Source organism: Oncorhynchus tshawytscha, linkage group LG14 (assembly GCF_018296145.1).
Source record: "Oncorhynchus tshawytscha isolate Ot180627B linkage group LG14, Otsh_v2.0, whole genome shotgun sequence".
In the NCBI taxonomy this organism is placed as follows: Eukaryota; Metazoa; Chordata; class Actinopteri; order Salmoniformes; family Salmonidae; genus Oncorhynchus; species Oncorhynchus tshawytscha.
This window is the reverse complement of record NC_056442.1, coordinates 445,118-500,532: the sequence shown is the minus strand read 5'-3', so window position 1 is coordinate 500,532 and position 55,415 is coordinate 445,118. Positions and strand designations below refer to the sequence as shown.

Below are 55,415 nucleotides of genomic sequence, written 5' to 3'. Positions count from 1 at the left end.
CCTCACTAGCTTTAAGAACCATCTGTCAGAGCAGCTCACAGAACACTGCACCTGTTCGTATCTATCTACCTCATTCCCATACTGTATTTATTTATTTAGCTCCTTTTGCACCACAGTATCTCTACTTGCACATCCATCTTCTGCACATCTACCATTCCAGTGTTTAATTGCCATATTGTAATTACTTCGCCACCATGACCTATTTATTGCCTTAACTCCCTTATTTGACCTTATTTGCACTCACTGTATATAGACTTTGTTTTCTTTTTTTTCTACTGTATTATTGACTGTATGTTTGTTCATTCCATGTGTAACTCTGTGTTGTTGTATGTGTTGAACTGCTATGCTTTATCTTGGCCAGGTCGCAGTTACAAAGCTTACCTGGTTAAATAAAGGTGAAATAAAAATACAATTATAATTTCAACACAGTTTCGATGTGGTTTAGGTCATTGTAGTTTGATTCAAATAATCAAATCTTGAGTTGGTTATTTGAATGAACTGTGTAGTGCTAGGGCAAACAAACTAAACATGCACTGTACTGTAACTTCCCTGCTGCAACCAATAAGGTTTTGCATAGAGAAGGTTAATGCTATTGGTTGAGTGGTGCATTTTATTCATCCTGTCACATAGCTGACTTATTTGTGTGTGTCTTTACTGATCCTGTTGACAATGTGAGTTGTGTTCGAGCCAATGTACAGTACTTCCCCCTTAATATCAAAAGTAAATAATTAACTGGTATCTGCGCGTTACTGCAGTCTCTGTGACAGGAGGAGAGCAGCATAAGACCCACAGACGGTCTAATAATGTGCAGTCTGCTGACACTGGATGACTGGAAACAGCAGAGATGAAGGAGCTATGGATTATGGTTGTCTTTGCTACAGGTAAGACTTGCTATATATTTGATTCATTCAGGGTGGTTTAAGATGTTCAGACATACACTGAGTGAACAAAACATTAAGAACACCTGCTCTTTCCATGACATAAACTGGCCAGGTGATTCCAGGTGAAAGCTATGATGCTTTATTAATGTCACTTGTTAAATTTACTTCAATCAATGTAGATGAAGGGGGGGGGGGACAGTTTAAAGAATGATTTTTAAGCCTTGAGACAATTGAGACATGGATTGTGTATGTGTTCCATTCAGTGGGTGAATGGGCAAGACAAAGATTTAAGTGCCTTTGAACAGGTATGGGAATAGGTGCCTGGCCCACTGATTTTGTTCAAGAACTGCAATGCTGCTGGGTTTTTCATGCTCAACAGTTTCCTGTGTGTATCAAGAATGATTCACCACCCAAAGGGCATCCAGCCAACTTGACATAGCTGTGGGAAGCATTGGAGTCAAAATGGGACACCATCCCTTTCGACACCTTGTAGAGTCCATGCCCTGACGAGTTGAGGCTGTTCTGAGGGCGAAAGTGTGTGGAGGTGCAACGCAATATCAGGAAGGTGTTCCTAATGTTTGGTATACTCAGTGTTTGATGCTGTTGTTAAGAGTCTTCTGTGATTGAGAATTGTGTTGGAAAATTGCTTTCAATTCAGATGTGCAAAAATATATGATGCATTTAACTTATCAATTGATTATTATCAATATATGACCTTACCGTGTGTTTTTATACATTTTAACGTTTGGTTTATAGTCAATGATTGATTGATATTTTGTCTGTTTGCTGCAAGGGATACAATAGCATCAATGAAGACATTGTTTCAGACTTTATTTTTATACAAACACTATTTAGATGTATTGTTAAGTTGTTGTTTACAGACTGTGAATAGACTACTGTCAGGTCTCAGATACAGTTGATAACAGAGTAGCCTTTGCTATCAAATGTCAACCGTGTTAAAGATTTCTTTCTCTCATAAACTATAGTAGAAAACATTTCTACACTGATGCAGACACAATGAAACTGGAACAGCATGGATCATCTCCTATGATTATAGGAACTGACACTATGTATCCTTGTTTATGTGGTTTACTGAATTATGTGGTTTACTAATTATCTTTTTTAAAGTCTCTTTTCCACAGGGGGATCTCACCACATCCTCTGCCATTCCAACCACCATTGCATTAACTATCCCAACTACTGATGACCCTTTAACACCTGACTTTCCAGCTAGTGCCCCTCCAACTAATGACATTCCAACTCCTGATAATCTAACTTCTGACAGTCCAACTACCGACATGCCAACTACTGATGATCTAACTACCGACACTCCAACTACTGACACTCCAACTACCGACACTCCAACTACTGAATACCCTGCAGCTACTACTGGTCATCCAACTACTAGTTACCTAACTACTACTGATCCTCCAGCTATTGGTTACATAAACACTACTGGTCTTCCAACTACTGGTTACCCTACCTCTATTCCTATCACCAGTATCAGTCTCCCCACCACCTCTACCAACACCACCACCACGTCTACCAACACCTCTACCAACACCTCTCCTACCATCTCTAACACCACCACCTCTCCTACCATCTCTAAAACCACCACCACCTCTCCTACCATCTCTAACACCACGTCTAACACCAACACCACCACCTCTCCTACCATCTCTAACACCACGTCTAACACCAACACCACCACCTCTCCTACCCACTCTAACACCACGTCTAACACCAACACCACCACCACCTCTCCTACCATCTCTAACACCACGTCCAACACCAACACCACCACCACCTCTACCAACACTACCACCACCTCTACCACCACCTCTAGCACCATCTCTAACACCACCACCACCTCTACCAACACTACCACCACCTCTACCAACATCTCTCCTACCATTTCAAACACCACCACCACTTCTCCTATCGTCTCTAACACCATGTCTAACACCAACACCACCTCTCCTACCATCTCTAACACCACATCTAACACCACCTCCACCTCTACCACCACCTCTCCTACCACCACCACCACCACCACCACCACCATCTCCACCTCTTCCACCACCACCACCACCTCTACCACCATCTCCACCTCTACCACCACCACCTCCACCTCTACCACCACCACCACCTCTCCTACCAACTCTACCACCACCTCTCCTATCATCTCTAACACCACGTCTAACACCAACACCACCACCACCTATCCTATCATCTCTAACACCACGTCTAACACCAACTCCAACACCACCTCTCCCACCATGTCTAACAACACCACCACCACCACCTCTAGCACCACGTCTAACACCACCACCTCCACCCCTACCACCACCACCACCACCACCTCTCCTACCACCTCTACCACCACCACCATCTCCACCTCTACCACCTCAAGCCTTCCTCTGGTCTGTATCAACGGTGGTGAGCTGCAGAGTGGAGTCTGTATCTGTCCTGATGAGTGGACCGGAGAGACCTGTTCAGAGGGTACATCCACACACTTACACTATACCTAACCCTGGATCTACCATTCAGACTCCTCCACAATACTACACTACTATACCTAACCCTGGATCTACCATTCAGACTCCTCCACAATACTACACTACTATACCTAACCCTGGATCTACCATTCAGACTCCTCCACAATACTACACTACTATACCTAACCCTGGATCAACCATTCAGACTCCTCCACAATACTACACTACTATACCTAACCCTGGATCTACCATTCAGACTCTTCCACAATACTACACTACTATATCTAACCCTGGATCTACCATTCAGACTCCTCCACAATACTACACTACTATACCTAACCCTGGATCTACCATTCAGACTCCTCCACAATACTACACTACTATACCTAACCCTGGATCTACCATTCAGACTCCTCCACAATACTACACTACTATACCTAAACCGGGAACTCACATTCAGAGTAAACAGAACTACACTACTATACCTAACCCTGGATCTACCATTCAGATTCCTCCACAATACTACACTACTATACCTAACCCTGGATCTACCATTCAGACTCCACTCCACAATACCACACTACTATACCTAACCCTGGATCTCACATACACAGTACACACCACTACAATACTATACCTAACCCTGGATCTACCATTCAGACTCTTCCACAATACTACACATTTATACCTAACCCTGGATCTCACATTCAGACTCCTCCACAATACTACACTACTATACCTAACCCTGGATCTACCATTCAGACTCCTCCACAATACTACACTACTATACCTAACCCTGGATCTCCATTCAGACTCCACACAATACCTACAATACTATACCTAAACCCTGCATCTCACATTCAGAGTAAACAGAACTACACTACTATACCTAACCCTGGATCTACCATTCAGACCTCCACAATACTACACATATACCTAACCCTGATCTACCATTCAGACTCCTCCACAATACTACACTACTATACCTAACCCTGGATCTACCATTCAGACTACCACAATACTACACTACTATACCTAACCCTGGATCTACCATTCAGACTCCTCCACAATACTACACTACTATACCTAACCCTGGATCTACCATTCAGATTCCTCCACAATACTACACTACTATACCTAACCCTGGATCTACCATTCAGACTCCACTCCACAATACCACACTACTATACCTAACCCTGGATCTCACATACACAGTACACACCACTACAATACTACTCCTAACCCTGGATCTCACATTCACAGTACACACCACTACACATTTATACCTAACCCTGGATCTCACATTCACAGTACACACCACTACAATACTACACCTAACCCTGGATCTCATATTCACAGTACACACCACTACAATACTACACATAACCCTGCATCTCACATTCAGAGTACACACCACTACAATACTACACATAACCCTGCATCTCACATTCAGAGTACACACCACTACAATACTACACCTAACCCTGCATCTCACATTCAGAGTACACACCACTACACTACTACACCTAACCCTGCATCTCACATTCAGAGTACACACCACTACACTACTATACCTAACCCTGCATCTCACATTCAGAGTACACACCACTCCGCTACTATACCTAACCCTGGATCTCACATTCACAGTACACACCACTACACTACTATACCTAACCCTGGATTTCACATTCACAGTACACACCACTCCGCTACTATACCTAACCCTGGATCTCACATTCACAGTCCACAACACTTTTCCTTGGATCTCACATTCAGAATGTATATTTCATGTTCAGTCATACATTTGCTCCATGTTGAAATGCATTTTCCTTCTATAGGGAATTTCTGCAATTCCACCATCATTGGTGATTTTTCCTTCCCAAGAACAACGGTTGGCTGGTCTGCTTATTCAGAAGAGTTGTGTGATGAGAAGACAACCAGTGGTATGTTATTCACCACTTTTATTCACCTGAAATTACAAAAATGTATTTGTCTGTTACAGTCCTAATTAATGTTGTATTAGGTAACACAAAACCTTGAGTATCTGTTCATCTTGGTTCCTCCAGCCGGTTTACCAAAAGCCTCAGCAAGATGTTTGAATGACACTGGCTCTCCAATGTTTGGTTCTCCTCATGAACTGCAGTGTGAATTAACCCTCAGTGACATTCTAGGAAATGTAAGTCATTATGCATATTTTTTATTATCCTGATTTATGACCAGTCTTGATTCAGCGTTCTTCAGGTCAGTTACAGTCATCATTATGAGGAGTGGATCTTACAGTTTGAAGATCAGCAAAAACTGGCTTTTACCTTTAGATCATGTATTCTGTTCCTTTATTCTGCTTAACAGGTGATGAGAAACATTATTTTATATTTTTTGTGTTTTACGTAAAATTTTATTTTTACATTTAGTAGACGCTCTTATCCAGAGTGACCTATAGTAGTGAGTGCATACATTTTCATACTTTGAACCCACAACCCTGGCATTGCAAGTGCCATGCTCTACCAACTGAGCCACATGAACTCAGCAAAAAAAGAAATGTCCCTTTTTCAGGATCCTGTCTTCCAAAGATAATTTGTGAAAATCCAAATAATTCACAGATCTTCAATGTAAAGGGTTTTAACACTGTTTCCCTGCTTGTTCAATGAACCATAAGCAATTCATGCACCTGTGGAACAAGACACTAACAACTTACAGACAGTAGGCAATTAAGGTCACAGTTATGAAAACTTAGGACACTAAAGAGGCCTTTCTACTGACTGAAAAACACCAAAAGAAAGATGCCCAGGGTCCCTGCTCATCTGCGTGAACGTGCCTTAGGCATGCTGCAAGGAAGCATGAGGACTGCAGATGTGGCCAGGGCAATAAATTGCAATGTCCGTACTGTGAGACACCTAAGACAGCGCTACAGGAGACAGGACGGACAGCTGGTCGTCCTCGCAATGGCAGACCACGTGTAACAACACCTGCACAGGATCGGTATATCCGAACATCACACCTGCGGGACAGATACAGGATGGCAACAGCAACTGCCCGAGTTACACCAGGAACGCACAATCCCTCCAACAGTGCTCAGACTGTCCACAATAGGCTGAGAGAGGCTGGACTGAGGAATTGTAGGCCTGATGTAAGGCATCACCGGCAACAACGTCGCCTAGGGGCACAAACCCACCATCGCTGGACCAGACAGGACTGGCAAAAAGTGCTTTTCACTGACGAGTCGCGGTTTGGTCGGATTCGTGTTTATCGTCGAAGGAATGAGCGTTACTGCGATGCCTGTACTCTGGAGTGGGATCGATTTGGAGGTGGAGGGTCCGTCATGGTCTGGGGCGGTGTGTCACAGCATCATCGGACTGTGCTTGTTGTCATTGCAGGCAATCTCAATGCTGTGCATTACAGGGAAGACATCCTCCTCCCTCATGTGGTACCCTTCCTACAGGCTCATTCTGACATGACCCTCCAGCATGACAATGCCACCAGCCATACTGCTCATTCTGTGCGTGATTTCCTGCAAGACAGGAATTTCAGTGTTCTGCCATGGCCAGCAAAAAGCCCGGATCTCAATCCCATTGAGCACGTCTGGGACCTGTTAGATTGGAGGGTGAGGGCTAGGGCCATTCCCCCCAGAAATGTCCGGGAACTTGCAGGTGCCTTGGTGGAAGATTGGGGTAACATCTCACAGCAAGAACTGGCAAATCTCGTGCAGTCCATGAGGAGGAGATGCACTGCAGTACTTAATGCAGCTGGTTCAGGATGTTGCTGCAACTTATACAATGTTCTGTTGAAAATCAATACTAAAATATAATAAATAAAAATCCTTGTCTCTCCCTATTCAGATCTCCAGCAGTTCAGGTGATTTACGACAGTTAGCCTTCAGTACTCAGATCCTGACCTCCCAACCAGAGCGGCTGTCAGCTGACAACATCACCACAGCAGCTCAGATAGCTAACACACTGCTTCAGTCTGCAAATATCACAGAGGTATAACATGTTTTGAAATCAAGTCGTGACTATGACATGTTCTGGAGAGAAACGTGAGGTTGTTACTGAAGTTGAAATTTGATTTGAACCCCTGAGGTTCATCCCCTGGTTTTGATCATGTTGCAGGACATCGCAGTGGCAGCTGTAACCACCATCAGTCAGCTGCTCAATGCCAGTGAGGAGAGTACACAGGAGAGAGACGCTGTCCAAAAGTACAGGAGAGTGTGTGTGTGTGTGTGTGTGTGTGTGTGTGTGTGTGTGTGTGTGTGTGTGTGTGTGTGTGTGTGTGTGTGTGTGTGTGTGTGTGTGTGTGTGTGTGTGTGTGTGTGTGTGTGTGTGTGTGTGTGTGTGTGTGTGTGTGTTTCTGCATATATTTGAGTTTATGTGTGTACATGTGCCTCAGTGCGCGTCTGTATGGGTGCAATGTAAACTAATGTTTTTCTGTGTTTCCCTCCCAGCCTCACAGAGACCCTGGAGAAGTTTTCCCTGGACCAGCACAATAATGTGTCCTTGGTGGTTCAGCCCAACCTGGCAGTCCAGTCTGTCCAAGTACCAAGTGACACAGTAGGGATCCAGTTTACTGCTCTGACTGGTGGGTGAGACTGCTAGTGAACCTACACACTGGCATTTAAAGTGATAGTTTATATCTGAGTTGACAGATTGTGTAAAACTTCTCAATTTTCAAATGTTTCTCCTCTGATGGTCAATAAGGTTTGGTATGGATTTGATTTGTTGTACTGCAGAACTGTGGTGGCTGCTGAAGATGGCTCATATTAATGGCTGTAATGGAGCGAATGGAATAGCATAAAACACATTGATGTATTTGATACAATTCAACTTATTCTGCTTCAGCCGTTATAATGAGCCCGTACTCCCATGAATGTGCCACCCACCTCCTGTGGTACTGAAGTAACACTATATTGTTCTGATTTAAATTGCTAAATCAAAATAATCTCCTTCTCCAGGAAGATCTGGTAATTTTGTGGCCAACAGAATTCATCTCAACACAAATACTTCTGAACTGATAGCTGACAAAGGAGGTTCTACCGATGTCCAGATTGTCATGAAATTCACACCAGGTGAGCCAATGTTGGTATGCAAACATAGAGTATAAACTCAAGCTTCAATTTCCTTGTTCCGCATTCACCAAGAGAGTTTAACTGCTCTTTGTGTTCTCCAAACATTTACATTTAGAGTCACTATTGAGATAAGCCCTCAAGGCAAGGTCAAACTACTCATGTATATGAAGTTCTGATATGAACAACAATCACTCTTTTTCCCTCTCTCTCTCTCCCCTCTTTCTCACCCCACTCAGTTTTACGTAGTAAAAACACAAACTACTCCATTGGTTTTGTGCTCTACCAAAACGACCGGTTCTTCAGGTCCAAGGCTTTCAGAGCTTCTCCAGGAACCAGCAGAAGGGTCATCTCTGCTAACCTGGGACAAGTGTCTGGGTTACATGTTGAGATGCTCTTCAAGCCCACAGTAAGATTTATCTTGGAATCAATAAACACATAGTGGTCCAAATTCTCTGGGAAATGCATTGGGAAGTTATTCATTATCTTAGTCACATGTTTGACACCCCTGATCGAAGTTCTCCATTGATGCTATAGGGAACATATGTTGTCTTGTACATAATACAATCTATCATAATTGGTATTTATTCTTTCCCACATTTACTTAAACCTGTTAGACTTCACAATTGACTGAGAATTTTAAAAAGATGAGTACTGTGAGTACACATCTTTTGCTGAAGGATTTACAGTGAGTTTGTGTCTGTTCTCACTTCTCAGGCTGTTCCCAACACCTCCCTCTATGACTTTGCCTGCGTGTCATGGAACTACACGTTGAAAGACTGGAGCACCTTTGGCTGCTACAAAGTCAACCACTCAGCAGACGGCCTGCAATGTTTCTGTAATCACACCACTAACTTCGCTGTGCTGATGGTGAATAGCTAGCTGCCTTCATCTCCCTTTTACTGACCACACGCTGACCTATCTGGGGTTCCTAGACTTTTTTGAAACATGACCCCATTTTGGTATCTGAAGATTCTCGTGAATCTTTTTGTAGTGTCTTAGCTCTTATTACTAATGGATATAATAAGAAAGTCTCCAATACAAGGAAGTGAACTGGAGCTTCACATTTGCTAAAGCTAGTTAGTGCAAGTACAGTGCTCTGTTCTTAAAGGAGACATCAGTAATTAACAGAACATGACATTCCTTCTCTTATACAATCAGAGTTACTTCTACCAAACCACAACTGAAACATTTCCCAGAACTTGTTGTAGTTATTTTGCATCTTTTGATTTGAACTTGAACAGTTAATTTTTGTTTGTGTTTGTTTGTTTATAAGTCCAGTCTGTCTGGTGTCTTCGTTCTGGGTAGCGCCTTGGATTGTCTGGTGTCTTCGTTCTGGGTAGCGCCTTGGATTGTCTGGTGTCTTCGTTCTGGGTAGCGCCTTGGATTGTCTGGTGTCTTCGTTCTGGGTAGCGCCTTGGATTGTCTGGTGTCTTCGTTCTGGGTAGCGCCTTGGATTGTCTGGTGTCTTCGTTCTGGGTAGCGCCTTGGATTGTCTGGTGTCTTCGTTCTGGGTAGCGCCTTGGATTGTCTGGTGTCTTCGTTCTGGGTAGCGCCTTGGATTGTCTGGTGTCTTCGTTCTGGGTAGCGCCTTGGATTGTCTGGTGTCTTCGTTCTGGGTAGCGCCTTGGATTGTCTGGTGTCTTCGTTCTGGGTAGCGCCTTGGATTGTCTGGTGTCTTCGTTCTGGGTAGCGCCTTGGATTGTCTGGTGTCTTCGTTCTGGGTAGCGCCTTGGATTGTCAGGTGTCTTCGTTCTGGGTAGCGCCTTGGATTGTCTGGTGTCTTCGTTCTGGGTAGCGCCTTGGATTGTCTGGTGTCTTCGTTCTGGGTAGCGCCTTGGATTGTCTGGTGTCTTCGTTCTGGGTAGTGCCTTGGATTGTCTGGTGTCTTCGTTCTGGGTAGCGCCTTGGATTGTCTGGTGTCTTCGTTCTGGGTAGCGCCTTGGATTGTCTGGAGGCTCCTGCACATCCGCAGTGTGTGCTTGGTCCATAATAGTTTCTGCTATAGCAGCACCTTCATCCACACGTTCCCTTCTTTCAGCCTGGGGTCTCTGTACCGTCCCACCGTCCTCTACAGTTCCCTGTGTGTCTCTCCCAGGATCTCTCTGTGCCTGTTCTCTCTACTGCCCCACCGTTCTCTACAGTTCCCTGTGTGTCACTCCCAGGATCTCTCTGTGCCTGTTCTCTCTACTGTCCCACCGTCCTCTACAGTTCCCTGTGTGTCTCTCCCAGGATCTCTCTGTGCCTGTTCTCTCTACTGCCCCACCGTTCTCTACAGTTCCCTGTGTGTCACTCCCAGGATCTCTCTGTGCCTGTTCTCTCTACTGCCCCACCGTTCTCTACAGTTCCCTGTGTGTCACTCCCAGGATCTCTCTGTGCCTGTTCTCTCTACTGCCCCACCGTCCTCTACAGTTCCCTGTGTGTCTCTCCCAGGATCTCTCTGTGCCTGTTCTCTCTACTGCCCCACCGTCCTCTACAGTTCCCTGTGTGTCTCTCCCAGGAGCTCTCTGTGCCTGTTCTCTCTACTGCCCCACCGTCCTCTACAGTTCCCTGTGTGTCTCTCCCAGGATCTCTCTGTGCCTGTTCTCTCTACTGCCCCACCGTCCTCTACAGTTCCCTGTGTGTCTCTCCCAGGATCTCTCTGTGCCTGTTCTCTCTACTGCCCCACCGTCCTCTACAGTTCCCTGTGTGTCTCTCCCAGGATCTCTCTGTGCCTGTTCTCTCTACTGCCCCACCGTCCTCTACAGTTCCCTGTGTGTCTCTCCCAGGATCTCTCTGTGCCTGTTCTCTCTACTGCCCCACCGTCCTCTACAGTTCCCTGTGTGTCTCTCCCAGGATCTCTCTGTGCCTGTTCTCTCTACTGCCCCACCGTCCTCTACAGTTCCCTGTGTGTCTCTCCCAGGATCTCTGTGCCTGTTCTCTCTACTGCCCCACCGTCCTCTACAGTTCCCTGTGTGTCACTCTCAGGATCTCTCTGTGCCTGTTCTCTCTACTGCCCCACCGTCCTCTACAGTTCCCTGTGTGTCTCTCCCAGGATCTCTGTGCCTGTTCTCTCTACTGCCCCACCGTCCTCTACAGTTCCCTGTGTGTCTCTCCCAGGATCTCTCTGTGCCTGTTCTCTCTACTGCCCCACCGTCCTCTACAGTTCCCTGTGTGACTCTCAGGATCTCTCTGTGCCTGTTCTCTCTACTGCCCCACCGTCCTCTACAGTTCCCTGTGTGACTCTCAGGATCTCTCTGTGCCTGTTCTCTCTACTGCCCCACCGTCCTCTACAGTTCCATGTGTGACTCTCAGGATCTCTCTGTGCCTGTTCTCTCTACTGCCCCACCGTCCTCTACAGTTCCCTGTGTGACTCTCAGGATCTCTGTGCCTGTTCTCTCTACTGCCCCACCGTCCTCTACAGTTCCCTGTGTGACTCTCAGGATCTCTGTGCCTGTTCTCTCTACTGCCCCACCGTCCTCTACAGTTCCCTGTGTGACTCTCAGGATCTCTCTGTGCCTGTTCTCTCTACTGCCCCACCGTCCTCTACAGTTCCCTGTGTGTCACACTCAGGATCTCTCTGTGCCTGTTCTCTCTACTGCCCCACCGTCCTCTACAGTTCCCTGTGTGACTCTCAGGATCTCTCTGTGCCTGTTCTCTCTACTGCCCCACCGTCCTCTACAGTTCCCTGTGTGTCACTCTCAGGATCTCTGTGCCTGTTCTCTCTACTGCCCCACCGTCCTCTACAGTTCCCTGTGTGTCTCTCCCAGGATCTCTCTGTGCCTGTTCTCTCTACTGCCCCACCGTCCTCTACAGTTCCCTGTGTGTCACTCTCAGGATCTCTCTGTGCCTGTTCTCTCTACTGCCCCACCGTCCTCTACAGTTCCCTGTGTGTCTCTCCCAGGATCTCTCTGTGCCTGTTCTCTCTACTGCCCCACCGTCCTCTACAGTTCCCTGTGTGTCACTCTCAGGATCTCTGTGTGTGTTCTCTCTACTGCCCCACTGTCCTCTACAGTTCCCTGTGTGTCTCTCCCAGGATCTCTCTGTGCCTGTTCTCTCTACTGCCCCACCGTCCTCTACAGTTCCCTGTGTGTCACTCCCAGGATCTCTCTGTGCCTGTTCTCTCTACTGCCCCACCGTCCTCTACAGTTCCCTGTGTGTCACTCCCAGGATCTCTCTGTGCCTGTTCTCTCTACTGCCCCACCGTCCTCTACAGTTCCCTGTGTGTCTCTCCAGGATCTCTCTGTGCCTGTTCTCTCTACTGCCCCACCGTCCTCTACAGTTCCCTGTGTGTCTCTCCCAGGATCTCTCTGTGCCTGTTCTCTCTACTGCCCCACCGTCCTCTACAGTTCCCTGTGTGTCACTCTCAGGATCTCTCTGTGCCTGTTCTCTCTACTGCCCCACCGTCCTCTACAGTTCCCTGTGTGTCACACTCAGGATCTCTGTGCCTGTTCTCTCTACTGCCCCACCATCCTCTACAGTTCCCTGTGTGACTCTCAGGATCTCTCTGTGCCTGTTCTCTCTACTGCCCCACCGTCCTCTACAGTTCCCTGTGTGTCTCTCCCAGGATCTCTGTGCCTGTTCTCTCTACTGCCCCACCGTCCTCTACAGTTCCCTGTGTGTCACTCTCAGGATCTCTCTGTGCCTGTTCTCTCTACTGCCCCACCGTCCTCTACAGTTCCCTGTGTGTCTCTCCCAGGATCTCTCTGTGCCTGTTCTCTCTACTGCCCCACCGTCCTCTACAGTTCCCTGTGTGTCACTCTCAGGATCTCTCTGTGCCTGTTCTCTCTACTGCCCCACCGTCCTCTACAGTTCCCTGTGTGTCTCTCTCAGGATCTCTGTGCCTGTTCTCTCTACTGCCCCACCGTCCTCTACAGTTCCCTGTGTGTCACTCTCAGGATCTCTCTGTGCCTGTTCTCTCTACTGCCCCACCGTCCTCTACAGTTCCCTGTGTGTCACTCTCAGGATCTCTCTGTGCCTGTTCTCTCTACTGCCCCACCGTTCTCTACAGTTCCCTGTGTGTCACTCTCAGGATCTCTCTGTGCCTGTTCTCTCTACTGCCCCACCGTCCTCTACAGTTCCCTGTGTGTCTCTCCCAGGATCTCTCTGTACCTGTTCTCTCTACTGCCCCACCGTCCTCTACAGTTCCCTGTGTGTCACTCTCAGGATCTCTCTGTGCCTGTTCTCTCTACTGCCCCACCGTCCTCTACAGTTCCCTGTGTGTCACTCTCAGGATCTCTCTGTGCCTGTTCTCTCTACTGCCCCACCGTCCTCTACAGTTCCCTGTGTGTCACTCTCAGGATCTCTCTGTGCCTGTTCTCTCTACTGCCCCACCGTTCTACAGTTCCCTGTGTGTCACTCTCAGGATCTCTCTGTGCCTGTTCTCTCTACTGCCCCACCGTCCTCTACAGTTCCCTGTGTGTCACTCTCAGGATCTCTCTGTGCCTGTTCTCTCTACTGCCCCACCGTCCTCTACAGTTCCCTGTGTGTCACTCCTCAGGATCTCTCTGTGCCTGTTCTCTCTACTGCCCCACCGTCCTCTACAGTTCCCTGTGTGTCACTCTCAGGATCTCTCTGTGCCTGTTCTCTCTACTGCCCCACCGTCCTCTACAGTTCCCTGTGTGTCACTCTCAGGATCTCTCTGTGCCTGTTCTCTCTACTGCCCCACCGTCCTCTACAGTTCCCTGTGTGTCACTCTCCAGGATCTCTCTGTGCCTGTTCTCTCTACTGCCCCACCGTCCTCTACAGTTCCCTGTGTGTCACTCTCAGGATCTCTCTGTGCCTGTTCTCTCTACTGCCCCACCGTCCTCTACAGTTCCCTGTGTGTCACTCCCAGGATCTCTGTGCCTGTTCTCTCTACTGCCCCACCGTCCTCTACAGTTCCCTGTGTGTCTCTCCCAGGATCTCTGTGCCTGTTCTCTCCACTGCCCCACCCGTCCTCTACAGTTCCCTGTGTGTCTCTCTCAGGATCTCTGTGCCTGTTCTCTCTACTGCCCCACCGTCCTCTACAGTTCCCTGTGTGTCTCTCCCAGGATCTCTGTGCCTGTTCTCTCCACTGCCCCACTCCTCTACAGTTCCCTGTGTGTCTCTCTCAGGATCTCTGTGCCTGTTCTCTCTACTGCCCCACCGTCCTCTACAGTTCCCTGTGTGTCTCTCTCAGGATCTCTGTGCCTGTTCTCTCTACTGCCCCACCGTCCTCTACAGTTCCCTGTGTGTCACTCTCAGGATCTCTGTGCCTGTTCTCTCTACTGCCCCACCGTCCTCTACAGTTCCCTGTGTGTCTCTCTCAGGATCTCTGTGCCTGTTCTCTCTACTGCCCCACCGTCCTCTACAGTTCCCTGTGTGTCTCTCTCAGGATCTCTGTGCCTGTTCTCTCTACTGCCCCACCGTCCTCTACAGTTCCCTGTGTGTCACTCTCAGGATCTCTGTGCCTGTTCTCTCTACTGCCCCACCGTCCTCTACAGTTCCCTGTGTGACTCTCAGGATCTCTGTGCCTGTTCTCTCTACTGCCCCACCGTCCTCTACAGTTCCCTGTGTGTCTCTCTCAGGATCTCTGTGCCTGTTCTCTCTACTGCCCCACCGTCCTCTACAGTTCCCTGTGTGTCTCTCTCAGGATCTCTCTGTGCCTGTTCTCTCTACTGCCCCACCGTCCTCTACAGTTCCCTGTGTGTCACTCTCAGGATCTCTGTGCCTGTTCTCTCTACTGCCCCACCGTCTCTACAGTTCCCTGTGTGTCACTCTCAGGATCTCTGTGCCTGTTCTCTCTACTGCCCCACCGTCCTCTACAGTTCCCTGTGTGTCACTCTCAGGATCTCTGTGCCTGTTCTCTCTACTGCCCCACCGTCCTCTACAGTTCCCTGTGTGTCACTCTCAGGATCTCTCTGTGCCTGTTCTCTCTACTGCCCCACCGTCCTCTACAGTTCCCTGTGTGTCACTCTCAGGATCTCTCTGTGCCTGTTCTCTCTACTGCCCCACCGTCCTCTACAGTTCCCTGTGTGTCACTCTCAGGATCTCTCTGTGCCTGTTCTCTCTATTGCCCCACCGTCCTCTACAGTTCCCTGTGTGTCACTCTCAGGATCTCTCTGTGCCTGTTCTCTCTACTGCCCCACCGTCCTCTACAGTTCCCTGTGTGTCACTCTCAGGATCTCTGTGCCTGTTCTCTCTACTGCCCCACCGTCCTCTACAGTTCCCTGTGTGTCACTCTCAGGATCTCTCTGTGCCTGTTCTCTCTACTGCCCCACCGTCCTCTACAGTTCCCTGTGTGTCACTCTCAGGATCTCTCTGTGCCTGTTCTCTCTACTGCCCCACCGTCCTCTACAGTTCCCTGTGTGTCACTCTCAGGATCTCTCTGTGCCTGTTCTCTCTACTGCCCCACCGTCCTCTACAGTTCCCTGTGTGTCACTCTCAGGATCTCTCTGTGCCTGTTCTCTCTACTGCCCACCGTCCTCTACAGTTCCCTGTGTGTCACTCCCAGGATCTCTGTGCCTGTTCTCTCTACTGCCCCACCGTCCTCTACAGTTCCCTGTGTGTCTCTCCCAGGATCTCTGTGCCTGTTCTCTCCACTGCCCCACCGTCCTCTACAGTTCCCTGTGTGTCTCTCTCAGGATCTCTGTGCCTGTTCTCTCTACTGCCCCACCGTCCTCTACAGTTCCCTGTGTGTCTCTCCCAGGATCTCTGTGCCTGTTCTCTCCACTGCCCCACCGTCCTCTACAGTTCCCTGTGTGTCTCTCTCAGGATCTCTGTGCCTGTTCTCTCTACTGCCCCACCGTCCTCTACAGTTCCCTGTGTGTCTCTCTCAGGATCTCTGTGCCTGTTCTCTCTACTGCCCCACCGTCCTCTACAGTTCCCTGTGTGTCACTCTCAGGATCTCTCTGTGCCTGTTCTCTCTACTGCCCCACCGTCCTCTACAGTTCCCTGTGTGTCTCTCTCAGGATCTCTGTGCCTGTTCTCTCTACTGCCCCACCGTCCTCTACAGTTCCCTGTGTGTCTCTCTCAGGATCTCTGTGCCTGTTCTCTCTACTGCCCCACCGTCCTCTACAGTTCCCTGTGTGACTCTCAGGATCTCTGTGCCTGTTCTCTCTAGGTCCTCTACAGTTCCCTGTGTGACTCTCTCAGGATCTCTGTGCCTGTTCTCTCTACTGCCCCACCGTCCTCTACAGTTCCCTGTGTGTCTCTCTCAGGATCTCTGTGCCTGTTCTCTCTACTGCCCCACCGTCCTCTACAGTTCCCTGTGTGACTCTCAGGATCTCTCTGTGCCTGTTCTCTCTACTGCCCCACCGTCCTCTACAGTTCCCTGTGTGTCACTCTCAGGATCTCTGTGCCTGTTCTCTCTACTGCCCCACCGTCCTCTACAGTTCCCTGTGTGTCACTCTCAGGATCTCTGTGCCTGTTCTCTCTACTGCCCCACCGTCCTCTACAGTTCCCTGTGTGTCACTCTCAGGATCTCTGTGCCTGTTCTCTCTACTGCCCCACCGTCCTCTACAGTTCCCTGTGTGTCACTCTCAGGATCTCTGTGCCTGTTCTCTCTACTGCCCCACCGTCCTCTACAGTTCCCTGTGTGTCACTCTCAGGATCTCTCTGTGCCTGTTCTCTCTACTGCCCCACCGTCCTCTACAGTTCCCTGTGTGTCACTCTCAGGATCTCTCTGTGCCTGTTCTCTCTACTGCCCCACCGTCCTCTACAGTTCCCTGTGTGTCACTCTCCAGGATCTCTCTGTGCCTGTTCTCTCTACTGCCCCACCGTCCTCTACAGTTCCCTGTGTGTCACTCTCAGGATCTCTCTGTGCCTGTTCTCTCTACTGCCCCACCGTCCTCTACAGTTCCCTGTGTGTCTCTCCCAGGATCTCTGTGCCTGTTCTCTCTACTGCCCCACCGTCCTCTACAGTTCCCTGTGTGTCTCTCCCAGGATCTCTGTGCCTGTTCTCTCCACTGCCCCACCGTCCTCTACAGTTCCCTGTGTGTCTCTCTCAGGATCTCTGTGCCTGTTCTCTCTACTGCCCCATCGTCCTCTACAGTTCCCTGTGTGTCTCTCCCAGGATCTCTGTGCCTGTTCTCTCCACTGCCCCACCGTCCTCTACAGTTCCCTGTGTGTCTCTCTCAGGATCTCTGTGCCTGTTCTCTCTACTGCCCCACCGTTCTCTACAGTTCCCTGTGTGTCTCTCCCAGGATTTCTGTGCCTGTTCTCTCCACTGCCCCACCGTCCTCTACAGTTCCCTGTGTGTCTCTCTCAGGATCTCTGTGCCTGTTCTCTCCACTGCCCCACCGTCCTCTACAGTTCCCTGTGTGTCTCTCTCAGGATCTCTGTGCCTGTTCTCTCCACTGCCCCACCGTCCTCTACAGTTCCCTGTGTGTCACTCTCAGGATCTCTCTGTGCCTGTTCTCTCTACTGCCCCACCGTCCTCTACAGTTCCCTGTGTGTCACTCTCAGGATCTCTCTGTGCCTGTTCTCTCTACTGCCCCACCGTTCTCTACAGTTCCCTGTGTGTCACTCTCAGGATCTCTCTGTACCTGTTCTCTCTACTGCCCCACCGTCCTCTACAGTTCCCTGTGTGTCACACTCAGGATCTCTCTGTGCCTGTTCTCTCTACTGCCCCACCGTCCTCTACAGTTCCCTGTGTGTCACTCTCAGGATCTCTCTGTGCCTGTTCTCTCTACTGCCCCACCGTCCTCTACAGTTCCCTGTGTGTCACTCTCAGGATCTCTGTGCCTGTTCTCTCTACTGCCCCACCGTTCTCTACAGTTCCCTGTGTCACTCTCAGGATCTCTGTGCCTGTTCTCTCTACTGCCCCACCGTCCTCTACAGTTCCCTGTGTGTCACTCTCAGGATCTCTGTGCCTGTTCTCTCTACTGCCCCACCGTCCTCTACAGTTCCCTGTGTCACTCTCAGGATCTCTGTGCCTGTTCTCTCTACTGCCCCACCGTCCTCTACAGTTCCCTGTGTGTCACTCTCAGGATCTCTCTGTGCCTGTTCTCTCTACTGCCCCACCGTCCTCTACAGTTCCCTGTGTGTCACTCTCAGGATCTCTCTGTGCCTGTTCTCTCTACTGCCCCACCGTCCTCTACAGTTCCCTGTGTGTCACTCTCAGGATCTCTGTGCCTGTTCTCTCTACTGCCCCACCATTCTCTACAGTTCCCTGTGTCACTCTCAGGATCTCTGTGCCTGTTCTCTCTACTGCCCCACCGTCCTCTACAGTTCCCTGTGTGTCACTCCCAGGATCTCTCTGTGCCTGTTCTCTCTACTGCCCCACCGTCCTCTACAGTTCCCTGTGTGTCTGTCTCAGGATCTCTGTGCCTGTTCTCTCTACTGCCCCACCGTCCTCTACAGTTCCCTGTGTGTCTCTCTCAGGATCTCTGTGCCTGTTCTCTCTACTGCCCCACCGTCCTCTACAGTTCCCTGTGTGTCACTCTCAGGATCTCTCTGTGCCTGTTCTCTCTACTGCCCCACCGTTCTCTACAGTTCCCTGTGTGTCTCTCTCAGGATCTCTGTGCCTGTTCTCTCTACTGCCCCACCGTCCTCTACAGTTCCCTGTGTGTCTCTCTCAGGATCTCTGTGCCTGTTCTCTCTACTGCCCCACCGTCCTCTACAGTTCCCTGTGTGACTCTCAGGATCTCTGTGCCTGTTCTCTCTACTGCCCCACCGTCCTCTACAGTTCCCTGTGTGACTCTCAGGATCTCTGTGCCTGTTCTCTCTACTGCCCCACTGCACCGTCCTCTACAGTTCCCTGTGTGTCTCTCTCAGGATCTCTGTGCCTGTTCTCTCTACTGCCCCACCGTCCTCTACAGTTCCCTGTGTGACTCTCAGGATCTCTCTGTGCCTGTTCTCTCTACTGCCCCACCGTCCTCTACAGTTCCCTGTGTGTCACTCTCAGGATCTCTGTGCCTGTTCTCTCTGCCCCACCGTCCTCTACAGTTCCCTGTGTGTCTCTCTCTCTGTGCCTGTTCTCTCTACTGCCCCACCGTCCTCTACAGTTCCCTGTGTGTCACTCTCAGGATCTCTGTGCCTGTTCTCTCTACTGCCCCACCGTCCTCTACAGTTCCCTGTGTGTCACTCTCAGGATCTCTGTGCCTGTTCTCTCTACTGCCCCACCGTCCTCTACAGTTCCCTGTGTGTCACTCTCAGGATCTCTGTGCCTGTTCTCTCTACTGCCCCACCGTCCTCTACAGTTCCCTGTGTGTCACTCTCAGGATCTCTGTGCCTGTTCTCTCTACTGCCCCACCGTCCTCTACAGTTCCCTGTGTGTCACTCTCAGGATCTCTGTACCTGTTCTCTCTACTGCCCCACCGTCCTCTACAGTTCCCTGTGTGTCTCTCTCAGGATCTCTGTGCCTGTTCTCTCTACTGCCCCACCGTCCTCTACAGTTCCCTGTGTGTCTCTCTCAGGATCTCTCTGTACCTGTTCTCTCCACTGCCCCACCGTCCTCTACAGTTCCCTGTGTGTCACTCTCAGGATCTCTGTGCCTGTTCTCTCTACTGCCCCACCGTCCTCTACAGTTCCCTGTGTGTCACTCTCAGGATCTCTCTGTGCCTGTTCTCTCTACTGCCCCACCGTCCTCTACAGTTCCCTGTGTGTCACTCTCAGGATCTCTCTGTGCCTGTTCTCTCTACTGCCCCACCGTCCTCTACAGTTCCCTGTGTGTCACTCTCAGGATCTCTGTGCCTGTTCTCTCTACTGCCCCACCGTCCTCTACAGTTCCCTGTGTGTCACTCTCAGGATCTCTGTGCCTGTTCTCTCTACTGCCCCACCGTCCTCTACAGTTCCCTGTGTGTCACTCTCAGGATCTCTGTGCCTGTTCTCTCTACTGCCCCACCGTCCTCTACAGTTCCCTGTGTGTCTCTCTCAGGATCTCTGTCCCTGTTCTCTCTACTGCCCCACCGTCCTCTACAGTTCCCTGTGTGTCTCTCCCAGGATCTCTGTGTGCCTGTTCTCTCTCGATTGTTGTGCTGTTTTCCGTGGAATGCATTTGGTTAATGTGACGCCGCCACATTATGTCTGGGCTCACTTGAACCTGGTAAGTTCTGGGTCCCGTTTGTGTGTGTACGGTCCCTCTTGTCCATTTCCTCCCCCTTCTGTAATCTCGCACCATCACTTCCTGTACTGTTTGGAGATGGCGTTCCCGGCTGACATGAATCTTGAAAACTCATCACTTACAAAAGCTTGCACTTTGTCGCTTGCCAGCTGCAGAGCCGATCCGAAGCGAGTAAAAGTTGTTCTGAGACACTATAGTCTGAGCTGAGCTGGAGGAGTCAGTGCCAAACACCTCTGTTCATTTGGAATTGACATCAACTATAACCAGAAACGTGCTTTTCAAAGGGGCCGGCGTCCACATGAATTCTCTGCAATGGGCTATTCCCATAAGTGGACTGGGACAGGAGCAGGCATGTGAAAGGTTTCCACATATCCGCTACAGTTCTTTGCCATGTTTCTATCTGTTGATCCAGCCTGAGCCACCAGAAGTGGCTCCTCGCGAGCAGCTTCATTTTGACAATTACAACATGCCTTTCATGTAGTTGCTGTAAAAGCTGTTTGTATTTCTGGGGTATGATGACTCTCAATCCCCACATCAAACATCGAAGGTTACATATGAAACCACGGTTATGTGAGCTATATGGTTCACTCCAATATATTGGTGTCACTCTGTGGCAGAGGGACACATCCGAGGTGAGGATTTACAGATTTACTCCCGTGTACACCTGTCACGGATGGGGTCCGCCCCTATGTATAGACCCCATGGCCGCGACACACGTTCTCTACATACTTTTTGAGGAGCCTCTAGCACCGTAGAGAATTGTAGTGATCTATATAGCTCACATACGTAACCTTTGTTGTGTAGGGCACAGCATGCCCGGAGGGAGGCCCAGACTCCCCCTCACTGCCGGGGGGTTGTAAGCAGTCAGGATAAAAGGGATGTTCACATGCCTGTCTGACAGAACCTTCAGGAGGAATGAAGGGTTGTGGCGGAGAGATATACTACTCCCACCGGGGTCTATACATATGAACAGGTTTCTCACATACAGTGGGGCAAAAAAGTATTTAGTCAGCCACCAATTGTGCAAGTTCTCCCCCTTAAAAAGATGAGAGAGGCCTGTAATTTTCATCATAGGTACACTTCAACTATGACAGACAAAATGAGGAAAAAAAATCCAGAAAATCACATTGTAGGATTTTTAATGAATTTATTTGCAAAGTATGGTGGAAAATAAGTATTTGGTCAATAACAAACAAGCAAGATTTCTGGCTCTCACAGACCTGTAACTTCTTCTTTAAGAGGCTCCTCTGTCCTCCACTCGTTACCTGTATTAATGGCACCTGTTTCAACTTGTTATCAGTATTATGGCTGTCTTTGCTACAGATAAGACTCTATATTTGATTTATTCAGGGTGATTGAAGATGTTCATGAAGAGGTTAAGAGGTTAAGAGTCTTCTATGATTGAGAATTGTGTAGGAAAATTGCTTTCACTTCAGATGTGCAAAAATGTATGATGCATTTAACTTATGGAATGATTATTACCCATATATAACCTTACTGTTTTTAGTTTGGTTTATGAATTTTTAAGTTTGGTTTATAGTCAATGATTGATTTATGTTTTGTCTGTTTGCTGCGAGGGATACAATAGCATCAATGAAGACATTGTTTCAGACTTTTATCCAAACACGTTCGATTTACTGTTAAGCCATTGTTTACATACTGTGAATAGACTACTGTCAGGTCTCAGACACAGTTGATAACAGAGTAGCCTTTGCTATCAGCCGTTTATTGGCAGTGATAATGACTTCTTTCTCTCATAAAGCACAGTAGAAAAACTTTCTACCCTGATGCAGACACAATGAAACTGGAACAGCATGGATCATCTTTATAGCATGCTTATAGCAACTGACACCATGTGTCCTTGTTAATGTGGTTTACTGAGTTAATTATCTTTTATAAAGTCTCTTTATCACAGGGGGATCTCTGCACATCCTCTGCCATTCCAACCACCATTGACATAACTACCCCAACTACTACTGCCCCTATAACCCCTGACACTCCAACTAGTGCTCCTCCAACTAATGACACTCCAACTACTGATACAATGGGGCAAAAAAGTATTTAGTCAGCCACCAATTGTGCAAGTTCTCCCACTTAAAATGATGAGAGGCCTGTATTTTTCATCATAGGTACACTTCAACTGTGACAGACAAAATGAAGAAAAAAAAATCCAGAAAATCACATTGTAGGATTTTTAATGAATTTATTTGCAAATTATGGTGGAAAATAAGTATTTGGTCACCTACAAACAAGCAAGATTTCTGGCTCTCACAGATCTGTAACTTCTTCTTTATGACGCTCCTCTATCCTCCACTCGTTACCTGTATTAATGGCACCTGTTTGAACTCAGTATAAAAGACACCTGTCCACAACCTCAAACAGTCACACTCCAAACTCCACTATGGCCAAGACCAAAGAGCTGTCAAAGGACACCAGAAACAAAATTGTAGACCTGCACCAGGCTGGGAAGACTGAATCTGCAATAGGTAAGTAGCTTGGTTTGAAGAAATCAACTGTGGGAGCAATTATTAGGAAATGGAAGACATACCAGACCACTGATAATCTCCCTCGATCTGGGGCTCCACGCAAGATCTCACCCCGTGGGGTCAAAATGATCACAAGAACGGTGAGCAAAAATCCCAGAACCACACGGGGGGACCTAGTGAATGACCTGCAGAGAGCTGGGACCAAAGTAACAAAGCCTACCATCAGTAACACACTACGCCACCAGGGACTCAAATCCTGCAGTGCCAGACGTGTCCCCGTGCTTAAGCCAGTACATGTCCAGGCCCGTCTGAAGTTTGCTAGAGAGCATTTGGATGATCCAGAAGAAGATTGGGAGAATGTCATATGAAACCAAAATATAACTTTTTGGTAAAAACTCAACTCGTCGTGTTTGGAGGACAAAGAATGCTGAGTTGCATCCAAAGAACACCATACCTACTGTGAAGCATGGGGGTGGAAACATCATGCTTTGGGGCTGTTTTTCTGTAAAGGGACCAGGACGACTGATCCGTGTAAAGGAAATAATGAATGGGGCCATGTATCGTGAGATTTTGAGTGAAAACCTCCTTCCATCAGCAAGGGCATTGAAGATGAAACGTGGCTGGGTCTTTCAGCATGACGATGATCCCAAACACACTGCCCGGGCAACGAAGGCGTGGCTTCGTAAGAAATTTCAAGGTCCTGGAGTGGCCTAGCCAGGCTCCAGATCTCAACCCCATAGAAAACATCACTGCTCTAGAGGAGATCTGCATGGAGGAATGGGCCAAAATACCAGCAACAGTGTGTGAAAACCTTGTGAAGACTTACAGAAAACGTTTGACCTCTGTCATTGCCAACAAAGGGTATATAACAAAGTATTGAGATAAACTTTTGTTATTGACCAAATACTTATTTTTCACCATAATTTGCAAATAAATTCATTAAAAATCCTACAATGTGATTTTCTGGATTTTTTTTTTTCATTTTGTCTGACATAGTTGAAGTGTACCTATGATGAAAATTACAGGCCTCTCTCATCTTTTTAAGTAGGAGAACTTGCACAATTGGTGGCTGACTAAATAGTTTTTTGCCCCACTGTAGGTGTTCCTTTTGTCCAGGTGGGAAAGGGCAGTGTGGAGTGCGAATGAGATTGTGTCATCTGTGGATCTGTTGGGGCGGTATGCAAATTAGAGTGGGTCTAGGGTTTCCAGCATGATGGTGTTGATGTGAGCCATCACCAGCCTTTCAAAGCACTTCATGGCCACCGACGTGAGTGCTACGATAGTAGAGAGACACATCCGAGGTGAGGATTTACAAATTTACCCCCGTGAACAACTGTGTCACGGCTGGGGTCCGCCCCTATATATAGATCCCATGGCTGCGACACACATTCTCGTTCATTTTCTCGGGGGACGTCCGTATGGTTTGAGGTAAAAACTTTATGAAGTTCACTTGGTAAGTCACTGGTTTTCACACTGCTGTCCACCGACATGTCCTATTATTTTCCAGGAGCTGATTGAGAGGCTGGAGTACTGCTGAAAGGTTTGGGAGGAATCTTCTGTCGTAATTGATCTGTCCAGTGAAAGATCTCACTTCAGTCACATTTTGCGGCCGTGGTGCCTGTACCACTGCATTGATTTTTGTCCTGTGTTTTGGGCAATCCATTGCAGTCAATTTCATGTCGACAGAAGACAATCTTGTCTTTGAGGAACTTACACTTCTGTATGTTTGCCTGCAGTCCGTACTCTTTGTCTTCTCTGGACCTCTTCCAGGTTAGCCAGTTGCTCTTTGTCTGTGCGTCCTGTTACGATACACTGTGTTCATGGGATTCCTTGCAAACTCTGGCCAATAGTTTGTTGCCAAATGGTTGGGCCGATGCATTGCCAAAAACCAGGCGGTTATACCTTTTGTGTGTGTTTATTGTCAGGTACTGTTTGAACTTCCCTTCAACCGGTAGCTGCAGATAAGCCTTCACAGTTAACACACCCATCTTTCTTCACAATAGGAACTATGGGTGTGGCCCATTTGCTTCTGCCCACTTTCGTCAGGATTCCTGTATCCTGCAAGCGTTCCATTTCCGCTTCCACCTTTGGTCTCAGGGAGTATGGAACAGATCTGGCTTTGCAGAATTTTGTGTTGCATCATCTCCCAGTACGAGTTTGGCTGTGAAGCCTTTTACTGTTGCCATCTGATCCCTGAAAACGGTCGCATATTTCTTCAGAAAGTGTTCCAGTGTTTGGTCTGTGCCCTTCCTTTTAGGCTGGGATGTGTGGAGCATTTTCAAGTCACACCAGTTCAGCTTTAGTTTAGACAGCCGTTCCCTGCGAACAAATAAGGGGTCAGTTCCAGGCTCCACATACACCTGTAACTGCTGTGTTTGCTTCCCATAATTCACTCTTTCTTGTAACCATTGGGCTTAATGACTCTCCTGAGTAGGTCTTCAGCAACATATTTGTTTTCTTCAGCTTGATATCCTTGAAGTGTTCATTGTAGCCAATTGTGGAAATTATAGACACTGCAGATCCTGTGTCCAGCTCCATTTTGAGTGATGTGCCTTCGATTTCTGGTGTCACCGATATTGCACTACTGCTGGGAGAAATCACTGTCTTTAACTCCATTGTACCAATGAATTGTTCAACTGAATCACTGCCACTGTTCTCTGCTAGTGCATTCACAGGCCTTTTCACTTTCTCAGTTTTCCTGTTGTGACTGTAATTTGCTCTGCATGCTCTTTGAATGTCCTCTTTCTATTGCATTTGTGACACATTTTGTCTTTGAAATGGCAGTCCTCTGCTCTGACCATCCCAGTTGCATTTTTAGGCCACACGGGGGTGCTGTCGACTGTATGAGAACTTGTGCAGGCAAGTTTATGAGAGGAGGTCAGTCTTTATGCAACTCAATTGCATCTTTGGTCGCGGTTTCCATAGCTACAGCAATTTCAACAGCCTTTGCAAAAGTGTGAGCAAACGTTTCTGAATGTGTTTCAGTCCATGTTTCAGTCCATAAACAAATCTTTCCCTTAATGTGGAATTTAGGTTCTCTCCAAACTGGCAATTCTCAGACAGTTTCTTCAACTCTGCTACCCTCCCCTCATTCTGGTGTCAGTTCTGGAAATGAAAATGTTCTGCGATCAGGAGTGGTTTAGGTGATTTTGCAATATCTCCACAATCTCTGTGAATGTTTTGTTGGAGGGCTTCAGAGAGGCAGTCAGATCTCTTAGCAAACTGTACGTTTTGGGGCCAATCAAACTCAACAGCACTGGTACAATATTGTTTGCAATGAAGTACTGTTCCAGACGTTCAATGTAAGTTGCCTCCTTTTCTTGCGTGTCATCAAACTCGATGCTATATATTCCCTTTACCTCTGGCTCTGCGGGTCTTTGATCTGCAGCCTCATGATCGTCAGCACTCCCCTCGTCATCACTGTTTGCTGGCTGCTGCGCTACATCGTTTAAATGTTCCTCTCTTTCTACGAGCCCCGTCTGCATTCGTGATGCACAATGTAGGTAATCATCCTTGTCGCCATTGTAGTGTCTTAGCTCTTATTACTAATTGACATAATAAGAAAGACTGAATACAAGGAACTGAACTGGAGCTTCACATTTACTAAAGCTAGTTAGTACAAGTATCAATCACATTTTTTTTATAAAGCCCTTTTTACATCAGCCGATGTCACAAAGTGCTGTACAGAAACCCAGCCTAAAACCAAACAGAAGCAAATGCAGATGTAGAAGCACGGTGGCTAGGAAAAAATCCCTAGAAAGGCCAGAAACCTAGGAAGAAACCTAGAGAGGAACCAGGCTCTGAGGGGTGGCCAGTCCTCTTCTGGCTGTGCCGGGTGGAGATATTAACAGTACATGTTAATATCAGGCCAAGATGTTCAAACATTCATAGATGATCAGCATGGTCAAATAATAATAATCACAGTGGTTGTGGAGGGTGCAACAGGTCAGCACCTCAGGAGTAAATGTCAGTTGGCTTTTCATAGCCGATCATTCAGACTTAGTGACAGCAGGTGCAGTAGAGAGAGAGAGAGTCAAAAAGCAGGTCCGGTGACCAAGTCAGGGTTCCATAGCCGCAGGCAGAACAGTTTAAACTGGAGCAGCAGCACGACCAGGTGGACTATGGACAGCAAGGAGTCATCTGGCCAGGTAGTCCTGAGGCATGGTCCTAGGGCTCAAGGCCCCCAAGAGAAGAGAAAGAGAGAATTAGAGGGAGCATATTTCACCGGATAAGACAGGATAAATACTCCAGATATAACAGACTGACCCTAGCCCACGACACATAAACTATTGCAGCATAAATACTGGAGGCTGAGACAGGAGGGGTTGGGAGACACTGTGGCCTCGTCCGACGATACCCCCAGACAGGGCCAAACAGGCAGGATATAACCCCATCCACTTTCCCAAAGCACAGCCCCCACACACCACTAGAGGGATATCTTCAACCACCAACTTACTACCCTGAGACAAGGCTGAGTATAGCCCACAAAGATCTCCACCACGGCACAACCCAAGGGGGGGCACCAACCCAGATCACGTCAGAGACTCAACCCACTCAAGTGATACACCCTCCTAGCATGGAAGAGCACCAGTAAGCCAGTGACTCAGCCCCCGTTAGAGGGTTAGAGTCAGAGAATCCCAGTGGAGAGAGGGGAACCGGCCAGGCAGAGACAGCAAGGGTGGTTTGTCGCTCCAGAGCCTTTCTGTTCACCTTCACACCCCTGGGCCAGACTACACTCAATCATAGGACCTACTGAAGAGATGAGTCTTCAATAAAGACTTAAAGGTTGAGACAGAGTGTGCGTCTCTCACATGGATAGGCACACCATTCCATAAAAATGGAGCTCTATAGGAGAAAGCCCTGCCTCTAGCTGTTTGCTTAGAAATTCTAGGGACAATAAGGAGGCCTGTGTCTTATGACTGTAGCGCACGTGTTGGCATGTACGGCAGAACCAAATAGGAAAGATAGATAGGAGCAAGCCCATGTAAGGCTTAGTAGGTTAGCAGTAAAACCTTGAAATCAGGCCCAGCCTTAACAGGAAGCCAGTGTAGAGAGGCTAGCACTAGTAACATGATCACATTTTTTGGTTCTAGTCAAGATTCTAGCAGCCGTGTTTAGCACTAATTGAAGTTTATTTACAAGTACAACATAGAGCAACACTGCACATGACCAAGGGTGCTCCGTTCTTAAAGGGGACATCAGTAATTAGCAGAACATAACACTTTAATTTTTTGTAGTAATTAAGAGCCAATGTTTACTTTTTTATTTGGGGCTATGGCAGTCAATTGCAAAACATTTTAACAGTGTTTCTGCTTGTCTTCTTTGGTTTTAATGCAGACTGGTACACTAAATCCAGCCGCGCACAGATATGAGCTGTCAAAGGGGTACCAAGAGTTTTAATACTCAGAGGGAGACGGCTGGGTATTTATTCCCTTTGAGTCAGGAACCAAAATGCGTTGTCTGCAGCATTCGGTCATATGATGAGTGGATCAGCTTTTCAATGTCACTTCCCGGCATGTCAACTAAGTCAGGATCACACTCAAACGGATTTCTCTCCAATAAGACATTTTCTCCTCTGAATCTATGGTCACTCATCTGCAGAATGTTAGAATATTTTCGTATTTCTCTTGCATGCTTGCGTTCAGTTTCCCTAATATGACAGTTGCACAGGCAGTGCGACACATTTATTTTAATTTCACAAAAAGTCAGAAAAGTCTGTTTGTTTTTTTGCCCACTATTCAATCCTATGGAATCTGTTTTCATCAGTATAGTCACGCAGCACACTGAACATCCTCTGTGCTGTTTCATGCTCGAAAATTGTAAGACAGAACAATATGTCCTTGTGAATAGCATCCCCGACATGTAGCGAACAAAAGGAAATGAATGGGCATCTTGGCCCTCACAACAAATATCCATTTGGAAAGCTGGGGAGTTTTTTAGTGGTTCAGTCAGTTTCCTATTGATTGCTAGCTATAGCATCAATTCTTAGATTCAGTGTTAGCTGACAAAGGTATTGATGTGAGTTTCTGTGTCTCCCCACACCTTGTTTTCACCATATCGATTGTTGCGGTAATATACCTGAAATAGTGTGTGGTTTCATATCGTAGTGGGCCTAGCCATTCACCATGGGAATAGGTTGACCACATGTCCCGGATTGTGCGGGACAGTCCTCCATTTTGTACCTTTGTCCCGCAACCAAACAATCACATCCCACATTTTATCAACACATTCAAACACCACCACCAATTTAGAAAAAAACCCAGTCTTTGTCCTGTATTTCAGTCAGACATTCCAACCTGTCTCTTGCAGTCCCGTTGCCTGTATACCTGTGTATACCTGTATATCGTAAGGATGTGGTAGCTTACAGCCATGGTGATGTTAAAGACTTTTCTCCAATCAGTGTTGAGATCTGATATTCTGCTCAGCACAAGATGAGACCTAGCCTATCATCAACCAATATTTCTCAAAACCTTTCGGACTAAATTCCAGCAAACTTGGAGAGGACATTTAGGCCTCCTAAACTACTTCAAAAATCTTCTGATGAAGAGCTAGAAAAGTAAGTAAATAGCCATATTAGACTGAAAGAGATAGGCATAGCAGTGGAAAGTAGGGTGCTGAAGGTGCAGCACTCCCTGAAAAATGTGAAAATAATAATAAATATTTTCACAACAATAGTGCATTGGGCCTTTACTAGTCTTGTATTAGTGACTTACAGTCACGTCAAACATTGCAGCCAAAACAACAGCAAAGTAGCTGCATTTGCATTTGTTTAAGCTGTTTTCTAGTGACATTTATTTGGATGAAATTTAGCCTGGCAGAGAAAATGTGCTCACTAGTCAGGACACTGTTACTTAAAGGAGCTAGCCAACAACAACACAGCTAACACAATCACTTCAAACTGAAGCTGGAAAGACTGCAAATTAGCTGCACTTTGTTTTGTTTGACCTTTTACCAATTGACATTTCTTTGTATATATCCATAAAAATGGTGCCAACTGATTCATGATTTCAGCTGGCTGAGAAACGTTGCCTCCCTGTCAAATCTACAATGTAGAAAACAAAAAGAAATGTGAGATAATATCTAGATGCTTTTTATAGTAGAGATCAAGTTTATACATTGACTGGCTGGGCTGATGAGATAGTGGATTGAGATGTCAGATGGGACAGAGTAAATAGGCATTTTAACGTCATAGATTTAGTCGGTGATAACTTGTGGAATAGACACCAGCTGGAATGCAGTCACCAATCAGCATTCAGGATCAGACCCACACATTGTATAAAAAAACGGAATCAATATCTTGGAAGATCACATAATTATTATTTATTATTCTACATAACAGAATCAAATATAATAGCATAATATAATGTTAGTATTGCATTAAAAACACCACCTCGTGAGATTCAGGTGGTTGGTTAGCTGTATATTCGCAAAAAATGATCATGCCACTAGGCAGAATGTGCTTTGATTGAAAAAAAAAATCATGAAGGCTATATAGTTTAACACCATCTGCTCTAACTTGTGCATGAAACAGTAACTCAATAAGATCTAAATGCATATTCTCATGAATCTGATTGAGATTAAACGATTGGCTATCAGACGCAGTTTGGACATTTCACTGGCAAAACATGAAGAATTATCATTCATGATTGACAGGGATGATGCATTGGCCTATTTTGAAGTTAGGTACGGGGTAGGTTGCACTGTCCCATAAATCCTCCTGTTGTCTCGCATTTTTGTATTTTAAATGTGGTCACCTTAACTGGGAATGATTCAAGTGCAGCGGTCAAGTGCGGCCTTTTCCCACGATCTAAGGGCGCTTTCTGGTTTAATGTTATGTTTTAGATTTGAATAATTTTCATTTCGATTTTTAAGGTTATCCACATCATAGTGATTTTAAGAAACAAAGACACTCATTATTTTATATATATATATATGTATTTTTTTTTTTGCAGGATTTTGGATATTCTCCTGCAACCCCATTTTCATATCATGGGCTCGTGACCCCTAGTGTTGGAATCGCTGACCTATGGTTTACCACAGCATATCCAGACAGATGAGAGCGAGGCCTTTATACAGTATGATTGAGACAGAAATTTAGTGTTGAAATATATATTGTTTGTTTTTTCCTACAGTCATTCAGGAGGGATTTTAAATACGCTGAAGTGCTAAACTGGATCACCATATTGGGATGTTCCATGTCCATCATAGGGTTGATTTCAACAATAACATTCCAGATCGTGACCAGGTAAGATCCTACAGGGTTCCAGAACCAATTCAAAATATTTGGTGCATTTCAATAGTGTAAAGAAGCCCTTTGTCTGATCCAACAGGACTTGATAGGTGAAACCATTATAAAACCCACTATTAATGAACCAACACATCCATAACTACACATCTAACTTCCCTAACATAGTGTTGTCTATCACCTGTCCCCAGGAAATCACGCAAAACGAACCCAACGGTCCTCTTAGTGAGCGTCTGCGTGTGTCTCCTGATCTTCACCCTCCTCTTCATGTTGGGAGTGGACAACCCTCATAAACAGCTGGGCAAACCTAAAATACAGGAGGACAACATTCTCCCCCCGTCCGACACACACACAGAGCGGGACAGAGGGCCATGTACTGCAGTGGCAGTCCTGCTGCAGTACTTCCTGTTGGGGACGTTCACCTGGAACACGCTGTACGCCACACATGTCTTCCTGATGATCAGAAACAGCCTGGCCACCAGCCCATCACACTTCACAGCCTATACCGTGGCCATCGGATGGGGTAGGACAGCATGGAGAAACATCAAGTATTTAGTAGTTTCAGAAGCTTTGGCTGACATTAGACCTGGGCCCCTTGAACTAAAACTAATGCTAGGTGATATTTTCAGGTTCTAATAAGCCTGAAATAGAACTTAAAAGCAACTTGTATAGTGATGTTATGTCTTTAGAGGATGTATGTGTGGTATATATATACTCTGTATATGGCTGCATGCAAATCTACCAGGAAATAACGACATCATTCTCTCCTTTAGGACTGCCTGCATTTGTGGTGTCTCTCACCTTAGGAATTAGTTACAGAGTGGATGATCCACTGGGATACAGGCAGGAGGAATTGTGAGTCAATACTGTAGTATACTATTACTGGCCTACTTCTCTGTACTGTATTGTACTATACTATACTATGCTGTACTATATTATACTGCGCTGTTGTGTACTGTGCTGTACTGTTCTATACTATACCTTACTCTACTGTGCTATACTACCAGTATTACACCTGAGTACTGTGCTGTACTGCAATTTACTTCCTCTTCAGTGGTTATTGTATAATAGGTTCAATTTAAATGAAAGTGGGGCAATTGCTTCATAACATGTTATAACTCATGCTGTTAAAGGTTATCCCTCTCAATGTTCGTATGCATGTTTGTAATGCATGCTAATAATTGGCCAACAGCAATATAAAAAGTTCAAACATAAGTTATTAAAATAATGTTCTATTTCATTCAAAGGTTTCTTGTTTACTTTATACCATGTTACTCAAATAACAGGTGTTCTGTTTTGTCTGTCACATTGTCCCACTCTCTAACTCATTCATTTGACCTCTCAGTTGCTGGCTTGCTGCCCTCGATCCAAAGGGGAACTTTGACTTCAAGCTGCCAATGTTTTGGGGTTTCCTGGTCCCTGTGGCATTCATGCTTATCTTCAACACGGTGGTGTTGGTATGTTTTACAGTTACAACATGCAAGACCAACCCACATTTAACCAGGTAACATTAATTGGGGCATTTTGGAGGCACGAAGTACAAAGTTGTAGTCATTAAGATGTCTTGATTTAAATGCTTGTTAATGTTTTATTGTCTTACTTACTTAGCTTGTAATAAATAATATGTATTATTATTCTATAATTATTAATTGTCGTTAGTAAGAAAATCATCAAATGTAGTGATCACCACGCTCTAACCCACTCAGTCAATGGAAGCATACTGTTCTTATACCACAGCATTACAGCAGTCTATTACAGCAATCTAAGTATGTTGGTTATGTTTCCCAGTACAAGACACACATCGATGAAGAAGAAGTTCCTCAGTAGCTTTTCTCTGGCTGTGGTGCTCGGTCTCTCCTGGATCCTGGGCTATCTGTTGCTCATTACACAGAACCAGACCATGTACACCATACTCAACATCTCCTTCTGTGTTCTCACCACCACTCAGGTAGTAAATGTATGCACTCACTACTGTAAGTCACTCTGGATAAGAGTGTCTGCTGAATAAATCAAATGGAATCTATAAATACTAGTGTACTATTGTACCACAGAATCCAGACATTAATGAAAATTAGACACCTAGTAAACATAAATAAATTGAGCTGGTCTTTATGGAAACGCTACCTTTTGTTTTGTCATTTTGTTGGTCCTTGTGTGTTCCTGAAAATCCTTGATAACGTCTTTGTGTTTTTGCTTTCGCTCCACAGGGCTTGCAGATTTTCATTCTGTTCACCGCAAGAACATCAATTGTCAAGAAAATGATGGCAGATGCTTTGAAATCTGTCTCTAGTGTTGAGATCCCACGTCACACCAAGAGATATAGTCTATGGCGAGGCAAGCACAGTGATAACGTAGAATCATACACACAGCTGGACCCTATTCTGTCAACACATTAACTGCCACATCATTTTTTTCCTTCTGAAAAATATGTGTATTTAGCCTTAATATAGGCCATAAATAATTAGTATTTGATTGCTAACATCTCAACCAGCCTGTTCAGTTGCCCAATTATGTTAAACTCATTTTGTATTGGATTTTACATATGCTTTTTAAATCATCTGAAAAATGGTACATTAATTAACGTCATGTCTGCTTCAGTTACTTATAATGGAAGACGGGCCAAGATAAATGATGACGGATACCAAATATGAATACAATATGATATATTTGTGTGTCAATATATGACTATTCAAATATATATACATATTAATGTTTACTGTTTATATGTTCATAATAGCTGTAAAATGACATGTCCTGAAAACACTTGTGAAACAAATTGAAGATAACAGGCAGACTTTAAATACTGATATGAATATGAAAATATATTTATATTTGCACAGACAAAAAAATCCCACAACAATATTTTTCCATTGTCCATAATAGCTAGCTTTGTCTAAATAACATTCCTTTAATGTGCAACTCAACCGCCTGGGAGAGCATATTTTTCAAGAGTTCCTCAAATTAATAAATAACATTAGTAATTTTGTGATACCAAAAATGATGTTTTAGAGGTCAACAACCTTGTACAGTCATGTAATATCCCATTTTATACACAATTAGTACTGACAATGTGTGATTAATCAGGTGCCTCTTAAAGTGTTAATTTCCAACTTGTTACTCACAGATTGTATAAAGCATCTAATTGATTGGCTGCAAGTTCAACCTCTGTCAATATCTCATAGACCTCCATGATTGCCTATAGGAATACACACACCATTTATATATATCAAAAGTGTTATTGCCCAATAATGTTTTGGCAATGCACATGTTTGCAAATTGACATTGTTGGGTCAGTAAACCAAGGCAGACTGGTTCGGGGATGCAGAACCAGGGCAAGCTGGAAGAAAGCAGATCCAAAGGAGTGCTGTGGTGCAGAGGGAGATATGAAAGACTAAGAAAGCAGGGAGGAATGAAAGGCTGAGGAAGAAAGCAGGGAGGTATGAAACACTGAGAAAAATGCAGGCATGTCAGAGGGAGGTATGAAAGGCTGAGGAAGAAAGCAGGCATGTCAGAGGGAGGTATGAAAGGCTGAGGAAGAAAGCAGGGAGGTATGAAACACTGAGGAAGAATGCAGGCATGTCAGAGGGAGGTATGAAAGGCTGAGGAAGAAAGCAGGCATGTCAGAGGGAGGTATGAAAGGCTGAGGAAGAAAGCAGGCATGTCAGAGGGAGGTATGAAACACTGAGGAAGAAAGCAGGCATGTCAGAGGGAGGTATGAAAGGCTGAGGAAGAAAGCAGGCATGTCAGAGGGAGGTATGAAACACTGAGGAAGAAAGCAGGCATGTCAGAGGGAGGTATGAAAGGCTGAGGAAGAAAGCAGGGAGGTATGAAACACTGAGGAAGAATGCAGGCATGTCAGAGGGAGGTATGAAAGGCTGAGGAAGAAAGCAGGCATGTCAGAGGGAGGTATGAAAGGCTGAGGAAGAAAGCAGGCATGTCAGAGGGAGGTATGAAACACTGAGGAAGAAAGCAGGCATGTCAGAGGGAGGTATGAAAAGCTGAGGAAGAAAGCAGGCAAGTCAGAGTCGTAGCCATAATAAAACAGGGCAGCTTGACATGCTGGGGGAGCGTGAGAAAGAAGTCACTCACCTGGAACATGGAAGGGCAGCGGATTAAGTTTCTGCTTTGCTCTATGTCCAATGTTTTTCTTTGACCTCTCTGCCAACCCCCCACACCAACAAACCTTCACACGTGGGGGGTTGGCAGACAGCCCAGACAGCTGCACTTTTACTTGCGTTTAAGAGCAGTTGGAGGCCACGGAAGGAGAGTTGTATGGAATTGAAGCTCGTCTGGAGGTTAGCTAACACAGTGTCCAAGGAGGGGCCAGAAGTATACAGAATGGTGTCGTCTGTGTAGAGGTGGATCAGAGAATCATCAGCAGCAAGAGCAACATCATTGATGTATACAGAAAAGAGAGTCGGCCCGAGAATTGAACCCTGTGGCACACCCATAGAGACTGTCAGAGGTCCAGACAACAGGCCCTCCGATTTGACACACTGAACTCTATCAGAGAAGTAGTTGGTAAACCAGGCGAGGCGATCATTTGAGAAACCAAGGCTGTCGAGTCTGCCAATAAGAATGTTGTGATTGACAGAGTCGAAGGCCTTGGCCAGGTCGATGAATACGGCTGCACAGTAATGTCTCTTATCGATGGCGGTTATGATGTCGTTTAGAACCTTGAGCGTGGCTGAGGTGCACCCATGACCAGCTCTGAAACCAGATTGCATAGCGGAGAAGGTATGGTGGGATTCGAAATGGTCAGTAATCTGTTTGTTAACTTGGCTTTCGAAGACCTTAGAAAGACAGGGTAGGATAGATATAGGTCTGTACCAGTTTGGGTCTAGTCACCCTCTTTGAAGAGGGGGATGACCGCGGCAGCTTTCCAATCTTTGGGAATCTCAGACGATACGAAAGAGAGGACGAACAGGCTAGTAATAGGGGTTGCAACAATTTTCGGCAGATAATTTTAGAAAAAAACATGAGAAGAAGATCAAGAAATACCAGTCCCTCATCCTGCTGAAAACCTCAGAGTCAGCAGAATGGATGGAGAGCCTGAAATCTACCTGGTGAGGTCGGCTGCAAGCGCTTGACAGGCCAATCACTCTGGTGGATTGAGGGGTTAGTTCCAGGATGCTGCTAACCAGCATTCTAGCCTGGTGTTTATAGTGGAGTCAGTAGTTTTTTTAGCCTGGTATTTATAGTGTAGTTTGTAGTATTTAGCCTGGTATTTATAGTGTAGTCTGTAGTTTTTATACTGGTGTTTATAGTGTAGTTTGTAGTTTTTATACTGGTGTTTATAGTGTAGTCTGTAGTTTTTATCCTGGTGTTTATAGTGTAGTCTGTAGTTTTTAGCCTGGTGTTTATAGTGTAGTCTGTAGTTTTTATCCTGGTGTTTATAGTGTAGTCTGTAGTTTTTAGCCTGGTGTTTATAGTGTAGTCTGTAGTTTTTAGCCTGGTGTTTATAGTGTAGTATGTCGTTTTTATCCTGGTGTTTATAGTGTAGTCTGTAGTTTTTTAACCTGGTGTTTATCGTGTAGTCTGCAGTTTTTTTACCTGGTGTTCACTGTGTACATAGTGTATGTGGATGTTGTCTATATACAGTATATATGTATATTTGACTGGTACTGTATGTATATATATTATATATATATACACTAATGTTCAAAAGTTTGGGGTCACTTTGAAATGTCCTTGTTTTTGAAAGAAAATCATTTTTTTGGTCCATTAAAATACATTGTAGACATTATTAATGTTGTAAATGACTATTGTAGCTGGAAACTGCAGATATTTAAAGGAATATCTACATATGCGTACAGAGGCCCATTATCAGCAACCATCACTCCTGAGTTCCAATGGCTAATTGGGTTAGCTAATCTAATCTTTATAATTTTAAAAGGCTAATTGATCATTAGAAAACCCTTTTGCAATTATGTTAGCACAGCTGAAAACTGAAGAAGCAATAAAACGGTCCATTTTTAGACTGCTGAGTATATGGAGCATCAGCATTTGTTGGTTCGATTACAGGCTCAAAATGTCCAGAAACAAAGAACTTTCTTCTGAAAGTCATCAGTCTATTCTTGTTCTGAGAAATTAAGACTATTCCATGGATTATGGCTGATTATGGCTGTCTTTGCTACAGATAAGACTCTATTTGATTTATTCAGGGTGATTTAAGATGTTCATGAAGAGGTTAAGAGGTTAAGAGTCTTCTATGATTGAGAATTGTGTAGGAAAATTGCTTTCACTTCAGATGTGCAAAAAAGTATGATGCATTTAACTTATGAAATGATTATTACCCATATATAACCTTACTGTTTTTAGTTTGGTTTATGAATTTTTAAGTTTGGTTTATAGTCAATGATTGATTTATGTTTTGTCTGTTTGCTGCGAGGGATACAATAGCATCAATGAAGACATTGTTTCAGACTTTTATCCAAACACGTTCGATTTACTGTTAAGCCATTGTTTACATACTGTGAATAGACTACTGTCAGGTCTCAGACACAGTTGATAACAGAGTAGCCTTTGCTATCAGCCGTTTATTGGCAGTGATAATGACTTCTTTCTCTCGTAAAGTACAGTAGAAAACATTTCTACCCTGATGCAGACACAATGAAACTGGAACAGCATGGATCATCTTTATAGCATGCTTATAGCAACTGACACCATGTGTCCTTGTTTATGTGGTTTACTGAGTTAATTATCTTTTATAAAGTCTCTTTATCACAGGGGGATCTCTGCACATCCTCTGCCATTCCAACCACCATTGACATAACTACCCCAACTACTACTGCCCCTATAACCCCTGACCCTCCAACCACTACTGCCCCTATAACCCCTGACACTCCAACTAGTGCTCCTCCAACTAATGACACTTCAACTACTGATATGCCAACTACTGACCTTCCAACTACTCCAACTACCGGCACTCCAACTACCGGCACTCCAACTACTGACACACCATCTACGACACACCAACTACCGGCACTTGAACTATTGACACTCGAACTATTGACACTCCAACTGCTGACACGTCAATTACTTACACTCCAACTACTGAATACCCTGCAGCTACTACTGGTCATCCAACTACTGGTTACCTAACAGAGAGAATACAGTAGACGGCAACCGTCAAAGCAGTGATTTATGACGTATTTTATGGGTCACTTGGTAACACCCATATATGTACATCCTGTCCTTCCATTCTCACGCTATTGAGTAAGTGTTTATTTAACTTCTTATGGCTGCCATCCCGTTAATAGGATAATTCTCATCAACAACCGCTGAATTGCATAGCGCCACATTCAAATAATATTACTAAAATGATTTATATTCATGAAATCACAAGTGCAATATAGCAAAACAGCTTAGCCTTTTGTTAATCCACCTGTCGTGTCAGATTTTGAAAATATGCTTTACAGTGAAAGCAATCCAAGCGTTTGTGTAAGTTTATCGATCGCTCGACAAAACATTATGTACACCTAGCATCAAGTAGATTGGTCACGAAAATCAGAAAAGCAATCAAATTAATTGTTTACCTTTGATGATCTTCAGATGTTTTCACTCACGAGACTCCCAGTTACACAATAAATGTTCATTTTGTTCCATAAAGATTATTTTTATATCCAAAATACCTCAGTTTGTTTGGCGCGTTATGTTCAGAAATCCACAGAAAAGAGCGGTCATGACAATGCAGACAATACGGCCATACAATGACGCGATGTTATCTTTCTCGCTCATTTTTCAAAATAAAAGCCTGAAACTATGTCTAAAGACTGTTGACACCTTGAGGAAGCGATAGGAAAAGGAATCTGGTTGATATCCCTTTAAATGGAGCAAAGGCAGGCTATGGAACATGGAGTTTTCAAAATAGAAGTCACTTCCTGGTTTGATTTTCCTCAGGGTTTCGCCTGCAATATCAACCCCGCCTGGAATATTAACCCCAGAACACTAAATAAGAAATTAAAATAAACCCTGAACACTAAAGAAGAAATTAAACATGTCTCCTAGATAAATTGTAGGTTTACTGTGTTGCTCATGTCAAGAACACAATGACAAAACCATCTAAGACATTCTTTGGGATGCCCCTGATTGTTTTAATGGAGTGTTGGATATGAGTGACGGCCATATGGGTTACGTTTTCCAACAAGAAAACCACAGCACCCTATTTCAAACAAAAGCCGGGGTTTTTTCTCCAGCGCTGCGGATGAGAGAATGGCTTAAGATACGACTTGCGCTATGCCAGATCGAACAGGCCCTGAGTGGGACAACCCTGATGGGGACGCACTGGAAGAGGAAGTCTGCAGGCGAGATGATTTGAAAGCCATAAGAATCTCTTCAGTAGCGTATAGTCCCGACTCCAAAGTGACCATTTTTTGTCCTGAATTCAATAGTTCCAATGCAACCAAATCAGTTAGTTCGTATGTATTTTCAAAAGCCTGCACGGAGGTCAATTATTTTGTGCCTGTCTTAAGCTTTAAGTGAGGGGATTAACATACGTTCCTTAACATGATGAAACAACTGGAAAATATTTTCCAACATCGTGAACAATTACGCCGATGGGCGCTTCTATCCTTAAGACAGACTCAGGGCCTAAAGACAAGACGGTTGATCTATCCAGGGAAAGAAAACATACGGAACCTGGATGGAGCAGGATATCGTGCGGGGAAGATACATTGTCTGAACCAGTCAGACCCTGAAGATGGGGATTTAAAGACGGATGGATGTGTTTGTTGACCATAGAGCCTCCCCCTTTTCTGCAACAAAGGAACATTAAAATTTAACTAAGTATTTTAATTATGTTTAACTAATTATAACATGTTTAATTCCTTATGGGTACCTGGGACGGTAGCGTCCAACCTGGCCAACATCCGGTGAAATTGCAGAGCGCCAAATTCAAATTAAATTACTATAAATATTTAAATTTCATGAAATCACAAGTGTAATACATCAAAATAAAGCTTAACTTGTTGTTAATCTAGCCGCCATGTCAGATTTCAAAAAGGCTTTAAGGCGAAAGCAAACCATGCGATTATCTGAGGACAGCGCTCAGCACACAAAACATTACATACAGTTACCAGCCAAGTAGACTTGTCACGAAAGTCAGAAATATGATGATCTTCATATGGTTGCACTCACAAGACTCCCAGTTACACAATAAATGTTCGTTTTGTTCGATAAAGTCCTTCTTTATATCCAAAAACCTCAATTCTGTTGGCGCGTTTTGTTCAGTAATCCAATGGTTCAAATGCAGACTAAAATTACAAATAGTACCGGTAAAGTTCGTAGAAACATGTCAAACAATGTTTATAATCAATCATCAGGTCGTTTTTAACCTAAATAATCGATAATATTTCAACTGGACAATAGCGTCGTCAATATAAAAGAAAAAGTAAAGCAGCAAACAGTTCTGGGGACATCCCACTATCCACTCACTCAAAGTTGTCATTCTCCCTCATTCTCAGAATAAAAGCCTGAAACAATGTCTAAAGACTGTTCATAGTGGAAGCCATAGGGAATGGAATCTGGGTCCTATCCCTTTAAATGGTGGATAAGCTTTCAGTGGAAAAACAGCCATTTCAAAATAATGGCACTTCCTGGATGGATTTTCCTCAGGTTTTCGCCTGCCATTTCAGTTCTGTTATACTCACAGACATTATTTTAACAGTTTTAGAAACTTTGGAGTGTTTTCTTTACAAATCTATTATATGCATAACCTAGCTTCTGGGCCTGAGTAGCAGGCAGTTTACTTTGGGCACGCTTTTTATCCGGTGGTGAAAATAGTGCCCCCTACCCTAGTGAGGTTAAAAGGTCTGTACTAAAGATTTAGAATTAAATAAAGGGTTTTAAAATTGTATCTTACCTTTAACGAAAGGAATCTCAGCTTTTTCTCTCTCTCTGTCTCTGTGTGTGTCTCAGAGAAAGCCTTCTGGGAAAGAGGTGTGTATGTGTGTGTGTCTCTGCAATTGTGTTTGAAACAATTCAACATTAGGGGGTCATTTGCACATAGGGTTCTCAAAACAAACATTTTCCTGAGCATCCCATTTACCTTCAAGGAGGTTGAAATATCAGGCTCTCTCTGTCTATGTACCTCAAAAGGTGTGTGTGTGTGTGTGTGTGTGTGTGTGTGTGTGTGTGTGTGTGTGTGTGTGTGTGTGTGTGTGTGTGTGTGTGTGTGTGTGTGTGTGTGTGTGTGTGTGTGTGTGTGCGTGCGTGCGTGCGTGCGTGTGCGTGTGCGTGTGTGTGTGTGTATATATATGTATATATATATGTATATTTGATTTAAACACTAGGAGGTCATTTGCACATAGAGTTCCCCCAAAACAACAGGTGTTATTTCCTGAGGATGGGTGGGGGATTAACAGTCAACAGTCAATTAAATGTTAGATATTACTGCACTGTTGGAACTCTCTCTCTCTCTCTAATAAGATGCATCAAACAACCAGAGGTAATTTAACTATAACCCCAAGGCCTAACAGCGAGAACTGTGTTAATATATTTTAAATGTATTTGAAATTGAAATGTTTATTTAATATATCATTTACTTTTAATACACTATTTTGTTTATATTTTTCTTTCAGACTCCTCCCAGGCGTACACAGAAAGCCCAATATGTCGAGAGGAAGAGGCCGAGGAGGAAGCCGATGATAATTCCAATGCCGTAAATGACAATGATGATGAAGTGGCCAAACAGCTTGACACAGTCAATTCTGAGGTGAAACAACATTCATTGAAGATAGTCTCAATGTGGACACAGATCCTGAAATAGATTGTCAAGATAGGTTTCTCACAGCCTTTTACAGGGCTCTAAAAGCCAGAGAGGTTCAGCTACACACACGTACGGTTGCTTTACTGAGGCGTCAATACAGTCAAGCTCTACCCTTCTGGCATAGAACATAGATTGTTAAGCAACAATCTGATTAAAAAAACGCCCAAACAAGCGATAAAAACTGTACGTAACATGGATACTTCTAGAAATACCAACAGAACTCACATCATTAATTGACAAAATGAATGAGACAGGGTCAACCTCCCCATCAATAACTCAGATACCTGAACACCCATTATCACAGGTCCCCCCGGAACTCATTTCCCTAATTAACTGAATGAGACAGGGCCAACCTCCCCATCAATCAACTCAAATCAAATGTATTTATATCGCCCTTTGTACATCAGCTGATATCTCAAAGTGCTGTACAGAAGCCCAGCCTAAAACCCCAAACAGCAAGGAATGCAGGTGTAGAAGCACGGTGGCTAGGAAAAACTCCCTAGAAAGGTCAGAACCTAGGAAGAAACCTAGAGAGGAAGCAGGCTATGAGGGGTGGCCAGTCCTCTTCTGGCTGTGCCGGGTGGAGATTATAACAGAACATGGCCAAGATGTTCAAATGTTCATAAATGACCAGCAGGGTCAAATAATAATAATCATAGTAGTTCAGCAAGTCAGCACCTCAGGAGTAAATGTCAGTTGGCTTTTAGCCAATCATAGCCAATCATTAAGAGTATCTCAACCACTCCTGCTGTTTCTAGAGAGTTGAAAACAGCAGGTCTGGGACAGGTAGCACGTCCGGTGAACAGGTCAGGATTCCATAGCCGCAGGCAGAACAGTTGAAACTGGAGCAGCAGCACAGCCAGGTGAACTGAAGACAGCAAGGAGTCATCATGCCAGGTAGTCCTGAGGCATGGTCCTGGGGCTCAGGTCCCCTGAGAGAAAGAAAGAATAAGAGAGAGCATACTTAAATTCACACAGGACACCGGATAAGGCAGGAGAAGTACTCCAGATATAACAGACTGACCCTAGCCCCCCAACACATAAACTACTGCAGCATAAATACTGGAGGCTGAGACAGGAGGGGTCAGGAGACACTGTGGCCCCATCCAATGATTCCCCCGAACAGGGCCAAACAGGAAGGATATAACCCCACAAACTTTGCCAAAGCACAGCTCCCACACCACTAGAGGGATATCTTCAACCACCAACATACCATCCTGAGACTAGGCCGAGTATAGCCAACAAAGATCTCCGCCACGGCACAACCCAAGGGGGGGGGGCGCCAACCCAGACATGAAGATCACGTCAGTGACTCAACCCACTCAAGTGACGTACCCCTCCTAGGGTTGGCATGAAAGAGCACCAGTAAGCCAGTGACTCAGCCCCTGTAATAGGGTTAGAGGCAGAGAATCCCAGTGGAGAGAGGGGAACCGCCCAGGCAGAGACAGCAAGGGCGGTTAGTTGCTCCAGAGCCTTTCCGTTCACCTTCACACTCCTGGGCCAGACTACACTCAATCATATGACCCACTGAAGAGATGAGTCTTCAGTAAAGACTTAAAGGTTGAGACCGAGTCTGCGTCTCTCACACGGGTAGGAAGACCATTCCATAAAAATTGAGCTCTATAGAAGAAAGTCCTGCCTCCAGCTGTTTGCTTAGACATTCTAGGGACAATTAGGAGGCCTGCGTCTTGTGACCGCAGTGTACATGTAGGTATGTACGGCAGGACCAAATCAGAAAGATAGGTAGGAGCAAGCCGATGTAATGCTTTGTAGGTTCGCAGTAAAACCTTGAAATCAGCCCTTGCCTTAACAGGAAGCTAGTGTAGGGAGGCTAGCACTGGAGTAATATGATCATATTTTTTGGTTCTAGTCAGGATTCTAGCATCATTTTTGGACAGAAAGTTTCTGATTTTTGCAATGTTACGCAGATGGAAAAAAGCTGTCCTTGAAACAGTCTTGATATGTTCGTCAAAAGAGAGATCATCAATAACTCAGACACCTGAACACCCATTATCACAGGTCCCCCCGGAACTCATATCCTTAATGATCCAAATGAATGAGACAGGGCCAACCTCCCCATCAATAACTCAGACACCTGAACACCCATTATCACAGGTCCCCCCAGGAACTCATATCCTTAATTAACTAAATGAATGAGACAGGGCCAACCTCCCCATCAATAACTCAGACACCTGAACACCCATTATCACAGGTCCCCCGGAACTCACATCCTTAATTAACCAAATGAATGAGAGCACAACATCTTCAACACCCCCCCCACACACACACCTCCTTTAACTCCTATGTCTGAAGACCCCACAATGTTTTGAGGAATTGGAAAATTGTGTAATAAATCAGAGTGGTGATCGTATTGATAGATGTGTCCGTGTTGTGTACGGCAATAAATAGCAATACAGGTATTTGTCCATTTTTTTATTTCACATGTATGAATCAGAGCCTTGATTATGCAGTTTTTATGTGGTGGTCTTGGATACTCTTGGCAAACTTTTAGAAAGGGCTACAGATTTCGCAGGACCTCGGGATGCCTTACAACTTGAAATATGTGGAGATAGTCTGCAAAACACAGTATCTCTTGTTTTACCCAATGGCGAAGCAGATCTTGAACAATTTATAGCCCTGCTGGAGCGCCTTGTTCAATCTAATTTAGCCATCATAGCTGATAGGACCCTAGAGCTTGTTGTACAAATAGTTCACCAACCCCTAGGCGGAGGGGGTCAGAGAAGGAAACTTGATAGTCTCATGCAATCAGAAATCATAAACAATAAGAAGGCATATCTCATAAACGTTAACAATCCTGTTAATCAGTTATGCTTTGCAATAGGCCTATCACATTTACTCAACCCTGGATGTACTGATCTAGAAGCTTTACAAAAGGCTAGGGAGCTCCAAAATGCCGTCGATCTAGGTATACAGGAGGCTGTCGCTTTCTCTGACGTAGTCAAATTTGAAAATGTTCTGAACATCAAGATTGTGGTTTTGTACCATAGTAGAGGTAATTCAGCTCTCTTGAAATTCCAGAACAACCCACCACCTCATCCTCAGTTTCTGTACTTTTATGTGCAAAACGCCCATTATTATGCTATTACCAACATCAGAGCTTTTTTAGGAGCACCATATGTGTGTCCATCATGTCATACAGGCTACACCCGAAAGGGGGGGCACTCTTGTCTTTACAACTGTTCAGTATGTCAGGATGAAAAATGTCCGATGCAACCCTTAAACCTAACACCCTGTGTGGATTGTCAACGCACATGTCATTCGGCCTACTGCTATGAAAAACACAAAATTGAAACCTGGCACCCCAAAGCATGTAAATCTGTAAGCAGTTGTGACATTAACAAGAAATGACCAAAATGCCATTGCAATTACAACCTTAAAATAGTCAACCCCAAAACTCATACATTTACATTGGGATCATACATTGCCCAATCTGTAAAGGGCCTTTGAAAAGCAGAGACACTGAAGTGGTTCAAGAAGTGCCACACGAGTGCTTTATTCAGCCCTTGGCTGAAGATGAACATTCAGAGAAATATGTGTTTTATGACTTTGAGACTAATCAGCAATCCGGGGTTCATTTGCCTATTTTTGTAATCTACCATGACTTTCAAGGGTGAAAAGTGGTCGGCAGAGGGAACCAATTGTGCACTACTCGTTCTAAAACACTTCAGAAAACCCCAGTACAGAAACTTCACGTTTGTAGCTCACAATTCTAGAGCCTATGATTCCTATCTTCTTTTGAACCCCTTGATACAACAAGGCGTTGCACCCAGGGTCATAGCGCAAGGTAGTAATATCTTGTGTTTTGGAGACCCCGCTTTCAACCAGAGATACATTGACAGTCTAAATTCGTTACCTATGAGATTGCCTCTAATGCCTGAGGCCTTGGGTTTTGAAAACTCTGTGAAAGGTTGGTTTCCTAATTTCTTCACATCTGAGGAGAATCTACATTATATTGGATCTTATCCAAGCCCAATGAAATGTATGGGTGTGATCAAATGTCTCCCAAAGAGCAAGAGAGATTCATGACATGGTATGAGACAGTACGTCATAATACCTTTGATTTCCATAAAGAGATGGAGTCATACTGTGACAATGATGTGGTTATCCTGCGTGAAGGATGCCTCAGATTCAGAGAATAGGTCATCAAAGATGCCGGCATTGACCCCTGGAGTGGTACAACTATTGCATCGGCATGCATGAAAACCTACCTTTACCCCCAGCATCTATAGCCATTCCATCGCATGACAACTACCGCCGACAATTCAAGTCATACTCTAGTGGGTACATTCAATGGTTGGAGTACTTGGCCCAGGATAAAAACATTTTTATTCAACATGCTTTGAATAGAGGGGAGATGGCTATTGGGCCGTTTCACGGAGATGGATACACAGAGATTGACGGTGTTGAGACAGTGTTTGAGTACAACGGTTGTTTCTTCCACGGTTGTAAATCTTGCTTTGTGCCCCAGGCCATGTGCTTTGTGCCCCAGGTCACAGAGCCTTCCTCTGCGCCGGTGCCCAGTTCGGGCATGGCGTTCAGCCCGGTTCCATGGTCGGTTCCACGATCTGAGTGGGTGCTATGTCCCGCACCGGAGCCGCCAAATGTGGAACTCTACTCACGCTGCGCCTGTGTGTCTATTCTGTTTATTGTAGCCGCTCCATTTTACCCAGTCAAATTCCTGTAAGGTGATTCTGAGTTGCTTGAAGGAGGAAGAAGGAGTAACTATTACAGTGACATCCGGCTCTCAGAAGACACAGGGTGGCGAGTACCTTTCAGGTGAGCCGACAGTAATGACCCCCATTGTATTTTAAATACTATACTTCCTCACAGTCAACTTTTGCTAAAATTAGTCCTCTATCCAACACTTTCTGAATATTCCAGACTCCCTGACGGTCTCGGTTTTATTTTACTTTTATTAAGCTGGACAGAGTGAAGAGACTATAAATGTAGGTCCATTATAATTTCAACATAGTTTCGATGTGGTTTGATTCAAATAATCAAATCTTGATGAGTTGGTTATGTTAATTCACTGTGTAGTGCTTTGGCAAAAAAGCAAAACATGCACCCAGGAGGGCCCCAGGATTGAGTTTGGGGAACCCTGTTCTAGAGAATTACACCCTCTAGTGGCCTCACATTCTAATCCAAACCTCCAAGACACTTCCATTACTTTGTTTTATTCTTCAACTCTAATCTGGAGATCTGATTACACCTGATCTAGTGGAAAACAGTTGTTATGTTTACCAAAACATGTACTGTAATTTGCCAGCTGCAACCAATAATGTTTTGCAAAGAGATGCTATTGGTTAATGTTTTTGGTTGACTGGTCCTCACAGTATCCATCCATGTGTATCCATTTTATTCATCCAGTCATGTAGCTGATCTACTTGTGTGTGTCTTTACTGATCCTGTTGACAATGTGAGTTGTGTTGGAGACAATGTACAGTACTTCCCCCTTAATATCAAAAGTAAATAATTAACTGGTATCTGCGCGTTACTGCAGTCTCTGTGACAGGAGGAGAGCAGCATAAGACCCACAGACGGTCTAATAATGTGCAGTCTGCTGATACTGGATGACTGGAAACAGCAGAGATGAAGGAGCTATGGATTATGGTTGTCTTTGCTACAGGTAAGACTTGCTATATATTTGATTCATTCAGGGTGGTTTAAGATGTTCAGACATACACTGACTGTACAAAACATTAAGAACACCTGCTCTTTCCATGACATAAACTGGCCAGGTGATTCCAGGTGAAAGCTATGATCCCTTGTATCAAGAATGGTCCATCACCCAAAGAACATCCAGCCAATTTGACACGACTGTGGGAAGCATTGGAGTCAACATGGGCCAGCATCCCTGTCAAATGTTTTCAACACCTTGTAGAGTCCATACCCTGAAAAATTGAGGCTTTTCTGAGGGCAGAAGGGTGTGTGTCTGTTGGGGAGTGTGTTCCTAATGTTTGGTATACTCAGTGTATGAAGATGTTGTTAAGTTTCTTGTATGATTGAGAATTGTGTAGGAAATTTGCTTTCACTTCAAATGTGCAAAAATGTATGATTCATTTAACTTATCAATTGATTATTACCAATTTGTGAATTTACTGTATTTACAGTTTGGTTTAAGTATTTAAAAGTTTGGTTTATGATTGATCAATGTTTTGTCTGTTTGCTGTGAAGAATACATTAGTGTCTATCAAGACATTGTTTCAGACGTTCTTTTATGCAGACACTATTGACGGTGAATAGACTACTGTCAGGTCTCAGATACAGTTGATAACAGAGTAGCCTTTGCTATCAACCGTTTATTTGCAGTGATAATGACTTATTGCTGTTATAAAGTACAGTAGAAAACATTTCTACACTGATGCAGATGAAACTGGAACAGCATGGATCATCTCCTTTGATTATAGGAACTGACACTATGTATCCTTGTTTATGTGGTTTACTGAGTTAATTCGCTTTTTTAAAGTCTCTTTTCAACAGGGGGATCTCACCACATCCTCTGCCATTCCAACCACCATTGAAATAACTATCCCAACTACTGATGACCCTATAACCCCTGACCCTTCAGCTACTGACACTCCAACTACTGAGTCTACAAGTACTGATTCCCCTTTAACCACTGATCCTACATCTACCGATTCCCCTTTAACCCCTGACCCTACAACTACTGATTCCCCTATAACCCCTAACCCTACTACTACCGATTCCCCTATAACCTCTGACACTCTATCTACCGATTACACTCTAACCCCGGAATATGCAACTACGGATTCCCTTATTTCCCCTGACCCTACAACTACTGATTCCCTCATAACCCCTGACCCTACACCTACTGATTCCCCTATAACCCCTGACCCTACAACTACTGATTCCCCTATAACCCCTGACCCTAGAACTACTGATTCCCTTATAACCCCTGACCCTAGAACTACTGATTCCCTTATAACCCCTGACCCTACATCAACTGATTCCCCTATAACCCCTAACCCTACTACTACCGATTCCCCTATAACCTCTGACACTCTATCTACCGATTACACTCTAACCCCTGAATATGCAACTACGGATTCCCTTATAACCCCTGACCCTACAACTACTGATTCCCTCATAACCCCTGACCCTACACCTACTGATTCCCCTATAACCCCTGACCCTACACCTACTGATTCCCCCCTGATAACCCCCCTAACCCTACATCTACCGATTCCCCTATAACCTCTGACCCTACATCTACCGATTACCCTACAACTACTGATTCCCCCCCTATAACCCCTGACCCTAGAACTACTGATTCCCTTATAACCCCTGACCCTAGAACTACTGATTCCCTTATAACCCCTGACCCTACATCAACTGATTCCCCTATAACCCCTAACCCTACATCTACCGATTCCCCTATAACCTCTGACCCTACATCTACCGATTACACTATAACCCCTGACCCAAGAACTACTGATTCCCTTATAACCACTGACCCTAGAACTACTGATTCCCTTATAACCCCTGACCCTACATCTACTGATTCTCCTATAACCCCTGACCCTACACCTACTGATTCCAATATAACCCCTGACCCTACACCTACTGATGCCCCTATAACCCCTGACCCTACAACTACTGATTCCCCTATAACCCCTGACCCTAGAACTACTGATTCCCTTATAACCCCTGACCCTAGAACTACTGATTCCCCTATAACCCCTAACCCTACATCTACCGATTCCCCTATAACCTCTGACCCTACATCTACCGATTACACTATAACCCCTGACCCTAGAACTACTGATTCCCTTATAACCCCTGACCCTACATCTACTGATTCTCCTATAACCCCTGACCCTACACCTACTGATTCCAACATAACCCCTGACCCTACACCTACTGATTCTGCTATAACCCCTGACCTTACACCTATTGACACTCCAACTGCCGAATACCTAACTACTACTGGTCTTCCAACTACTGGTTACCCTACCCCTATCCCTATCACCAGTACCAGTCTCCCAAACACCTCTACCACCAACACCACCTCTCCTACCACCTCTACTACCACCACCACCACCAGCACCACCACCACCTCTACCACCACAACCCCTCCTCTGGTCTGTATCAACAGTGGTGAGCTGCAGAATGGAGTCTGTATCTGTCCTGATGAGTGGACCGGAGAGACCTGTTCAGAGGGTACATCCACACACTTACACTATACCTAACCCTGGATCTACCATTCAGACTCCACTCCACAATACTACACTACAATACCTAACCCTGGATCTACCAATCACAGGACACACCACTACAATACTATACCTAACCCTGGATCTATCTCACATTACACAGTACCACACCACACCACTACAATACTATACCTAACCCTGCATCTCACATTCACAGTACACACCACTACAATACTATACCTAACCCTGCATCTCACATTCACAGTACACACCACTACAATACTATACCTAACCCTGGATCTCACATTCACAGTACACACCACTACAATACTATACCTAACCCTGGATCTTACATTCACAGTACACACCACTACAATACTATACCTAACCCTGGATCTCACATTCACAGTACACACCACACCACTACAATACTGTACCTAACCCTGGATCTCACATTCACAGTACACACCACTACAATACTATACCTAACCCTGGATCTCACATTCACAGTACACACCACTACAATACTACACCTAACCCTGGATCTACCATTCAGACTCCACTCCACAATACTCCACTACTACCCTGGATCTACCATTCAGACTCCTCCACAATACTACACTACTATACCTAACCCTGGATCTACCATTCAGACTCCTCCACAATACTACACTACTATACCTAACCCTGGATCTACCATTCAGACTCCTCCACAATACTACACTACTATACCTAACCCTGGATCTACCATTCAGACTCCTCCACAATACTACACTACTATACCTAACCCTGGATCTAACATTCAGACTCCTCCACAATACTACACTACTATACCTAACCCTGGATCTACCATTCAGACTCCACTCCACAATACTCCACTACTACCCTGGATCTACCATTCAGACTCCTCCACAATACTACACTACTATACCTAACCCTGGATCTCACATTCACAGTACACACCACTACAATACTATACTTAACCCTGGATCTCACATTCACAGTACACACCACTACACTACTATAACTAACCCTGGATCTCACATTCACAGTACACACCACTACACTACTATACCTAACCCTGGATCTCACATTCACAGTACACACCACTACAATACTATACCTAACCCTGGATCTCACATTCACAGTACACACCACTACACTACTATACCTAACCCTGGATCTCACATTCACAGTACACACCACTACACTACTATACCTAACCCTGGATTTCACATTCACAGTACACACCACTACAATACTATACCTAACCCTGGATCTCACATTCACAGTACACACCACTACACTACTATACCTAACCCTGGATTTCACATTCACAGTACACACCACTACACTACTATACCTAACCCTGGATCTCACATTCACAGTACACACCACTACACTACTATACCTAACCCTGGATTTCACATTCACAGTACACACCACTACAATACTATACCTAACTCTGGATCTCACATTCACAGTACACACCACTACACTACTATACCTAACCCTGGATTTCACATTCACAGTACACACCACTACACTACTATACCTAACCCTGGATCTCACATTCACAGTACACACCACTACACTACTATACCTAACCCTGGATTTCACATTCACAGTACACACCACTACACTACTATACCTAACCCTGGATTTCACATTCACAGTACACACCACTACAATACTATACCTAACTCTGGATCTCACATTGAGTCTACATCACTTTTCCTTGGATCTCTCATTCAGAATGTATATTTCATGTTCAGTCATACATTTGGTCAATGTTGAAATGCATTTTCCTTCTATAGGGAATTTCTGCAATTCCACCATCATTGGTCATTTCTCCTACCCAAGAACAACGGTTGGCTGGTCTGCTTATTCAAAAGAGTTGTGTGATGAGAAGACAACCAGTGGTATTACTTTTATTCACCTAAAATGAGAAAAATGTATTCGTCTGTTACAGTCCTAATTAATGTTGGACTAGGTAACATAAAATCTCGAGTATCTTTTCATCTTGGTTCCTCCAGCTGGTTTATCAAGAGCCTCAGCAAGATGTTTGAATGACACTGGCTCTCCGATGTTTGGTCCTCCTCATGAACTGCAGTGTGAATTTACCCTCGGTGACATTCAAGGAAATGTAAGTCAATAAGCATATTTTTTATGATCCTGAAATTTGACAAGTCTCAATGTTGCGTTACTTAGGTCATCATTATGAGGAGTGGATCTTACAGTTTGAAGATCAGTAACAACTGGCTTTTACCTTCAGATCATGTATTCTGTTCCTTTATTCTGCTTAACAGTTGATGCGGAACATTATTTTTTATTTGTTTCACATTACGGTATTTGGGGCATTTTGTAATTTAGCAGACTCTCTTATCCAGAGTGACATTTTCATACTGGTCCCCCATGGGAATGAAACCCACAACCCTGGTGTTGCAAGTGCCTTGCTCTACCAACTGATCCACATAATTAATAGTGACAATTTTAATATTGAAATGTACTCACAGTTGGTAGAGCAACTTCACTTCCACAATGTTCTGTTGACAAACAATACTAAAATCTTTGTCTCTCCCTGTTCAGATCTCCAGCAGTTCAGGTGATTTACTACAGTTAGCCTTCAGTACTCAGATCCTGACCTCCCAACCAGAGCAGCTGTCAGCTGACAACATCACCACAGCAGCTCAGATAGCTAACACACTGCTTCAGTCTGCAAATATCACAGAGGTATAACATGTTTTGAAATCAAGTTGTGAACTATGACATGTTCTGGAGAGAAACGTGAGGTTGTTACTGCAGTGATTTGAACCCCTGAGGTTCATCCCCTGGTTTTGATCATGTTGCAGGACATCGCAGTGGCAGCTGTAACCACCATCAGTCAGCTGCTCAATGCCAGTGAGGAGAGTACACAGGAGAGAGACGCTGTCCAAAAGTACAGGAGTGTGTTTGTCTGTGTGTGTGTGTGAGCGTGCATGTGTGGTGGTGTGTGTTTCTGCATATATTTGAGTTTATGTGTGTACATGTGCCTCAGTGCGCGTCTGTATGGGTGCATGTACACTAATGTTTTTCTGTGTTTCCCTCCCAGCCTCACAGAGACCCTGGAGAAGTTTTCCCTGGACCAGTACAATAATGTGTCCTTGGTGGTTCAGCCCAACCTGGCAGTCCAGTCTGTCCAAGTACCAAGTGACACAGTAGGGATCCAGTTTACTGCTCTGACTGGTGAGTGAGACTGCTAGTGAACCTACACACTGGCATTTAAAGTGATAGTTTATATCTGTGTAAAACTTCTAATTTTTCAAATGTTTCTCCTCTGCTGTTGGTCAATAAGGTTTGGTATGGATTGTATCTGTTGTTCTACAGACAAGTACAGAATTAACACTATATTGTTCTGCTTTCGATTGCTAAATCAGTTTAATCTCCGTCTCCAGGAAGATCTGGTAATTTTGTGGCCAACAGAATTCATCTCAACACCAATACCTCTGAACTGATAGCTGACAAAGGAGGTTCTACCGATGTCCAGATTGTCATAAAATTCCCATCAGGTGAGTCAATGTTGGTATGCAAACATAATGTATCCTTCCTTATACCACTTTCACCAAGAGAACTTAACTGCTCTTTGTGGTCGTCGAAAACAGGTAAGCAGTGCCACAAATATTGATTGTCCAATAAAGTTGAGTCACATGAGATAAGCCTATAAGGCAAGGTCAAGCTACTATGTATATGAAGTCCTGATATGATAAACAATCTCTCTCTCCCCCCTCTCTCTTTCTCCCTCACTACACTCAGTTTTACGTAGTAAAAACACAAACAACTCCATTGGTTTTGTGCTCTACCAAAACGACCGGTTCTTCAAGTCCAGGGCTTTCAGTGCTTCTTCAGGGACCAGCAGAAGGGTCATCTCTGCTAACCTGGGCCAAGTGTCTGGGTTACATGTTGAGATGCTCTTCAAGCCCACAGTAAGATTTCTCTTAGAATCAATAAATGCATAGTGGTCCAAATTCTCTGGGAAACATAATGGGAAGTTAATCATTATCTTAGTCATGTGTCAAACTCATTCCACGGAAGGTTGAGTTGCTGTGGGTTTTTGCTTCTCCCTTGTACTTGATGAATTAAGGTCACTATTTAGTAAGGAACTCCCCTCATCTGATTGTCTGTCTTAATTGAAAGGAAAATACTAAAACCAGCAGACACTAGGCCCTGCATGGAACGAGTTTGACAACCCTGATCAAAGTTTCCATTGACGCTTATATTTTGGCCAGTGAACAGGGAAGCAAGTTTTTGATAGTGAACCAGGAAGCATATGATGTCTTGCATATAATATGATCTATAATAATTATTTCCCACATGTGCTTAATGACCTGTTGTATTTCACAATTTACTTTATGATTATAATTTTTTAAATAAGGAATACTGTGAGTGCATGTCTTTTGCTGAAGGATTTACAGTGAGTTTGTGTCTGTTCTCACTTCTCAGGCTGTTCCCAACACCTCCCTCTATGACTTTGCCTGCGTGTCATGGAACTACACGTTGAAAGACTGGAGCACCTTTGGCTGCTACAAAGTCAACCACTCAGCAGACGGCCTGCAATGTTTCTGTAATCACACCACTAACTTCGCTGTGCTGATGGTGAGTAGCTAGCTGCCTTCATCTCCCTTTTACTGACCACACTCTGACCTATGGAGGGGTTCACAAACCTTTTTGGCCCATGACCCAATTTTGATATGTGATAATTCTCGTGACCCCAACCATGTTCCTTTTTTTTGTAGTAATTAAGATGGGGTATGACAGTCAGTTACAAAACATTCTAACAGTGTTTCTGATTGTCTTCTCAATTCACCATCACACACTTTTAATGTGGGACTATGATAGTCAATTGTAAATTTGTCTGACATAATGTCTCTTACCTCACCACCACTAATGAGATGGTGATATAGGAGACATACAGTGGGGCAAAAAAGTATTTAGTCAGCCACCAATTGTGCAAGTTCTCCCACTTAAAAAGATGAGAGAGGCCTGTAATTTTCATCATAGGTACACTTCAACCATGACAGACAAAATTAGGAAAAAAATCCAGAAAATCACATTGTAGGATTTTTTATGAATTTATTTGCAAATTATGGTGGAAAATAAGTATTTGGTCAATAACAAAAGTTTCTCAATACTTTGTTATATACCCTTTGTTGGCAATGACAGAGGTCAAATGTTTGTAAGTCTTCACAAGGTTTTCACACACTGTTGCTGGTATTTTGGCCCATTTCTCCATGCAGATCTCCTCT

General features: G+C 44.7%; 2 protein-coding genes across 2 annotated transcripts in view; both read left to right on the top strand.

Moving 5' to 3' along the window:
- Window positions 1–3,160: 3,160 nt before the first annotated feature.
- Window positions 3,161–34,303, top strand: LOC112230583 (adhesion G-protein coupled receptor G7-like). Its single transcript, XM_042296630.1, has 15 exons — window positions 3,161–3,383; window positions 5,218–5,322; window positions 5,446–5,555; window positions 7,216–7,359; window positions 7,486–7,571; window positions 7,818–7,951; window positions 8,325–8,438; window positions 8,675–8,844; window positions 9,153–9,305; window positions 31,058–31,170; window positions 31,362–31,693; window positions 31,944–32,025; window positions 32,516–32,674; window positions 32,959–33,118; window positions 33,378–34,303. Exons 1-15 carry the CDS (start codon window positions 3,161–3,163, stop codon window positions 33,564–33,566), a joined length of 2,274 nt encoding a protein of 757 aa, XP_042152564.1. The 3' UTR covers window positions 33,567–34,303.
- Window positions 34,304–49,226: 14,923 nt separating this feature from the next.
- LOC112237472 (adhesion G-protein coupled receptor G7-like) overlaps window positions 49,227–55,415 on the top strand; it is a 14,324-nt gene continuing 8,135 nt past the window's right edge. The window contains exons 1-9 of the mRNA XM_024406063.2: window positions 49,227–50,140; window positions 51,951–52,055; window positions 52,170–52,279; window positions 52,723–52,866; window positions 52,986–53,071; window positions 53,225–53,358; window positions 53,568–53,681; window positions 53,926–54,095; window positions 54,613–54,765. Of these exons, the coding sequence (XP_024261831.2) occupies window positions 52,220–52,279; window positions 52,723–52,866; window positions 52,986–53,071; window positions 53,225–53,358; window positions 53,568–53,681; window positions 53,926–54,095; window positions 54,613–54,765 (861 nt within the window). The 5' untranslated portion in view covers window positions 49,227–50,140; window positions 51,951–52,055; window positions 52,170–52,219. The remainder of the gene's footprint in view (window positions 50,141–51,950; window positions 52,056–52,169; window positions 52,280–52,722; window positions 52,867–52,985; window positions 53,072–53,224; window positions 53,359–53,567; window positions 53,682–53,925; window positions 54,096–54,612; window positions 54,766–55,415) is intronic.

Coding starts and splice junctions, on each gene's coding strand:
- LOC112230583 (XM_042296630.1), top strand. CDS start 3,161: ATGTCTAACAACACCACCACCACCACCTCTAGCACCACGTCTAACACC. Junction 7,952..8,324: donor CCAGTTTACTGCTCTGACTG/GTGGGTGAGACT, acceptor CTCCTTCTCCAG/GAAGATCTGGTAATTTTGTG. Junction 31,171..31,361: donor ACATTCCAGATCGTGACCAG/GTAAGATCCTAC, acceptor ACCTGTCCCCAG/GAAATCACGCAAAACGAACC.